At 34.2% G+C, this 72089-nt stretch overlaps 2 protein-coding genes and 1 non-coding gene across 3 annotated transcripts in view; all 3 read left to right on the top strand.

Moving 5' to 3' along the window:
* The first annotated feature begins 27664 nt into the window (after nucleotides 1-27664).
* On the top strand, nucleotides 27665-31385 carry LOC143632549 (uncharacterized). The gene is made up of 2 exons (XM_077101037.1): nucleotides 27665-28478; nucleotides 30991-31385. Exons 1-2 carry the CDS (start codon nucleotides 27893-27895, stop codon nucleotides 31251-31253), a joined length of 849 nt encoding a protein of 282 aa, XP_076957152.1. The 5' UTR covers nucleotides 27665-27892; the 3' UTR covers nucleotides 31254-31385.
* A 5999-nt stretch (nucleotides 31386-37384) lies between these two features.
* On the top strand, nucleotides 37385-37458 carry TRNAV-CAC (transfer RNA valine (anticodon CAC)). The gene has a single exon. It is a non-coding gene; the product is annotated as a tRNA-Val (tRNA).
* Nucleotides 37459-71832: 34374 nt separating this feature from the next.
* The window catches only part of LOC143632529 (cytokinin dehydrogenase 3-like), a 2992-nt gene continuing 2735 nt past the window's right edge, over nucleotides 71833-72089 (top strand). The window contains exon 1 of the mRNA XM_077101026.1: nucleotides 71833-72089. This exon is cut by the window's right edge and continues 374 nt beyond it. Coding sequence (XP_076957141.1) covers nucleotides 71833-72089 — 257 coding nt within the window.

A 72089-nucleotide genomic window follows, 5' to 3' on the forward strand; every position in this document is an offset into this window, starting at 1 on the left:
AAGGTTGCTACCTTTACATTTTTAATGAGTTACTCGGTTGGTTGCAAATCAAGCCCTAGACCTGTGGTTGTGTTTATTTTTATGGTGGTTTGCATTTTTTTGGTTTTATGGTTGTGTTTTTTTGCTGTTTTATGATCGTGTTGTAATAGTTAGGTTATCTTTCAATTTATGATCATTGTAATTATAATCAAACCAAGACAAGTACAAGATTTAAGATGGAAACGCGAAGATCAAGAACCAGGTGGACAAAGAACGAGATGGGCATCTTGAAGCAAATGCGAGCGGATTCAAGAATGTGGTTATTTAAATTTTGTCCCATTCACCTGTTTGATGTTGCTAAATGGCTCTAGCAATATCAAACATTATATTGCTTGATTTGCAACCTTTGGTTGTTTAGACTTAGGGTTTAAAATATACAAGTATAGTAAAACGATCAAAATATTTTAAAATGGTTTAAGAACTAAACGACAAGAGTTTTTGAAAGAAAAATTTAAATGATACTTTAATTTATTTAAAATTCATGAATAAGTAAAAGAGTTTACTTAATAGATAAATTGGTTCCCGATAAATCACACTAGTTAAGTTTAGGGTATTAAAATAAAGCGTCCTAAGATAAATACTATGGCTTTACTTAAACTGGTAAAATACTAAACAAAATGATATGTATATGCCAATATGCCGTCGTAGTTTTAGGACATTTGAATTGATACAAATGTTTCTCAAAACAAAGCGGGACTATGAAACTTGAGAGTCAGAGTGCGCAAGTTAGGCAGTTTGACCAAATCCTGGAATTATATATTTAGTCAACTTTCAATCCACCATTAGAAATATGAGTTGCATAACCCACCGTTGAGCTTTTCCCGGACATCAATTTCCTATCTGACAAAGCTATGCTGAGCTATCTTTGTTGCTATATGTGATCTAAAAGTTATCTCAAAATAAAACTATTTATGCCACCCAGTTTAACCAAAAAGTAAAGTTGACATCTTGAACCTTCAAATTATATAAATTTTATATTTTCCATACCGTACCGTATTCACCAAGTGGCTTTTGCGCCATCCGATTCATTCAAAATCCATGTATCCGTCACATCTAACAACATCATCTCGTCATTAAAACTAAATTCATACAGCCATGCAAGTCTAAACTTTGCTATACCGAACAAGGGACTTTTTTTCCACCTCCAAAGCCATGTCACTTATACTGCATTCTCGGGTTTATAGTATAAAGAAAAGAAATGATAAAAATGGATAGAGGAAGAAAGGAAAAAAAATTATATATTTAAAAAACATTCTTGAGTTAAAATAAAAGAATAGAAAAGAAAGTGTTAATTGCAATATTGAGTTAGATAGGAAGGAAAAAATAGGAAAAAAATTGTATCTTTACAATTATGTTCTTATTATTGAGTTAGATTGGAAGGAAAAGATAGAGTAAATTAGTAATACTATATATGACTATAAACTTTCTTTTCGAACCTGGTCATATTTGGCTAGAACGTTTTAAAGGAAAAAAAAAAACCCTAACTTTTCTTTCCATTATCTTTCTTTTCTTTTAATGAAAATACTCAAGAATGAAAAAAAAAATTCTTATCTTTTCTTTTTCAAATCCTTAAATAAAAAACTCAAAAATACAGTGTTAGTCATTCACTTTCAATAACACTCTTACTGTAACATATTTCTTGCTCCCATGACGAATAGCGGCGGGTTTTGCTTGATTTCAATGGTTGTGAAAAGCCCGTGTACTAGCCAAACCAAGGTTTTGTCTCCTAACCCCATTTGTAACTTTAACATGTCCCATCAACTTAGATCCCGAGCTCGTTTCCACCGTGTTGTTTCCAAATACAACATCGTGATTTCTTAATTGGAATCCTTTCCCACATGTGCGAACCCATGTGAACATTCTTATAACAGGACCACCATTTATTGGGTAGAGATGTTAGTTAGCCGTGAAGTCCCCACATTCTTATAACAGGACCACCATTTATTTTGTCAAGAACTATCTTTCTCGATGTGAGCCACCTAATTTTATCTTTTTCCTTGTTTCCGCCTCTTCAGCACCAAAATCCAACTTTCTTCTTTAAACTCGCTCGTTCGGTTTCATGCTTCTCTTGTTACTAATCTTCATGAACTAATTAAGTAGATTATTTCTTGTACTTCCAACCTTTTTTACTTTACTTGTATCATCATCTAAATCCAATATAAAACACGATAACTCAATCTTACATTAATCAAAATGGGCCAAAACTACTAAACAATCATTATGACTCGTCTAACATTCTGTTTTATTTAATAATAAACATTACAAATGAAACATAATCATTAACAATACTTTCAAATCCTACCATGGTGTCTACAAATCTCTAAAAGAAATAACTCAAATATTGGGCCATCTTAATTTAATCACAACTTCAAGCAACACGTTTTACAATCTATATTTCATCCATTAAATCCCTTTATTATATGGATTATTAAAAAAAATAACCCAAACATGTTAAGCATACAACGATCACAAATAACTAGAGATATGCATAAGGTGTAAGAATCACTTACTAAACTGGAGTACACACACGAGATACTCACGCTTCAACTACAAAGCTATATTGAAAGCTAATACACAACATTAAGCTCAACAAAGTTCATGAGCTTGTTATTTATATTCACCACATAATAAATAGTAAATCATACAAATATCTAACTTTTCTTTTTAAATCTATACCCACAAATCTCAATTCAAGTTAAATGCTAATCTTGATTAAGCATGCTAAGATCATTAATTAGAATCCAATTTTTACTAGCGTTAATCCCTTGAATTTCACCAATTTATTTCATAGAAGCATTTCATCCAACACCTTGCGTGCATGAATTTAAGTTTTTTTATATTTTATTGTTGTGAACACAATTTCATCCTTCAACTCAATTTCTTCAATTCAAGTAAATCAAAATCAAAATTTTACATAAAGGCAGCAACTTTTAATCACATATCATCAATATCATAAGAAGCGCATTTTAGCTCAGAACCTCCTAAAAGTTAAAACCCCATTTTGCTAGATCCCTAAATGATGTTAGATAGATGCTCTTTATCCTAATAAACATGTAGAACATAATACTATTAAAAGATAATCAATTTTGTAGAGTTGAACTATACTTGAATCTATGGTGTAATCCTCTCAATTTTATAGAAATCTTCTCCTTGCTATTGATTTCTCTCTTTCACCAAGAACACAAGCACAAACATACTTAACACATACCAACTTACGTATGTTAAGAATCTTGATCTTTCTATGTAGTATCTAGATTTTCACCTTAGGTCCCTCGAGTCTTACAATGTTACATTATAACCATAAACTTATTGAAATAAACAATTCTCATGTACATTGATTTATTTTATCAAAATAATTGAAATATCAAGTAATAAAATCATAGAGTATAATATATATACAAATCTGGGATGTTACAAATCTACCCTCCTTAAAGAGGGTTACGTCCTCGAAACCAAATCGTGTGTATGCCATAAATAAGAATTCAAGTGTATAACAATATTCTCCCTTCCAGGTAGTAAGTTAAGTAACTTAAAACTTTAAAGACAAATCATTTAATCAAAGCTTTAAAGATAAATCATATTATTAGTAATTCTTTAATTCTCATTGATATCAACATCAATGGTTAAGGTTATAAAACACATATACCTTTTATGGACACGAGGATATCTTCCCTTTCTTTTGAAAACCTTTCTCATGTTAATGTTTGATTCCTCTAATATTAGAAGAATAAATCGTTAACAACAATCTTGATTTAAATCAACAAGCCATTAGAGTTAGCCAAGTACTTTAGTTTTAAGGCCATATCCAACTGTTCAAACTTACAACTTACAATGGCTATTGGCCTCCCAAGCATATATACATCCATTAGAGTTAGCCAAGTACTTTAGTTTTAAAGCACTTGGACGTTAGATTTGCATCTTAATTTACATAAATAGCCTTAAGTACTTACTGACATTACTCTGCCTTCATTCGATCATTGTTCATACAAATCATCCTTGTAATGTGCAACAAACTATATAATCATTATTATATTCAATATTATATAATCTAGTAAAATACATTTATTGCAACTTCACAACTAAATCCACCAAATACGCACATCTATAGTGTAAATAGTATCATTAAGGTCCCAGTATATTAGGGTAAGTTAATCCCATTTACAAGGTAAGTTGATTTTATATTAACATCATAGTTGTGAAACCTCAAATAATCATAACTAAGAAATATTCCATCATGATATCTAGTTGAATCATTATCCATTAATCAACTATGTGTTCACTTTATCCCTAAGAAGTTTACCAGCGTATTCATTTAGAATCTAAATATATAAGAATGCATTAGTATGTATTAAGCCTCATGATGTCAAATCCTACATATAAAAAATAAAAATAGTATCCAAACCAACACAAAACATTCCGAACATAACAAACTTTAAATCATTTACATGATCAACTTAAATTGAGTCATCCAAATCATCTGTGAGTCCCTCAATTCTCTAAAATCTTATTTCTAATATGTTATAGTTAATAGTCATCTCACTTTGGTCATCAATTAACTTCCAAACATTCTATAATCATGACTTTAATCGAAATTGGTCATAAATCAAACTTTTAACACCATTTGGGTTAATTTATTACCATCATGTAATACTAGATTAAATCCCGTGTTATACACGGAGAGAAAATATATAAAACTTCATATATGTGTGTGTGTGTGTGTGAACGTGTGCGCGTGTGTGTTATACACATTTTAATGAATTATAAACGACAGATAATATAGCCTTTTTTATTATTATAAGATGTCACATTGTTACTTTAATTAAAAAACCCAACATACAAAAGAAAAATAAAAAAACAACAATTTAAAACATAATTATAAGTTATGTCACATATTTCTAACTTATACCATGAAACAAAAAGACATATTAATTAAAACTTTATCATCTACTGAAGTCATATATTATAAACTATGAAGCGTAAACATGGAGATGCTATAACATAAGCTGTGTGTTATAAAAGTATTTTTATTGAAATTATAAACATTTAAGTCCACAACATATAAAATGCTAAAAATATGAATGTAACAATGAGATATAATTATAATTTTTATTAAACCGCGCGTTCAATAAAGCAACAATATAATCCAAACCTCGTGACTTAAACCATCATTTCAATCCAAACATTCATACATCCGGTCGAAAAGCTTATAAATAATTTCTCAAAACCCAAAAAAAAATAATAATAATAAAATAGCAAAGTCTCAAAATTTAAAAAAATAACAATAAAAACAATTAATTGTCTTTATCACTTAATAAATGATGATTATAACATTTATTTTGAAACTTTCTTCAACTTATGAGTTGATGTTTAAAATTAATATTCAAATTAAAGTATGAAAATTATTTAGATGGAAAATTGATGAGTTGGAAATCTATGTGAACATGCTATTTGAATACCATGTGGAAATCTTGTTTTGCTTTAATAGTATAGTAAGATTCATTATTCTATTTAGCGCAATCTTATATAATGACTTATTAAAACCAATTAGTTATGAATCATAAGCAATTCTTTGACATCACTCACAAGCAACAAATTTTCGATACTAATCCATATTTAATCAGCAATAAGCGTTTAACATTTTGTTGTTGTAACGAGTAAGTAATAAATCTTTGTCATTGGTTTCTATCCAATCTAGTTAATCGTGTCTGATTTTAATGCTTTTTTACTACAAATATAATTAGAATTCTAGTCATAAAATCCTAATAATATAATCAAGCATTCTAATATAATCTTATCATATATGTAACAAATCTTTATGAGCATTGGACCGACTCAAAACCATTACAATCCCTTGATAATATATATACATATAATCCAGATGGGTCTTGCTTACTTGTGTACTCCTTGTAACTATTATCAAGAATCACATTCAAATCTTTTGATTTTCTTTAATTCATTTTTTGCATAGAAATGCTATGTTTATTATCAAATTCGTCGTTACATCTGATCTTTTAAACAACTCTTAAATAATGTCATTCAGTATTCTTATGAGTTCTATATTCACCTTTGTCACTTACAACCATCTACATTTATTGATGGTTAATATTGTTTTTAAGTCCTCCAATTTAACAAGTGATTTAAACATTTAGAATCCCTAACTTTAACAAATTGTTAACCATTAAGAATCCTCCACCTTGTCAAGCGGTTTAATTGTTTAGATCCCTCCACTTTATAAAGCGGTTTAATCGTTTGGAATCCTCCACTTTATCAAGCGGTTTAATCGTTTGGAATCATCCACTTTAACAAGTGGTTTAATATTTCAATTTGGGTCACCTACAACTTTGTGGCATTTGTAATATTTGGGACACGTCATATAAATCTTCTATTCATTTAACGAGTTCAAACGTATCATAAGTCTATAACACATATTTGCCATAACTATCTTACCAACATATATACTACAACAAATTATGATTCATATTCCACATGGCTTCAACAAAATCATGTCCCCCCCCCCCCCTTATGGTGTGTAAAATCATTATACTACATTTATCTTCATAATAATCTCATAATCACTTTAGCAAACAAGTAAATATGACACATATATTGTCATAGATGAATCTAAAAGCACATACTCGTGATCTCATAAATGTTCAACCTTTGTCTTATTGCCTCGACATAGACTTCACATCAAGTTTAATGCAAATCATGTTCACTAAATCTTATTCATATCAATTAGTATCTTAAAATATTGCCTCATACTTTTGCATATGCCATGTATGTACAAACACATTAAAAATGTTATAAATCAATTTCAAATCTCGTGAATATAACCAAAAATGCGCATTCTTTGCAAATTCATAAGCATTTAGCTTGTAGCATACTATCTTGTATATTGTCATAGATGAATCTAAAAGCACATACTCTGATCTCATAAATGTTCAACCTTTGTCTTATTGCCTCGACATAGACTTCAAATCAAGTTTAATGCAAATCATGTTCACTAAATCTTATTCATATCAATTAGTATCTTAAAATATTGCCTCATACTTTTGCGTATGCCATGTATATACAAACACATTAAAAATGTTATAAATCAATTTCAAATCTCGTGAATATAACCAAAAATGCACATTCTTTGCAAATTCATAAGCATTTAGCTTGTAGCATACTACCTTCTTTAAGACTTCCAATAAAGTTCACTAAAAATCATGCTCGGTAAATCTTAATCGTATCAATAAATACCCAATAATCTTCAATGATATTTCCACATATGCTAATTTTACACACAATCCATCACTTAAAAAATCCAAGTCAAATCCACATACGTGATATGTATATACATATACATGTTATAAGTGATGTGATGGGTTTTAATCACATAGGGGGTCACTCAAGTTCATTAAATCTTTTAAGATCATACAACGTTTTTCTACAATTTGAAAATCACATATCTACAATTTTCAATATGTTTTCAATCTAGACAGTCATTAATACAAATTTCATGACTTGGGATTCACATATTAAAATCCTTGACACCAGTTACACTTGATGGGTCTTTAAAGACGTATGACTCTCATGCAACTAAGTATTCACTAGTAGTTTGAAATCCTTTATTAAAAATCCACAATTAATCCTTATGTTTTTATTAAATCCCTTGTCACAAAACACCTTACAACTTACAATCTCACCAACTAGTCAATATTCAATAATCCACATGATCACTCTTAAATTCTTGTGATTTATGTTTCCAATGCGAGTCACATGCAAGATTGTCATTCATGTTTAAATTCTTGTCACTTACAATTTTGTGACCCTTAGTTTCAAAAGCTGTATAACATTTTGTTGTTGTAACGAGTAAATAATAAATCTTTTTCATTGGTTCGTAACTTAGTTCATAAGATACTTGACATTTCTATCAACACAATCATGAATCTTATTGTAACTTAGGTTTCCTTCCAATCCAGTTAATCGCACGACGTGTGATTTTAATGCTTTTTACTACAAATATAGTTAGAATTCTTGTCATAAAATTCTAATAATATGATCAAGCGTTCTAATATAATCTTATCATATATGTAACAAATCTTTTTGAGCAATGGACCGACTCAAAACCATTACAATCTCGTGATATAATATACATATAATCCAGATGGGTCTTGCTTACTTGTGTACTCCTTGTAACTATTATCAAGAATCACTTTCAAATCTTATGATTTTCTTTACTTCATTTTTCGCATAGACATCCTATGTTTATTATCAAATTCGACGTTACATATGATCTTCCAAACAACTCTTAATAATATGTCATTCAATATTCTGATGAGTTCTATATTCACCTTTGTCACTTAATAAAATTGTATTGCATAAAATCATCAACTTCTGCAAGTGATTTTATCGTTTAGAATCATCTACATTTACCGGTGGTTAAAACCATAAAGGAAACATAGCATAAAGTCATGCATCAAAACAAAATCAAAATACTACAAAACATGCTAAAGAAATATGACTGTCTGTAAGGTATGCCCTGCTGGCCGTAAGGTATGCCCATCAGCATCTTGGCAGAACATTTTGGGCGTAGGCTACACCCCTAGGGGCGTAGGTACGGCCCATGCAGCACCAAAATCCAATTTTCTTCTTTAAACTCGGTCCTTCGATTTTATGCTTTTCTTACTTGTTACTAATCATCATGAACCAATCAAGTAGATTATTTCTCATACTTCCAACCTCTTTCACCTTACTTATATCTTCAAAATTCTGTATAAAACACGATAATTCAATCTTAGATTAATCAAAGCAGGCCAAAACTATTAAACATTTGTTATACTACTAATGGCTCGCCTATTCACATTATTATACCCATTCTTACCCAAGTTTTCTTTTGTAATCTTATTATACCAATTAATCATTAACAAGCTAACATTGTATTTTATTTAATAACAAATATTACAAATAAAACTTAATCACTAACAATACTTTCAAATCCTACCATGGTGTCTACAAATCTATAAAAGAATTAACTCGTATATATGGCCATCTTGATTTAATCACAACTTCAAGCAACATGTTTTACAATCTATTTTTCATCAATTAAATCCCTTTATCATATGGATTGTTAATAAATTGACACCAACATGTTAAGCATACCATGATCACATATAATTAGAGATATGCATAATGTGTAAGAATAACTTACTAAACTGGAGTACACGAGATCCTCACCTTCACTCGTAGGATGAACTAAATCATGAAGTTTCTCTCCGACCGGTTTGCTTCCACGCTTCAACTGCAAAGCTATATTGAAAGCTGATGTGCTAAAAGTAGTCTAATAAAAACACACTAATCTAGACTCTAAGTAATAAATTCTAGACTCTTAACTTAACTAAAACTACTAACCGGTAAGTGAACCGATCGACTCTAGTACAGCTAAGTAAGTCTGGATATTAAACCCACAGGACTCTTTAAATTACGTCAACTAGCTAATTAGACTCAACTAATACTGACACGACTATTTGTTTGTTTAAAGGATGGGCTTTTACTTAAAATACTAATTGAAGACTAATTAAAGAAAACAAGTAAAATAAACGAAAACACAAATTTGAGTAAATAAGATGATGATGATGATGAGATAACTACCTAGGCTAGAATTCCCTAAATTTCAGTTATGAATTATCCAGGAAAATATTAAGCTATGGACTGGGATCGTAAAATAGACACTTAAAAGAAAATCCGAACATGACCCCTGACCCTTCTCAAGCACCTATGAGTTTCTAATAAGTTTTAGTGCACACCAGTATTACAAATCAAGTTTCCTTACGATCACCTAATTATTTATGACTTAGTTTCTTTATATGAAATCCTACCTTACAGCGCGGAAATCAAAGACAGCTTAATATATTTAATTGATTCAATAGACAATAATTAAATAATTAAATCTAGACGGACTCCTTACGAAGAATTAAATCTAGCAGGATCAGATAATAAAGATATATTAATAACCTAGCACCTTACAGATTTAGGTTAGCAGTACACTTAGGTTTAATTAATTAATAATTATCATTCGTATGATCTTAATGCATATCAATCATAGAATAGTCAAAAACACAAAGTAGATAACCTAATAGCAACCTATCATAATGACAAACAATAGTCTAGGCAACTATCTTACCAACATGTATACTCCAACAAATTATTATCCTTATTTCACATGGCTTAATCAAAATCACGTCCCCCACTATGGTGTGTAAAATCCTTATACTGCATTTATCTTCATAATAATCTCATAATCACTTTAGCAAGCAAGTAAATAAGACTTACATATTGTCATAGATGAATCTAAAGCACATACTCGTGATCTCATAAACGTTCAACCTTTGTTTTATCTCCTCGACATAGACTTCAAATCAAGTTTAATGCAAATCATGTTCACTAAATCTTATTCATATCAATTAGTATCTTAAAAATATTGCCGCATACTTTTGTGTATGCCATATATATACAAACACATTAAAAATGTTATAAATCAATTTCAAATCTCATGAATATAACCAAAAATACACATTCTTTGCAAATTCACAAGCATTTAGCTTGTAGCATACTACCTTTTTTATGACTTCCAATAAAATTCATTAAAAATCATGCTCGGTAAATCTTAGTTATATCAATAAATACCCAATAATTTTCAATGATATTTCCAGTTATGCTAATTTTACACACACAATCCATCACTTCAAAAATCCAAGTCAAATCCTCACGCATGATATGTACATACATGTTATACGTGATGTGATGGCTTTTAATCACAGAGGGAGTCATTCAAGTTCAATAAATCTTTTAAGATCACACTACGTTTTTCTACAATTTGAAAACCACATATCTATAATCTTCAATCCGTTTTCAATCTAAACAATCATTAATACAAATTTCATGACTTGGGATTCACATATCAAAATCCTTGACACCAGTCACACTTTATGGGTCTCTAAAGAGGTGTGACGCTCATGCAACTAAGTATTCACTAGGAGTTTGAAATCCCTTATTAAAAATCCACAATCTCACCTTACGACTTACAGTCACAGAACACTTTACAACTTACAATCTCACCATCAAGTCAATATTCAATAATCCACATGATCACTCTTAAACCCTTGTGATTTTTGTTTCCAATGCGAGTTACATGCAACATTGTCATTCATGTTTAAATTCTTGTCAGTTACAATTTTGTGACCCTTAGTCTTCAAAAAAAAAAAAAAAGCTTTTTAATCAAAACCATGTTATGTTTTGTTTTTACATTTAATCACATAAGTATCATAATCAATTCAGAAATTCAAATCACACATATTTAACTTACATTTTCACTTATGTGAATCATAATCAATATCAAATCCATAGTTAAGCTATGCTTATGAATTGAGCTATCGTGCACTTAACCTTTTATGCATATCTTTGATTCATGCACCATTGGTGTAAAAGGCTTCTACATATAATCGTACCATACTCACATATTCTTCGTCACCTTGGACATAGCAATGACAATCCTAGGAATTGACTAGTACTTATGTTTACTACCACACTGGGCTAAGTGCTATAGTTCAAACGCTATACACAATGTATTCCTATGAATACAATATCATATCCTAAGCAAACAAATTTAAGTTCACATATCATGTTATCACACATTAATCACATGCTAAAAAAATCAACATTAGACTACTATGCAATGTATGTGAAACCAAAACCAATATTCAAAACGACTTGATACAACATTTATAAATCAAGCAGAAATTTGTTCCCAAAAGTTTCCTTTGTTTGAAGGACCATAACTTGGTTAAATCCAATAAGTACAATGAAAAATAATATATACAAAACACAATTATTTACTTTTAAAGCAAATTTTAACTTTTGAATCTTTAAATAATCTTCCAGATCATGACTTAATCTTCATGAGGTGTGTTCGCATATCGTCTTGAGCGCTTGATCATTATTCTTGACCATGAACGTTACCTAGGGAAAAACAACCCCCTTAAATTAGCATTATACCATAAAGAAAACATAGCATAAAGTCATGCTCAAAACAAAATCAAAATACTACAAAACATGCTAAAGAAATCTGACTGTCTGTAAGGTATGCCCTGCTGGCCGTAGGGTATGCCCATCAGCATCTTGGCAGAACATTTTGGGCGTAGGCTACACCCCTAGGGGCGTAGGTACGGCCTATGCAGCACCAAAATCCAATTTTCTTCTTTAAACTCGGTCCTTCGATTTTATGCTTCTCTTACTTGTTACTAATCATCATGAACCAATCAAGTAGATTATTTCTCATACTTCCAACCTCTTTCACTTTACTTATATCTTCAAAATTCAGTATAAAACATGATAATTCAATCTTAGATTAATCAAAGCAGGCCAAAACTATTAAACATTTGTTATACTACTAATGGCTCGCCTATTCACATTATTATACCCATTCTTACCCAAGTTTTCTTTTGTAATCTTATTATACCAATTAATCATTAACAAGCTAACATTGTATTTTATTTAATAACAAATATTACAAATAAAACTTAATCACTAACAATACTTTCAAATCCTACCATGGTGTCTACAAATCTATAAAAGAATTAACTCGTATATATGGCCATCTTGATTTAATCACAACTTCAAGCAACATGTTTTACAATCTATTTTTCATCAATTAAATCCCTTTATCATATGGATTGTTAATAAATTGACACCAACATGTTAAGCATACCATGATCACATATTATTAGAGATATGCATAATGTGTAAGAATAACTTACTAAACTGGAGTACACGAGATACTACCTTAGCTCGTAGGATGAACTAAATCATGAAGTTTCTCTCCGACCGGTTAGCTTCCATGCTTCAACTGCAAAGCTATATTGAAAGTTGATGTGCTAAAAGTAGTCTAATAAAAACACACTAATCTAGACACTAAGTAATAAATTCTAGACTCTTAACTTAACTAAAACCACTAACCGGTAAGTGAACCGATCGATTCTAGTACAGCTAGGTAAGTTCGGATATTGAACCCACAGGACTCTTTAAATTACGTCAACTAGCTAATTAGACTCAACTAATACTGACACGACTATTTGTTTGTTTAAAGGATGGGTTTTTATTTAAAATATTAATTTAAGACTATTTAAAGAAAACAAGTAAAATAAACAAAAACACAAATTTGAGTAAATAAGATGATGATGATGAGATAACTACCTAGACTAGTATCCCCTAAATTTCAGTTATGAATTATCCGGGAAAATATTAAGGTATGGACTGGGATCGTAAAATAGACACTTAAGAGAAAACCCGAACATGACCCGTGACCCTTCTCAAGCACCTATGAGTTTCTAATAAGTTTTAGCGCACACCAGTATTACAAATCAAGTTTCTTTAAGATCACCTAATTATTTATGACTTAGTTTCTTTATATGAAATCCTATCTTACAGCGCGGAAATCAAAGGCAGCTTAATATATTTAATTGATTCAATAGACAATAATTAAATAATCAAACCTAGCCAATCAAAGATTTGGTAACTTCGACTACGAAGTCTTTAATAAGAATAATAACTCAGTTGTGTTATTCCTTCTATGCGGCTTACTATATTGGCACCTACTCTAACATGAAAGAGAGGGTACCTGTATTATGCACATGGTGCGATTTGCAATTTTAGAATTGCAGATTGTCCAATAACCTAATGCATACATTCCCTTGAAATGTATTTTTAAAGAATTCAACTCAACACGAACCCTCGTGTCTGTTCTTAAATGCAAACGATTGCTATGGATTCTCTCTTCATAAGCATATCTTTCTCCTAGTTAATGTTAATACCCTTCCCAAGGTCTTCTAATGACTCAAATCAAATCTCGACATCAACTTAATTCGGGACGAAATTCATGTGAAAACCCGCAATATCCATGAAAATCATTAACGATAATTAAACATTATTAATCATAAACACCTCATATGCGTTACACTCACAAATGCCTGACACATGGTAAGTAAACAATCCGATTCTCCTTATTACATACATACTAAGTAAACAATGAAATAACCAACTATATACACCACTAACTTTTTTTTCACTCAATACATAATAATTAGAACATTGAATCTCTAACTTTTTTTTACATTGAAAATAAACATAATACTTAATACTTCCTATTGATTAGTACTAAAACAATTACATGAACAATGCTTAGACACGATTAGACACGATTACATGAACAACTTGCTGTTTCTTACTCATGATTTGCCTCCATGTTTGCTGTTTCTTTAACTAATTTTCTTCGCTACCCGATCCCGAGCTATTTCTTAGGTAATCGTCGTACGCGGCTTCTTCATCGGTCATTGGTTGAGTGTGTCCTTCATTGACCTCGTCTTCATACAAGCCCGCTACATACTCCATTTCCCCCTCGAGTGAGCGTTGATGTTGTGCCCTATCTAAAGAGTCCAAGTAATCCTTGTAGCAAATCGACATCTCTATAGCTGGTGCAGTGAGTCGAGTCCTCCTAATCGATATAACCCTGCCAGAAACAGAAAAAACAGACTCCGAAGCTACCGTGGAAACTTGGACCGTTAGTAAATCTTTGGCCATGGCGGCGAGGATCGGAAACTCATCCTCCTTACCTCTCCACCAAGCCATAAAACTTCAAACAATGTTTGCATCGAGCTTTTTGGCTACCGTTAGACATTTCGCATAGGTCGAAATGTTGCCAAACATCATGGTTTCGTTTCGTGGGGATGACCCGAACGACCGTTTCTCCCGTGTTCGAGGCACCCATGTTGGCGGATGAAGCAGCACTTTGGGAGGCCATGATAATCGACTACGAAATAAGAGTGGTATACTCGAGTATGAAATAAACGACTACGAAATAAGAGCGTATGGAGTGGTAATGTGGTATAATTGAGCGTGAGATAACAAAATAATCGCGTATGAAATAAACGTTTAGAGCGTTTGGAGTTGTATAATCGAGTGTGATCTAACCAATACCCAACCTAAACTATATATAGATGTTTGTGAGGGTAAAATGGTAAAAAAAAAACGGTCCAAAAACAAAAAAAACGGGCATATAGCCGTTATACAACGTTCAAAAACCGGTTTTTAACCGGTTAACCAGTTATGGAGAAACCGGTTAACCGGTTTTTCCACAACGGTCAAAAACCGGTTTTTTTATAAACCGGTTAACCGGTTTTTCCATAACCGGTTAATAAAAAAACCGGTTTTTCCATTAACCGGTTCGTTAACCGGTTTTGGATCTAGAACTTGTAACCGAAAGACGAACCGGCGGTTTGTAAACCGGTCAAACTGGTTTTTAAAAAACCGGTTTTCGTAAAAACCGGTTTCCGGTTTAAACCGGTAAACCGGTTCCCCAACCGGTTTTTTTGGCCATCTCTACACATGGATAATGGTGATACTATGCTTTAAATATGAATAGGATACTTTTATATTTATATTTATTGAAAGAACAATGCACTATATTTTTTCTTTATATATATATATATAAAAAAGTATATAACTCGATACTTTGAACCGTGCCCGAAGCATAATGGTACTTTGTATTTAGTAAACAAGCTAGCATAAATAAACACATATTACGACTAAATAACGAGTAAATCTAAAGTTAAATATAGTAGTCTCTTAATAATTTTATTACACGAATACAAATGTCGTAAACACACCTTTAAGCCTTAACGACACTACATTATAATTAATTAAGATTATGATCTAAACTATTTATGAAACTGATATAAAAAGTCTAAAATTATCCTAACACCACTTTAGCTTCAAAAATGGTCAAAGAAATGGGGTTCACCTATGAGCCCCAATTATCATGCTTTAGTCAACTAACATTTCCATGTTTACATATTTTGGTGAATTAAATAGTAAACTTGTTTCTAGGATGAAAAATACTCACGTAAATAGATTTACCATTAAATAGTGAACTTGTTTCTAAGACGAAACACCTGGTAGAAAGCTCATTCACCCTATACCTAACCTGCTACTTTTCTCCTTCCTTTTCTCTTCAACAATAGCATCACAACGAGTAAGTTCCAAGACAACTCTTATCATCCGAGGGTTTAGAATTGATGTTCGAGCAAAAAATGCTCTATTCAATTTTGGCTCGTTTCGTTTTTCGCTCGGTTCGAATTTAAGCCATTCGGTTCGGTTGTAAACGAGCCAAGTAACGAGCAAACCTTCGCTCAGTTCGGCTCGGCTCGTGAACAGCCCTATTCACATATCATCAATTTCATGAAAAGCCCATTTTAGCTCAAGAACAGCCTAAAAGTTAAAACCCCGTTGTGCTAGATCCCTAAAACATGTAGAACACAATACTAATGAAAGTAAATAATCAATTTCCTTGCTATTTATTTCTCTCTTTTCACCAAGAACACACCCACAAACACACAGCAACATATGTATGTTAAGAATCTCGATCTTTCTATGTAGTATCTAGATTTTCCCTCAAGTCTTACAATGTTACATTATAATCATAAACTTATTGATTAAACAATTCTCATTTACATTGATTTATTTTATCAAAACAATTGAAATATCAAATATCAACTTATAGAGTATGTTTGGTTGGAGGTAATGGAATAAAGGGGGAATGAAATGAGAGAAGGAATGGAATGGACAGGAGAATGAAACGGATCATTACCATTCATATGTCTTGTTTGGTTAACTTGTGGGAATGAAATGAATTATTAATTTATATTATTTGGTATCCAAGATAAAAATTGTAGGAATGAAATAGAAATAATAAAAACACTACTATCTCAAAATAATTTTTGTTTTACCAAAATAAAAAAAAAGTTGCATTGACGACGGTGGTGGTAGCTCCGGTGACGAAAATGGTGGTGGCAGTGGCAACTGTGGTGGTGGTGGTGATGGCGGTAAGGCGGCAGGGGCGATGGTGATGGTGGGGGTGGGGTGGTAGCATTGGTAGTGATAGCGATGGTAGGGTGGCGATCAGGTGGTGGTGGTCAGGCAGCGACAGTGGTGGTGGCGGTAATGGCCAAGCGGAAGCGATGACAATGGTTGTGGTGGTTATTGCAACGATGATGGCGGCGGCGACGGCGGTAACGCTGGTTGTAAGGTGGTGTTGGTGGCAATGGTGGCGTCAACGGTGGTAGCGTTGGTGGTAAGTAGGTGGTGGCGGCGGTGTTGGTGCTGGCAGTCAGGTGGGTGGTGGTGGCGATGATGGTAGTGGTGATGGTTGTTGTTAAGTGGTGGTGTTGTTGAGAAAGTATGGTGAATGAGGAATGGAATGAAAAAAAAAGGAGGTGGGAAGGAATTATTTTGATGATGGAACGGGATTCCATGTATAATGGATGATTTCATTCAATTGAGCAACCAAACATCACTTTTTTCATTCACACGCAATAAATCATTCCATTCCCCCTGTCATTGCTGCATACCAAACGCTACCATAGGCCTTTAACTTAATTGCCAAACAAACATACATCAAGACAACCCATGAAATAACCCCTTTCCAAAGCCAATTTATATACTCTTTCAAGGTCTTTACTTCTTGATCATGAGTTAAGGAATCTAAATGGGCAAGGACTGTGTTTTAGATCAACACAACTAAGAAGCAAAGGACGATGATCCGAGTGCATTTTAAGAAGATACATGAGGGTCGCTGTAGTTAAAGATTGGTGAAGTCTTAAGTAACCAACAACCGGTCTATTTTACTAATATTGTCACCGATATCTGAAGCATATGTAAACTTGTTGTCACTCGTATTATACTCAACAAACCCGCATTGACAATAAACTAATTCAAATCCCTGGCACTAGAAATGCAAATCTCTAGGTTTCTCCTTTTATTCTGGTTCCGGGTACACAGTTAAAATCACCTAAGAGTATCCAAATACCTTCGTTTTCACGTTTCCATTCTGCTAGTTCTTCCCATTTTCTAATTTGTATCTTGTGGGGCGCAAACATTAATCATAAATAAATATCTTACCCTCTACCCCTTTTGATTTCCCTTTTTATCAAAATATAGTGTCTATTACAATAAGCATGTCTCATATATATTAATCACAAATATCTTACCTCTACCCCATTGATCCCCCTAATCATCCCATGGAACCTTCGTTAAGAAAATCAAAGTCTGAATAATCCCACAAGTTATTCACTTGGATTTTATTTTGGATTAGGGTTGTCCAAACCGCTCGTTGCTTGCTTGGAATTTGCTCGGAAAACGATCACTCGTTTTTTCACTCGATTGTAAGCGAGCCGCTCTGCTCGGTTCGGTTTGTAAACGAGCCAAGCAGCGAGCAAAGGTCTGCTCGGTTTGGTCCGGCTCGAATGTTTTTAATTTATTTTTTATACATATATGTGTGTGTGTATTATATATTAATTTATATGAACAAATATATAAATAAATAGACACCAAACATAATATATAAGCATACAATTTTTAAACCCTTTTAATTTTGCCTATACCGTCAATTTTACAGTTTCGTTAGTTCAATTCAAGTTTTCGGAATACTAGGAGTTTATTTTATGTTTGTTATATCTCACTTCAAACTTCTTTCTCCTAAAAATGTACAACTTATTGCACGTTTGTTTAAAAACCACTAATTTGTTTACAAAATATATTATTTACAGCATTCAAACTTGTTTCTTATTGAAAATTTTTGAGTGAAAAAGAAATAAAAAAATGCTCGAAAATCGCTCAATTTTCTATTTGAATTTGGCTCATTTCGATTTTCGCTCAGTTCGAATTTTAGTCATTCGTTTTCTTTGTAAACGAGCCAAACAACGAGAAATCCTTCGCTTGGTTCGGCTTGACTCGTGAACTAATTTGGGTCCTCCATTTTAGTTTCTTGAATGGTGGCTAAAATGGATGCTATTACAAAAGGAATGAAAAAGTTAATGTTTGGTAGGCTATGGGAATGGAATCATTTAGTACCTTGTCCATTCCACTTCCTCTAAACACTCTAAATTCCTTTCATTCACTCCCTTTGATTTTTTTTCATTCCAATTCATATTTCACCCTACATCGTCTCCATCCTCCCACCACTAGCACCGACCATCATCATCACCATCGTTACCCACAACCGCTAAAACCTACCATCGCCACAACCCCTGCCCTTTTAATTATCGCCCACCACCATCTGTCATCGACATCCTCGTCATCAACCGCCTTCAACCCCCGCCAACCACCATCATCGACCGTCTCCCACATCCTGCCACCACCAGCACTCATCACGGCTTGTCACCCACCACCATCACTACTACAGTCAATCACCATCACCGACCGTCACTGCCACCATCACCCACCATTACCCTACCCACTACCACCATCACCGCTCACCTCTAATTTTTTTTTAATTCTTTCGTCTTTCCTGCTTACCTAACAACATAAAGTAATAATCTATTCTATTCATAGTTACTACATGGCAATCAAACAACACAATAGAATAGTAATGATACATTCATTCCCTCATCCATTCTATTTTCTTGTCCGTTCTATTACCACATGCCAAATTGACCCTAAAGGTTGTATATGGCATCTCCACAACGTTGGACATCTCAACACCCCCCCCCCCCCCCATCTCATCAAATATATTCTCCTTTTCCTAGGAAGCATCCATGATATTTTTTTTAAATTGCCAAATCCTTCATACATTGTATTTTTATTCATTCCATATTGTCATTACTAATCCCTCAATCTTTCTCACCTGGTTCGTTAATAAGAAAACACGATCTCTAGGAAAAATAGTATCCCTCCGAGAAGCTTCTGATCTATCCACCACCTTCCCTAACCCGATGCCATTCTGGCTTATAAACAAAGCATTCCATAGGCATATAGGTATACCTTGAAATCGTAGCCAGATAGTCTTTATTGTTTTCGTATCCGACCCTCCCTAACATGTTTTTGGCTTGTTGTCTTTACCGTGCACCAACATATACTATCAGATTTTCCACGCCATAAGTTTGTCAAACTTTTTACCGTTCATTTAGTATGTTATGTGACTTACGGTATATGAGACTTTTGATTAGCAATTCAACAAATAATACCCTAGGTCTTTATATATTTCTTGTAATTTGATATTAACGAACAAAACGAGCTAGAATTCTTCTTAAATCTTGGATCCGAAAATATGAAGATATCAAATAGAGTATGCGTATTTTTAGGTGTGTAATTGGAGGTGATAGAAATAAGGGTTAAAGGAATATCTTATGGGTTTTATACCTTCCTTTACGAGCCTCAAGCCCATCTTATTTACTAACTCCCCATCGTAAGTCCAAAAGCCAAACACTATAATTAACTAATTAAATAATTAATATCAACAAAATTATAATAAATCTTTTATTTTTATTCAAAATTTTAGGATATTACATGTCTACCTTCATTAAAAGAGGTATCGCCCCTAAAACCTAACTAGAATTAAACGTCGGATAAAACTTTCTCATCTTGTCTTTGGTTTTCCAAGCAGCGTACAATTCTTTGCGGTGTTTCCATTTTACCTTAACCGAAGGATTGGTCTTGTGTTGAGGTTGGTTCAATTGTTCGTCCGATTCAATGTCTTCTAATGACACAAGAGACGTGTCATCAGCAAGACATTTTCTTGAATGAGAAACGTGAAAAGTGGAGTTGACTCCATCCAACTCAGCAGGCAACCCAAGCTTATAAGCTACCTCGCCTATGAGCTCTATAATCTTAAACGGTCCATTGTATCTTTGGACTTAACTTTCCTCTCTTTCTAAAACGAATAATTCATTTCGAAAGCGAGACCTTAAGCATCACGTTGTCACCAACGTCAAACTCGATCGGTCGTCGCTGCTTATCAGCATAAGACTTATGACAGTCTTGCACAACTTTCATTCTCGCTTTGATTAAATAAAAATTTGAAGAGGTTTCTTGGACAACTTCCAAGCTTCCAAGTTCTTTCTGACTGATTTCTCCCTAACAAACGTGAAATCTACAACACCTATCGTATAGCATCTCGAACAGCGGCATAATGATACTTGAATAATAACTATTATTGTATGAAAACTCTGCTAAGGGCAAGTGATCTTCCCAATTACCTCCAAAGTCTAACACACAAGTACGTATCATATCCTCAAGGGTTTGGATAATGATTTTAGACTGTCCGTCTATTTTAGGATGATACAAAGTAATGATGTTTAGTCTCATCCAATAGCATCATGGAACTTCTTCCAGAACCTTGAAGTAAAATGAGTCTCTCTGTCTTACACGATTGACAACGGCACTCCATACTTTGCCACAATCTCATTGGTGAACACCTTAGTGCATTTATGACGAGATAGCTTCACGTATCGGCAGAAAGTGAGCACCTTTTGTTAAACGGTCCATAATTACCCAAATGGTATCATGATTCTTAGCTGTATGCGGTAGCTTAGTTATGAAATCCATAGTGATGTGTTTCCACTTCCATTCTGGTTTCTCTATATGACTGAATTTTCCTGTATGGTTTTTGATATCCCGTCTTAACTTGCCTTAACTTACAAGCAAATTAAGACATCTTCCAACATACAAAATCACCTCGTGCTTCATAGTAGGCCCCCAATAGTCTTTCTTCAAGTTTTGATACATCTTGGTGGAGCTTGGATGAATCATGTAACATGATTTGTGTGTTTTGTCCATAATTCTACCTCGAATATCCCCATGACTAGGAATCCACACACGACCAAAACCTAGTCTTTACGCCATGAGTGTTATCCACCATCTCATTTTGCTGCCCAAACACACTTTATTCCTTCATTAAATACTCATTTTTAAGGATTTCTAATTGAGCTTTGTTGATCTCTCCAAAGAAGTCGGAGTTGACAACTAACTTATAAGACTTTATTGTCGCAGTAACTCCTTCACCCTTACAGCTTAGTGCGCCAGTGATCACATTCGCCTTACGAGGAGAGTATTTAATCTTACAATCATAATCGTTGATCAGCTCTAACCATCTTCTTTGTCTCATATTTAGTTCTTTCTGGTCGAAGAAATACTTCCAACTTTTATGATCTGTATAGTGGTACACGTAGTACCATATAGATACTGTCTCCAAATCTTAAGAGCATGAATTACTGCTGCTAGCTCCAAGCCATGAGTTAGGTGCGTGCTTTCATGAATTTTAAACTATCTGGATGCATAAGTAATACTTTACCATGCTACATTAACACACAACATATACCTCGATGCGAAGCATCATTTTAAACTACCAAATCTTCATTATCATCAGGTAAAGCAAGAGTCGGAGCTTGCGTGAGTTTCTTCTTTAATTGTTTGAAGGCCTCCTCCTGATACTTACCACAATTGAATAATATAGTCTTTGGAGTCATACCAGTCAATGGTGTGGCTATTTTGGAGAAATTCTGTATGAATCTTCGGTAGTAGTCGGCCAACCCTAAGAAGTTGCATATCTTAGTTGGGTTTTGAGTAGTCTTCCAATTTCTTATTTAAATGAAAATATGTTTACCATAACCTAGTTTATAGTTAAAGAAATTAGTGGCCATGATGCACTTAGGGCTGTAAATGAACCGGACGTCTGTTCGGCAAGAAGTTCGTTTATGTTCGTCTGTTTTAATAAACGAACCCGCGTGAACAAAAAACTTTCGTGCTAAGCCTAACGAACGAACATGGATCAAGACCGCTCTCATTCAATAGTGTTTGTGAACGTCCGGTAACGTCCGTTCGGAATGATTATAGTTTTTGAAATTAATATGTAATCGTTTATGTTCGTGTGTTCATTAGGCTTGTTTATTTATGTTTGTCCATTAATGTTCATTAGTGTTTGTTAGCGTTCATTTGTCCATCACCCGAGTGAATATTCAAAATTTGTCCTACATTCATTCGCGAAGGTAATCCCAATGGATTGAAGACCATATCAACATGTCTTCCATCTTGCAAATAAGGCGTTAGACCGTCTGTAGCACTCATAGCTACGACTCCAACTCGATTGTTTCCTAATAATTGTTGTACCTCACAAGTCACATTAATTGGTTGACCAACAGTATCTCGACCCTAACTACCAGAGCATTTAGGTTTATTCTGTAAAATGAAATTTCATCAATAAGAACTAATAATTAAATAGTTTTATCTTTTCTACCGCCTTCAGAAGAATAAAACATAGACATTTCGCCTATCATTAGAATTTTCTGAAAGGTAACTATCTCAGTTAATTCCATATGAATTTTCCTACGAAAAGTAATGAGGAAAGGTTGGTTTGTTTATCCACAACTAGAAAAAGATCAATCGGGCCCATTGAAATGAAATGTGTCTTTGCTTTCCCAATGAATGGGCTTATAGGAATGATTGTCTCTTGATGTAGCAATCAGTCAGTTAAAACAATAACGAGGAAAATCAAATAAAAAAAGATACAATTTTTTGTATTCGAATATTTATTCGTTTTTTTTAATTGTTTGAATTTCCATTAATGTTTGTGTGTTCATTTATCCATTAGGGTTCGTTAGTGTTCGTTTGTCCGTTTACAATATTAGCGGACGGACACGAACAAACCCAATTCCTTAATCGACGGACACGAATACGAATTTCCATTCAGAAAAATGTTCGTGAACCGTCCGTTTGAGAAAAGGTTAACGGACAAACACGGACAAGGTCTTGTCCGGTTCAATCCGGTCCATTTACAGCCTTAGATACACTAAGATAATAAACGGATAATACAAAGGACCGAAAGGTATTTTAGTAAGATAGAAAAATGTATATACACACGTCACATGATAACCTCATGGCACATCGTCAAAATCGTACATATGATTTTCTTAGTGACATACAAAAGATACAGTCAACTAATACTTAGAAATTTTCAAATCCATTCATTTCCTTTTTGGCCACCAATTTAGATTTTTATAGCATAAAAATCAATAAAAGTAAAAAAAAATAAATAAATAAGGTATAATTTTCATATTTAATTAAAAATTAAAAAATATTTTCAAATAAATAGGTTGTGGCTCGAATTTCGCATCAAACTCATTCGAAGGGCTTGTTTGTTCTCGGCTCGTGCTTCAGTTTTTGTTAATGGCAACTATATAGCAGAATTTAAGTTGGAACGAGGTCTAAGGTATAGTGATCCTATGGCTTTATGCTTTCGTTTGGGATATGGAGTGTCCTCTAGTTACCATAGAAAACATTAGAGATGTGGGGTCAATTCAAAGTGCGCTGTGGGGGATTTATCTATCTCTCGTATTTTCAATGTAGATGATGTCTTTTTTACTTTATGAATGGTCGAATTTCAAACTTAAGAAAACAGTTAGCATTCTCGATTGCTTCTACTAGACTTTAGGTTTGATGATCAATCTTCGTAAGTTTAGCCTTTTGGAGTTGGGGTCGGTTTTTCTCAGGTGGAGACTCTTGCTCTATATTATGGTTGTAAGCCGGAAAGGAATCCTTACGTTTAATTTATTCAGTATCTCGGTGGATTTTAATATGGCCCAAGACGATTAATTGGAATCAGGTGATTACTAGTTTCCAAAAATGATTTTCTTTTCATCGGAAGGTTAAAAAGGCTTTCAATTGGGGGTTAGGTCTAGTCTTATATTTTTAGTTCTAGAGTCTATTGGTATCTATTATATTTCTCTTCTTCTTATGCCAGTTAAATAACCCTAGCTAAGCTTGGGTTTCGTTCAACTCATTTGCACCCGCAATACTTTATTATTTAAACTAGACAGGTGCCCGCGCGATGCAACGGTGTACGCGCAAACGTAACCGGTGTTAGTACGTTTGTAACCTTGCAACTGTGCGTACGTAGCCCGACGATTGTATGAATTTAACATGGCATCGGGCGTGTAGCCAGTGCAGTAAGCGCACCACATAACGCTTATACGCGAGCAATCTGGTATGTATGAACAACATCATCCACGTAAATGTTGCTTGAACGCGCGCAACCGGTGGCGAAAATCAAGAAGCAAAGATGAAATGTAAAGTAATTTCAAATAAACTACTTTTTAACCTAATCCGTTTTGACGGACGCGTTCCGACCCGAAAACGTTTCAACCCGAAGCCCATTTTGACATGACTCGTTTTGATCTAAACACATCCCGACATGAACTAAATTAACCCTTTTTTTGTATTAACTTGTTTCAAACCTAACTCGTTTCGACACCATTAGCCAAACATGCCCGACCTGTTGCCGGTAATAACTATAATCACGTAGCATGCTAGTTTTTTTAAAAATTAATAAACTACAGCAATACCATACTTAAATTAAAGAGAATAAAGTTTTCGTTTTTATGGTGTAATTTTTTAGAAAAAATATTAACGTGTGAAAAAATTATGACCGTTAAAAAGTCATAGGGATGGTTTATAACGAGAGGAAAATGTGTAACTATTTAATAAATTAACAAAACTTGATTGAAGTTAAAGGACTATTATTGTAAATTATTTTTTAGTGTGCAAAGACTATATTATCTTCACGTTCTTAAAATTTTATGCATTGTTACTTGTATAATATGCAACAAGAGTGGTACCTATTAAAATTTAAGAGGCCCCTCACTTCTATACTAGTTTGAGACCCATGTATTACAAGAGGAATTAATGAAAATTACAATATTTAAATGTTAAACAAAATACGATCAATAACACAATTATCATATATTGTTAATACAATGACAACTTTCATTAAAATTACAGGAATTACAAAACAAACATTACACAAGTCGTCTACAAATAAGAAAAAATTTCCTTGTACACTACATTTGTGGTTGTATTTGTCAGATTACCTTGTTTTTATTACTACCGCGATAAATATGGCGAAATGTCCATGCATTGTCATGTAAATCTCGGGCCACAAGCTCTTGTGCGGGCGGTTGTATGGAAAAATCCTATTAAAAAATGTTTGTTATCACATAAAACACAAATTTTTCAACTTTACGATGGGTTGATTCAGGTTAAGGTTTTTCTCTAACAGGTCAAACCGGTAGAATTAACAAAATTAGAAGGAAATGGGCCAAATGAGTTGACCGAGTCAAAAGTCAACAAACGTCTACTGAAAAGAAGTTGAACTCACAAGAGGCGGAAAGATTTTTTCGGCTGCTCGACGAGGAACAGAAAAGCCTCCATGAGTGCTAGTATCACTTGTTGTCAAAGTTTTGCAAAAAAAACTCAATGTGTGGCTTATGTGCTTTCATTGAAAAATCTAACCTCAATAGTGCTTCTCTATCAAACTGCTAATGATAAACAATTATGAATTATAGTCAATAACCTAAATCTAGTCTTATTTATTTAGTTCTCAAGTCTATTGGTATCTACTATATTTCTCTTTTTCTTATGCCAGGTAAATAACCCTAGCTAAGCTTGGGTTTGGCTCGGCTCATTTGCACCCGTAATACTTTATTATTTAAATATTCATATAATAAGACAATTGATTTTATAAGTGTCAAACTATCAACTCTTATCTTGTCGTTTAAAACTAAGAAGGGGACGCACGTCTCTACAATAATCATTTTTATTTAAGAAAGTTTTACATTCATTTCAATATCATATATATATTTATTGGTCAAATACAAAACCCGTGTAAATTTGTTATGATGTGAGGTTGGGAAATAATAAGTGGCATATTATAACTGTGTTTAAAACGTTAGAATTACCAATTAATATATAGTACTAGTCATGTTTTAGTACACAATAAACTTGACATGACTAGTACAGTCACACTTGTAAAATAGTGTTTTATATTTGACCCAATTATGTCAAGTAATCGTTAAATATTTGGTATATTCTTAGTTTGTTATTAATTAAGCACTCGCTTTTGATTTCCAAATACATTTTTCCGTTACCTATTTTTATATATTTAAATGTTTTCAACACTACTAACAAAATAAAATACGATAACTTACAAGCATACATCCTCATAATAGAATGTTTGAAATATTTAAATATGTAACTTTCATGATGATTTAAATCGTAAAAAATAAGTACATACTATATAACATAAAAATTTTAAACTAATTATCTAATATATATCACAAAAGAAAAGTTTATTCTTAGCATAATAAACATTAGGCAACGACAAGATAAAATAAAAAGGGAAAATTACTGTTTGCGTCCCTGTGGTTTTAGGACGGAGGCACAATGAGTCCTGTAAATTTTTTTTGAACTAGATGAGGACGGTTTCAGAAACGAACAATTTGAGTCCACATGGTTTCAGAAACGAACAATTTGAGTCCCTGTGGTTTCAGTAAGATGAAAGTTTACCCTGAAAGTTAAGTAAAGGCAGAGACTCAAATGGTTCATTTTTGAAACCACAAAAACTCAATCAGTTCAAAAAAATTTTCAGAGACTCATTGTGTCTCCGCCTTAAAACCACATGAACGCAAACAGTGATTTTCACCTATACGATTTGGGTGGATAATCACGTTGGACATCACCTAAATCATATACCTACCAGTATTCAAACCCAAGAAGAGGGTTATTTTTTTGTTTTTTGTTTTTTTTATTAATCTCATACTGACCGAAATAACCGTCCTTGATATTTTTAACCAGTATTCTCGTTGATGCACGTTTATTTTCTAATCCCTATTTATTTTCCCATGTTTGTCTTTAGGAGTTTAGGTCGGTATAACCTTGTGAATTAAGAAATCAAACTTATGTAAACCACATGAATTATAAAGTAATTAAAATACAAGACAAGCCACTAATTTCTATAAGTTGATGATCACAATTTGGAATCATACAAAATAGTGAAAATGACATAACTTGTCTTTATTAATGTTACACACTTTTTTGTTACCAACCAATGACTTTTAGATTTTATATATGACCCGTTTCTTTACGTGTGTATATATATATATATGATCTATAAACACACAAAGTTTCATAATCTTCATCTTCATTTTCATCAATGGCCATTGTTTCCATATTAGCTTTCATCGCGGATTGGTCCACACCCACGGTTTTGTTTTGTGTTCTTAACCTCATGATCGCCACCATCTTCATTGCTTCAAACTACAAGGCTCCTAATCATCATCATGATACACCGAGTCAACTCGCTCGATCTCCGTCTTTGTTGGAACGAGTCAAGTCAGTGAATTTATCATCCTTTAGCTTCTACACAACCCCAGATCAATCTAAAACAACCGAGTCAAACTCAACCGAGTCACACTCAGTGAGTCAACTCGGTCGTCGCCCGTCTCTTTTGCAACGAGTTAAGTCAATTGATTTCTCTTTCTCTTCTTTCCACAACTCGGTGCCCAACGAGTCAGAGCAACTCGGTAACTCACCGACTGAAAGAACTCGAACTTTTTCGTTGATTGACCGAGTCAAGTCGTTCAAACTCACCACCCCTTTCAACTCGGATCAACACTCGGACAACACAGAATCTAGCAAAGACGAACATTTGGACATCGAACCACATCAGGATTCAGTTGAAGATAATAATAGTAATAATGTCACAAGTGTCAAGTCTCCCCACAACGAATCACTAAATTGTAAGTGTTTTCTTTTTATATAGCATTCTATATAGGATTCTGTTAAACAAATGAGTATCACCATCAGAATATTATTTGACAAATATTTATCATTACTGACGAATACCACAGAATTTCCTAACAAATTTTTTTTATAAAATACGCCGTTAAGTTACAGTCAAATTACAGATGAAATAAAAAACATTAATGTCACAAGCAGCAAGTTACCCCACAACAAATAAGCTAATTGTAAGTATTATCTTTATATATTTACCCTATTAAACAAATTAGTATACGAACAAAAACATTATTTAAAATTCATCGGATAAATTACATAAATTTAGAAAGATAATAATTAAGAAAAACCTTTTCTTGGATAACCGTATGTAATAGTGCGTTGGTAATGAAAGATTTGAACTAGACCTCCAAGATTGTCAATTCAAACCTTTAGCCCACTCGGGTTTTTCATTCCATCGTGTGTTACGCTAGAGAGTTCTGCTCTTGTGGTAGCACAACTACCGTCAACTGTCAAGTGGCAGCCGGCAGTATGGTTTCCTGGGGAACGCCCTCTGAAGCCAGCGTGGGCCCGATTAAAACAACATAGTCTGGTTTGAGTGAGGCAGCAGAGTCATCCGTCACTTATAAGTTATATTTATTTGTTTTGGATAAATTACAGTCAGATTACCGACAGAATCCATAAATTTAAAAAAGTTAATAATTAGGCAAAACTTTTTCGAGGATAATTGTGTGTCATAGCATGTTGGTAATTTGTCGAAAATAGATTACGAACGACCATATGTCACGTAACTAAGTTCAACGACGAATTTCCCATGGAGTCATCCTCAGGATAGGACCTAGGGGGTGTCCCACAACTTTCACAGCGAAGTGCAAAATTAGTTCAAACTTTTTTTGCTTCTCCGTTTATGTAACTGGATGCCTTGAACAAATGTTGTGATATCCGTAGGTCCAAAATAATTTTTAGGATACCCCTAAATTCTCCTTCTAAATCTGCCATTGGTCTACTTAATGTTTATGAGCCACGTCTACTTGATTATTAAAGCTATATTTATTTTTATGAGCCACGTCTACTTAATTATTGCTTGTAGCATTTGTATAGCATGTTCACATGGGTGGCTCGTGGGACAGCAAAAACAAGCTAGGGCTTTAGGCCCACGCTTAATTAAGGCAATCAAGTCCAAAAAAACATTATCTACCTATATCATTAAAGCAACGCATTCTTTCCACATGTCATTCAACTAGCCAACTAGTGCAAAAAAAATTTTGATCGTACATTACCGGAAATCTTTTTACCCGTTTCGCGCGTATTGGTAGTCGGTTTCGCATTTTGCGCGTATGGGGGGCCGGCAACGCATTTCACACTTCCCCAGCATGGTTATCCGCTGCATGTACAGGTGTTAAATTACCTGTTTCGTGTCTACTGGCACCCAACTACCAGTCTCGGGGGTTTGGTAATGCATTTCGAGTGTACCGGTGCCTGGTAACGCATTTCGCTCATACAACCACCTTGTTATGCGTTTCACGCATCTCGGGACTAGTTTAGCAGTACGCGCGTCTCCACGCCCGGTCACCTGTTTAGCGCATGCGGACGCCTGGTTGCGTGTTTCGTACCGGCGCACGGTAACCCGTTTCATGCCTACCTTCACCCGATTATTTAAGTTAGGCTTTTCAGTTTTAATTAAATGGTAGGCTTTTAATCATCTTGCGCTTTTAAAACTTTAAAAGGTAAAGTTTTGGGTTTTCAAAATTTTTGAGGGGTAGCTTAATATAATTTTTAGGGGTAACGTAGTGTATAGAACGTAAAAGTTTTCACCTCACCGGAAAAGTTAAGGGGTAGCGGGTACTACCCCTCCTTATAAGCTAGGTCCGCCTCTGGTGCCAAGTGTATAACTTTCCGTTTTTATAATTTTCATTTAATGAATGATAAAATGAAAAATATAATGTTGATTGGAATTGAACTCACTACCTTAGTTTTAAAATATTTGTGACTTACCACCTCAACTAGGATGAATTAATGTTAACCTTCTTTTTTTCTTAATTTTTATAGATTCACAACCTTATATTTGGATTTCTTTAAAAATATAAATTCAAAATATTCTTACTAATATATATTCTATGTATTTTAGAAAAAAAATTATTTATATCTTATAAATCCATAAGGTATGTTATTATGTATATTACTAACTTTAACTTTTTTGTTTATTTTTTAATCACCCGTGTATCACACGGGCTATATCCTAGTATATAAATATATTATAATGGGTAAAGTATACTTAAGGTAATGTATTGGTATTGTGGTAGACTTGGTTGCTACTAAAATATAGGTTATGAGTCCAAAACTTTTAATAAACAATTTTTTTTTTAACAATTGTCATAAAAAGGCCCCAAAATCTTGTTTCGATTTAGGCCTCCATATTCGTTGAGCCGGCCCTGCATGTTCGTATAACATATTTACTGTCTGCTTAATTATTGATTATTAAAGCTTGTAGCATTTGTATAACATGATTTACTATAGTGTCGGAAAAGTCTACCGTGACTCCCGTGAAGAGGTTACCTAGCCGGCTATCGAAATCAAGTAGCGAGGTGGCGTCATCAGAGGACGATGAAGTAGATGACGAACGAAAGCCGCAAGCAACAAGGAAAGCCGCAGTTCGGGTGCATGATGAAAGTGTAGATGCAAAAGCTGATGACTTTATTAAAAGGTTTAAACAACAATTGAAGTTACAAAGGCTTGATTCTCTTCAAAGGTTAAGAGAAATGCTTAATAGAGGAACATGAATATGTATGTTTGAAATTATAGAATTTGTTGACGTAAATGCCCTTGATTATTGAGTTATTTGCATCTTGTTTACTAATTAAATATATGGGTAATTTGGTCATTTCATTGTTTTGTTCTAGTAACATGGCCGGCTCATGAAGTGATTAGGCCCACACCTAATTAAGGTCTCAAAATAAATAAAAACATTATATATAGATATATATTATAATGGGTAAAATAAACTCAAAATTATTTATTGATATGGTGGTAAACTTAGTTGTTGCTAAACTCCAGGTCACAAGCTTGAGGCCTCTAATAAGCTGTTTTACTTATCTATTTTTTTCTTCACAATTGTTATGAAATGGTCACAGAATTGCATTTCAATTTAGGTCTCTAAAATCATCGTTAAGCCGGCTCTGCCTACTACCTAGGTAATGTTGCCGGCCGGAGTGAAGTAATGATAGAAATTAAACGTTGGATTAGATTGTTTCATATGATGTTCTATTCGGTGGTCGTTTCCTTTGAGTCTTACACTAGCCGTCTTTCTATATTTTATAGGATTTGTTTTAAATTATTGTTGTATATTTATTATATATCTTTTATTGGACTTGGTTTATATACTGTTGGCATGAAAAAAAAAATAGGTTTTGTGTAGACTAACAAGATTACACTAGCCGTTTAAAAAAATAGGTTGGGTTCGGGTTGATCCGTTTAAAAAACAAGTCAAGTTTGGGTTGGTACATAATTAGTTTAAAGTGATGGGTAAAGTGCTACAAAAATGAGTTTAAAGAAGTTGACATGTTCCAAAAATTTACAAATCGAGTTTATTATTCCTGAAATGAAAAAGAGGTACTCGTGTGAAAAAAATTCGAAGTTACATTGTAGTAAGCCAAGTTACATCAAATGTTCCAAACGTTGGTTGATGTACATGTTGATGTACATATTCAATACAATCAAAAGTTTTCAAGATAATCTCAATGCATCAAATTATATGGCCTCTTTCACTACTCTTGTGTTCGTAGGCAGCATCAGCACCAACTAAGTACCTAATTCGCCATGAATAGCACTGAAGTGTTACTATTTCCTAAAAGGAAGAAAGTGATATTTGTATATAACAAGTCACATGGCTCACATGTTTGACATAAAGTCTTAAAAGGTATTAGGCATACCCTTCTAGATATACTAATCACAAGAATGGACTAAGGTTTGAATTAAACAAAATGACACGTTATTATGACACACTTGTGCCTTTCAAACACGACCCATTTAACATAACACAAAATGTTTTGTTAGCTTTATCAGTTGCTTGCATATACCATGGAAGCTAAATTTCATGATGAAAGTTTACAAGGTACAACCCATGCTCACATGGGTAAAACCAATGGTAGTGAGTGTTTATCTTGTTTGATTTTTACCTTTGAATTACAAGTTATAACAATCCTAAAATCATACCATACTTTATAATATTAAAACTTGAAGCCAATTTACGATTATTAAAGATATTGATGCGACCAAATCACTTGCCGCTCTTACTGTTGCTTTGATGAGATCATGTGAGGAGCCGGTGATGCAAAGACAAACATTGCAGTGGACTGGGGCTAGATCCCAGATCATGACATCCAACAATTAAGATGGGATGAATCGCTCACAACAAAGGTTTTGTTGAGTTAAAACATATGTTAATTAAACATAGATCAATAAGATAGCATAAAAAGTGGATAATGACCTATGACCAATATAGTAACCTTCATGGTAGAGGTTACCATTGACAGGAAGATGATAAAAAAAAAAATAAAAACTATTGGCACATGATAAATAAGTGAGATTTCTTTTTGTGCAAGTGAGAGGACAATACTATATAAGAACTCACTCGTGACTCAACAACATATTATTTTTATCATAAAGGGAGGAGTTTGTTTTAACTTTTTTCAAACTTTATACTTTTAGGTAGTCTTTATATATGCCTTCAAGCAAAGTAAGGTGGTGTTTGTTTTTGCTTAAAACATCTGCAGGAGCCTTATGTCTGCGGGCGCGCAGACATAAACTTCTGAAGACTGTTTGTTTTTTTTTAAATAAGATCTGCAAACTGTTTTTATGGTCTTAAAAAAGAAGCTATTGTTTAACTTCTTCACACATCTTCACATTTCTTAACATCCTACCAACACTTAATGTCCAACGCCACCACCACCCATCGTGTGCCGCCACCACCACCACCACCCACCGTCTGCCACCACCACCACCCACCACCACCATCTATCACCGCCACCACCCACCGTCCGCCACCACCCACCGTCCATTACCACCACAACCCACCACCACCACCACCATCCACCACCCACCACCACCGTCCACCACCACCACCACCCACCCGTCGGCCACAACCATCGTGTCCACTACCACCACCCACCATCCGCCACCACCACCACCGTCCATCACCACCACCACCATCCATCACCACCACCACCCACCCGTCGGCCATAACCATCGTCCACTACCACCACCCACCGTTCGCCACCACCCACCACCAACACCGTCCACCACCCACCACCATCACCGTCCATCACCACCACTACCCACCGTTCGCCACCACCGTCCATCGCCCACCACCAACTATTTTACTAGTCTACAGACGTTGAATGACTTCTATCTACTGTGATATGTATGATAGGTAACTAATTTTCAGCTTATGCAGACGATACCCAGTTTATAAAACAAACAGTATTATATTTTCAGATTACAAACCTTCAGACCACATCTTCAGTTGCAAACATGAAATCAGATTGCAGACAGTTTTTGTCTTCAAAAACAAACAACACCTAAGTCTGCCTTGAAATGATATTATAAGTATATGATCATTATAATATAGATAAAATGAAGTAATGCTTGATATAAATTTTATATATATATAGGGGTGGGTTAAAATAAAAAGAGGTAGTTTTCTAGAAAGACTAAGAATAAATCATAGCCATTGGATCATGTTAATCAATGGTTGAGATTTAAAATTACCAAAAACCGACATAGTTTCCTAGAATTACTCTTTCACCGTTATAACCGATACAGTTTTCTAAAAATATTCTTTTACCATTGGTTTTAATGCAAAATGTCAAAAATCTACTGGTTCCTACTATTCCTAGGAAACTTTTTATTCTTATTTGAATACTTTTCTATATATATATAGGATGGTTTCTTTAAGAACTCAATTTTTTCTAAAAAATTTAAGAACTAATCACAACCAATCATATAATTTATTTTGAATTTTCTTTTATTTTTAATACAAAGGGTAGTTTTGTAAAATGGATAGTCAACAAAATCTTACTAATTATCATAATTTCCTTGATTATCTCCTGATGTCGTTAATTTTATTTGACCACGATGATTTTATATTAATAGTTCCAGTTACTTAATTCGAATGAATGTTGAGTTGTTATAGAATATGGAACATGTGTATATGTCATTTAAAAGAATCTATAATGGGTACTCGTGCATATACTCTCATATTAAATTATACTGTTTTTAACCTCAAGTAAATACATATATGTAATATATATGTAAATACATATATGTAATTTATCAACTGTATATGTTTTTTCTGAATGTATATATATGTAATTGGTCGAAAGGTTGTATACACATATGAAGGTAACTTGTTTTATGTATATGTAACTTAACTAATTACATATATACAAAATCTCTAAATTTTCCGTTTAAAAAACATATACGTAAATTCTAACACGTGTATTATACATGTAATTATATCCTCATATACAATTACCATTGTATATATTTTTTCTAATTTTTTTTAATTCAAAATAAATAGATATTAAAACTAATTATTTAAGTTTTTTATTACATCGAAACAGAAGGCATGCGGGCAACAATCTGCGCTGCTACCTCTTTTTGAATTGCAAACCAATCTTTTAAAAACTACATTTTTCTAAATGTACATATATGTAATTGGTCGTATACACATATGAAGGTAACTTGTTTTACGTATATGTAACTTAACTAATTACTTATATGCAAAATCTCTAAATTTCCTGTTTAAAAAAAACATATATGTAAATTCTAACACGTGTAACAAACCAATCATATATGTAATTATATCCTCATATACAATGACCAATAAAACAAAATATTAATATCATTAACCAAGGAATCGAATGAAATTAATTACCATGAACCGCCAACAATAGTTTCAAATATTAGGGGTAGGAGGTTTGTAAATCATATGTAAATGTTTAACTGTATTGGTTTTGTTTGATCTATGTTGACTACTTAGTCTCATGTGGTTTGTGGTAACAAAAAATGAGTGTTCAAAAAATAGTACAAAACAACGGAATTAAATATCCAAATTAATCACATGAAATATGCCAACTAATGAAATAATAGAATTAGTTCTCCATGTACATTCTTCTATTATTTCCCATCTGGTGTTAAAATATATGCACAGAACATAAATAAAATAATATTCACAAAATCTTCGTTTGAATTTTTGTCATTAAAGAGAGAGACTAATTCAATTAATTTTTAAATGACTTATTTATTTTTAATAATATTTAAGAGAGAGAGAGAGAAAAAGAGAGTTTTTATAGGAAATATTTAAGAAATAGAATAAATTTAATACCTATAATACCCTTTTGTTGTTTAATTATTGTCCATAGTCTTTTATCTAATTACTCAAATGTCACTACTCTTTTGAACCACTGACCTGATGAGTTCTCAAAGTTTTTAACATATGTAGAGGTTCTTAAATAAACCCTCCCATATATATATATATATATAATATATATAAAACATTACTTGTCATGTGCATTTGTTTGATATAAATTAACTGTTTGTATTAAATAATTATTTATAGTAAGAAATGATATTAAAAATCTTAAAACGAATATGCATAGCGTTCTTAATTTATTCACTATCATTTGTAAATATTATATAAAGTTGAATGTGCATTTCATTTGAAACATTATTTTAAGACTAGTTAATTAAAACTATTATACTTGCTTTACTACTTTAAAAGATACCGAAACTAAACAAAACCAAAGCCTAAAAAATAAAAAGAAACTTAATGATCATATGCATTTGTTTGATATAAATTAATAAGCTTTTATCATGTTAAGTGATTCATATTATTTTATTTATAGATTTAGTACAAAATACGGTTAGAATAAAAACTTGATGGTATTTAATTAATTACAATATTTTGTTCGTACGTGTATCTAAACCTTTTTATGCCTGAATTAAAATGTTATTGATGTATAAATGCATAGCTAGTCACATTTGTAGGTATAAGTTACGTAACTAAATAATATTAAATCATATTAAGTGTATCAACAAAGTGCGACCTCACATCTTAAATTTTCGGTATAATATAGCGAGAGTATTTTATTTTATAAAGTATTAATAAATCATGACTAACATGGCAAATTTTTTTTTATAAAATATTGATAAATCATGGCATACAATGTCATACATCATGGCAATTAGCTCTTATCTTCTTTTTATTTTTATTTTTTAGGCTTTGTATTTGGTTAGTTTCGGTATCTTTTAAACTTATAAAGCAAATATAATAGTTTTAATTAACTAGTCTTAAAATAATGCTTAAAATGAAATGCGCATTCAACTATATAATAATCACAATAACGATAATGCATTAAATAAGAACGCTATACATATCCGTTTTAAGATTTTTATATCATTTCTTACTATAAATAATTATTTAACACAAACAGTTAAATTTACATACACAAAACGATTAAATTCAAACATCTACACCGAGGCTAAAAACAGAATCACAAGAGCGAGAGACAACAAATGGAGTAACAGTAACAAACATTGTATTGTTCAAGTTCATCTATGACATGCTTTTGATCAACATGTTGTTCGTAGTGTGTCTGTTCGTCCATATACTTTCATGAGTGTTTTGTTCGTATCACGTGGGTTCGTCTGGGACACGTTCATGGGTTGTTCGTGTGGCAGTATGGATGAACTGTGTTGGTTCATTTCAAATCAGTGCATATGTATTTGATCAGAAAATTAACAAACCCAAAAGAAGCTAATGCAAGTTAATAGTAAGAAAAACCATAAAATCATGATAATAGAAGCATAAAGCAGGGAATTTAGAATATATGTATTGTAATATGAACAACTTGTCTGGGTGGTGTAGTTGGTTATCACGCTAGTCTCACACACTAGAGGTCCCCGGTTCGAACCCGGGCTCAGACATAAAACTTTTGCAATTATGGTATCAATAAATTAAAGTTCAGTACTTTTTTTATTCTATAAAAAAGAATTAAGAAAAAATTGTTTGGTTGATTTATTGATTTTATGGGTGCGCGTGTGTGGTTCAAACCAAAATTACGATTTCTGAATTTTTGAAAGCGTTCGGTTTCAGTTTTTTTTTGTTTTCGCTTTAGTTTCTGTCCGTTTTGGTTTTTCCTGTTTTTTTTTCATTTAAGCTTGAAAATTTTAGGCCGAAAAAATGTTGGGGAAAATAATGAATATAAGTATAAATTGTTTTGTTAATTGTTAGCTAGTTGATCATTATATACTTGGTCAAAAATATTTGAGTTACATATTTATTAAATTCTTTAATTATTTAAAACAAAAAATATAAATATAAATACTTAGAAATTCGGTTCGGTTTTTTCGGCTTTTATTTCATGCAAAACCAAAATCGAACCGTAAGTTCGATTTTTACAAAGACATAAAACCAAACCGACGGTTTTTGTTTCAGTTCAGTTTTTTTGGTTTGGATTCTTCAAAATTTCGGTTTTGAATCGGTTTTTTCGGTTTCTTGCACACCCTAATTGATTGTGTTGTGTTTATCTTAACTGTTTGTCCCTAATCATTTATGTTTCCTAAGTACATTAGAATAAAGTTTAGTAAGGTTTCTTTTTAATAAACAAATTAAGGATAAATTTTTTGGTTGATTGATTTAACTGTGGTGTGCTATAGCTCATTTGTATATAGTTTTGTGCTTGTGTTTGTATATAGTTTGTCTCTCATTTGTATAAAGTTTAGTACGGGTTGTTTCTACAAAATTATTGGCGTCGTTGGCCTCGTTACAAAAAGGTTTGAGGTTTTCTATAACCACTCTCCGTTGTAAGAATCAGTATGGTAAGTTATGTGTTTATGTGAGTAATGAGGAGTATGAATGAGAGTTGAGAGATCAGAGTCCTTTACCTGTTGGAGGTGTTTCTCTATTTATAGCCAAAGAGATGGAATGTTATTGAGTCAGATGTCGTTGTCAGGATATTCTTTTGGTCCCCTTTTCGACCAGTGTAATGGAGGTCGTGGAGGCCGATTTGGCGGACCAACTATGCAGTTGGGTTGTCCCCCCTGCACAGTTGCTTGGGTCTGCCGCAATGGTCCCCGTGTGGGCTATTGCGAGTGTGTGCTTGTGGGCTTGTCCTTTTGTGTTTTCCGTCTAATGGTGTAGGTATTTCTTGCCCCAAATGATGTCTTCGACCTCGATGCACGTCCATCTCTCTTCAATTTCAAAAGTAAAATCCTTATTCATGTATTGACAAACTAGGGATCATATGTTAAACTTGCTTACTATTAAACTTGCTTACTATTGATACATCTTTTAAGCGGGCTAAACTTTAACAAAATGATAACTTAAAGAAAAGGTAAAGAAGAGATTATAGAGCGTATTAATTAACTTCCAGTTAAATCCTTAGTGGTGTAGAGTGGCAAAGCATGTAAGGGGTGAGCAATAACCGAATTAAAAAATCGATTAAACAAAATCAAAATTAATCAAAAACCGAAATCTGTATATCGTTTATTTAGTACCCTTGGTTAACCGAAATTAACCGAGCAAACCAGATCATTCATATTCTCGTATATTTCTAGCTTTTGTACATCTATTTAATTTCTTTTTCATATTTATATGTTTATACCTTCATTTTATGTATATATAAGGAAAAAAATTTAGCCAAAGTTTGGTTATTAACCAAACTGAAACCGACATACTAACTGAATTAACCGAACTGATTTCTGTGGATGGCTTTGTAAACACTGAATTTCGGTTTCGGTGGAGCGGAATAACGGAACTGAACGGAGCCAAATAGTGACTTGCCGAGCTGGGCTGATGAACTGATGGGCCACCTGCTGGGCTAAGTTTAATTTAGTTGTATCACTAGTTGATGTATCTAAATTGATTATTATAATTTATATTGCATTCCTTTTAAGCTCATTCCTATTGAAAGAACAAGTAAAATAGTCTTAATAGACTACGGGTTGAAAGAGATTCAGATTCACCACTCAAAGTTTTTAAAAGCTCGGTTTTCAGGTGATGCCAATAGGTGCGCTTCTGGTTCATAGACCGTCGCTTTTGAAGTTGACACCTCTGTTGTTACTGATGACCATTGAACATTTACTAGTTATTACTTTTTGAACTTTTGATTTTCATTTTGAACATTTTGGTAGTTTACCTTAAACGTTATCCAAGTTATGGAATTACTTTTAAATCCTGACTCTTTTAGAACTTTTGGTACTAACTAGATGATATTAAATGTTATATAATAGCTTTTGTTTATTTTATAGTAGTATTTTTCTAGTAATATATTCTAACTTCTTTTTTATTTAGGCCTTCACTTTTTGTTTGCGACTTGCGGCTAGGCCCAAGGCCTTGAGTGTGTGTAGCGACTTTGATAACTATGTTACCAGTTGATCAAATTGTAGGGTTGTACTAACTCAACCCTATTTTAACTAAATGAACTGACACGGTTTGTTAAACACACCGACTTTGAATGCGTCTAGTGACTTTGATAACACACCGATTCGTTTCCACACCATTAAACAAAGTGTTAAACATATAGACACAAGTTAATAGGCTCCGGCCCATAATGAAACATAACATACCCAATAGTAATTATTTTGGACTTGACCCAACATAAGCATTAAGCATAATAACATAAAACTAAACCGGCCCAAATTCGTTTACCGACCCTAATATATATATATATATATATATATATATTCAGTAAGTTTGTTTAGTTATTTATAAAACTAAAAGAAGGGACATAAAAATGTTACTAGGGCTGCAAACGAACCAAACGAACACAAATAAAGCTTTGTTCATGTTTGTTCGTTAAGAAAATAATGTGTTCACGAACGGTTCACGAACACTTACCGAACGAGATTTTCTGTTCGTGTTCGTTCATTAAAGAAAATAATGTGTTCACGAACACAAATAAAATCAGCAAAGCTTAGAGATTGAGACCGATGTATTCATCAGCGTGAATAATGAAAGCCTGTAAAGAATAGAGTGAACACGAACAAGGGCGTGTTCGTGTTCGTTCATTTAATTTAAAAGAACACGGACACTTAATCGAGCAAATATTTATGTTCATGTTCGTTTATTTAAAAATGGATATTTGTGTTTGTTTGTTTGTTTGTTTATAATCTAAACGAACATAACTGAACAAAGATAAACGAACATGTATGAACAAATGCAAATGAACATAAATGAAAACACTTAAATAAACACAAATTAACAAATATAAAACCTTTAAGCAGATGACCTATCTGTATAATATTTTATTATTTTCTATTAATACATAAATGAACGAACGGAACATGTGTTCATGTTCGCTCATTTAATTAAACGAACACAAATTTTTTGTTCATATTCGTTCGTTTATTAAATAAACGAACATAAACGAACTTGCCGCCGAACGGTTCACGAATAGTTCACAGAACGTTCGGTTCGTTTACAGGCCTAAATGTTACATAAAAGTACACTGATTAAACATTTAATATTATTTATGACATTATAGTAATTAATATGTATATGAGTCAAAGTGTAGTATTGTAATTATGCAAGGATCATGGTATCTTGATTTCTCAATTTTCTTGAATTATACAAATTAATTCCAGATAAAGATTCATGGTATTTAGTGGCTTGCATATACTTTTTTATAAATAAATTTATGTATTTTAATAATTGTAATTTCTTATATGTATATGTGTATATGTGTATCTTCTTAAGGTTCAACTGAGAAAGATCAAATTGTACAAGGAGATATAGCAAAGGGATTATGACAAGTTTACCCTTGTGACGATATAAGTTGTTTTCAATAAGCTAATTATTGTCTTTTGTTTTATAAGCGTAAAAGATAAGTTGTTTAAATAAGCAATCCCAAACATAGTTTTAACCCATTTGGCTTGTTTTCTTAACCGACTATTTTAACCATGCTCGTTTAACCCGTGGGTGATTATAGAAAAAATGACATGCTTTAATTAAACGGGTAAATAATGTCACCAGTGTAAATAACAAAAACCTTTCGAAGAGTTAAATTTTAGTACAAAACATGTATTTCAGGTTTCAGAAAACGCGATATATTTCACTAAAGATGGAAAAAAATGTGACTTCTAGAAAACGAATCAAAATTAATATTTGTGACATCATTTGGTCTACGAATCAAGTTTTTGATTTGAGAGTTGAAATTATTAAGATTTTAAAGTGTTGAGATCTTCTGAGAATCATATCCATTGGTCCTGCTTTTTAAGGTGAGACATCCATAGTTGACATGAGTTTTTGGTCTTTCTCCCTTCGCTATATTTGTGGCCCATGGCCCATAAAATATTTGAAAGATCTTATAGATTGTTAATAACTATGATTAGTTTGGTTCGGTACAGTTAACTATGACCGATTGGTTTCAGTAGCCAGATGCTTTAGTTTTCCTCGCCAGTTCGGTTTAATTTCGGTTGATAAGTCGTTTTAGTTAATTAACCTAGTTATGTTTTGTTTTGGACATAATAGTAAAAAAAAAAAAACTACAAAGCTTGATAGTTTATAAGAAAGACTGACAGAGTTAAGCTCATGAGGGAGTGGTATGTTATTTCTTTTTACGTGCCGTACAAAGTTTCTAGCATAATATGTTTTACTTATCTATACCTTCTAATACAAAGTAGGGCCATCGGTCCATCACCATTTTAGGCTGGTGGTTATGGAGAACAAGGTTCTAGACAGGATTAAAAGTGTTGGTTATTTGAAAGATAAAAAAAGGTACATGGGTCTCACCCTAGTAATATAACAAGGTAATATAGGTTGGGTTTAACCGAGATTCGGTTCAATTATTTCAACTTCCTACACGATTGTTAGTGAACCATAAAACTCGTTTATAGAAAAACATAACTTAGATTGAATTTAAGTTAGTTAGGTTATCTTGGCCTAGTCTTTTCTGTTCACCTATTATATCACCAACCTTACATTTTGACAATGATTTGATGGCATCAACACAAGAACATGTAATCCTATCTTAAACTTTTGAAATCCATATAATCTTTAAGAATCTTGTTATAATCACTATCTATCTTTATCATCTTGATTGTATAAATATAATTGCATGGAATAAACGGAAAATGCATGCCAAAATTAAAAAAGATAAATTTTCCAAATATGCAAAGACTTAAATCTCTAGTCACATGTTCATGTATCTTCCATAGATTCTCATATAATGAAAGCTAAGAAAAAATTAGACTTTTGACTTTTAACCCATGTGTAATTATAGTCCATTGGTCTTTAAATTTTGCTTTAGAATTAGCTAATTGACAAATTACACAAGATTTATGATGTTTTCATTATAAAACAAATTAAAAATGGTAACATTATAGCTTCTAGGTTTGATAATTCAATTAGGGTCTATTGAACATTTAGTAAAAGGTTATGAATTGTTCCAGGCAAATGTATTATTTTCAAAGGGTTTATCTAGCATTTAGTATAAAGTTATGTTATTGTAGTACAACTTTGTAGGATACAATTTTTTTATATGAATGTTGATTTTGCCTATCATAAGATATATAAGATATATAAGATATATAAAGTCATGCATTCTATTTTTCGCAATTATTAGTACTATGTGCGTGATCGACAATTTTTATAATATTCATCTTTCTGATAAATCATGAAAGATACCCATCACAGAAAAGCCATCAAGATTTTCCTTCGATCTCGTTGTCGTTTCTTTTTTACTCCCACGATTAACAAGCCTTGATTACGTGCGAGTCGGGTGAGAATATCAAGTTAACTGATTTTGTTTTCTCAAGAATAGAAAATCTCATCTATACAAGAGCAAACTATTAACCTATACGTAACAATGTATTAAACTTGTGTTGTTTAGGTAGAGATAAGAATGTGTGAATGCCCTAAAAAGTCCCCACTTGTAAACTATAGAGCATGCAAAACATTGTTTATTGAAGGGCAATGCGGGGAAAGAGTGAAAGATATGTTTCTTCTTAAACCATACAAAGGGGCCCCTATTTTTCTCCCAAAGTTTTTGCCTATTTTTGCAGAAATCATTCAAAGAGAAACTCTTAAAAGTTTTAAAAACTACAGTGAATCTTGTTTGCTTTTTTTGTACTTTTGTCCCCAACTTATGATCTATCATGGTCATGCATAAAAGTAATATGATATAAACATACATACATATGTAAGAGCATTCCCAACAGGTATCTATATTTTTGTGAGTTCTCTATGTTATATAGAGTAGTCGTAAGTGGATGTGAGTGGATGAGGTATAAAAGCTTTTGTTCATGAGTAAATTCAGAAACACACTTTTCATTATCTATAATTTTTTAATGTTTTTTTGAAAGTGGTTATGAGTGGAGGAGAGAGAAAAAGTAATGATAAAAGTATAAAAAATATTATTTAATCAAAAAAAAGAAAGAAAATATAATATTTTTTAATGTAATTATAGAAATGAAGATATTAATGTTGCTGGGAATGCTCTAAGACCCAAATGCTGGCCCCAACCCAAGAATCACATAGCAGATGAAAAGAATTTATAACAGAACAAGCAATCAACACAACAAAAAAAAAAAGTTTATTAATCAGAAATTGCATACATATGGCATTATGACCACACCATACCCTATCTATAACCTAACAAAATTAATTATATCGGGACTCAAATAACTTAACTTGAAAACTAGATAAATATACCGAATAATTCTTAATATTTAAACTAATCCATGCCTTACTAAATAAATCAATAAATTTGTTAAAGTTTAAACCCGCATCTTTAGTTCTCTAGCTTTCTTTCAAACTTGTTTCAGAATTAACTTCCAATAGCAAACACATGTATATATAAATCGATTTATGATGCATGCACAATGAAACACTTGTCTAACATGTTCATTCTACTATTTCATGATCAAATGCATTATCTAATCTAACTAATATATTAAAGTAACACAATTTTGTCCACATGTCCTTCACCTAAATTATCCACATAGGCTTCTATGTCATCAACCTTCCATAAATCTATTTTCCACATAATCATAATAAAATTTTAATCAATGATATTGACTTTTATATTTTTGTAACTTATTAATGTAATTATGATATTAATTATCTAATCTAACTAATATATTAAAACAACACAATTTTGTCCACATGTCCTTCACCTAGGTTGTCTACATAGGCTTCTATGTCATCAACCTTCTATAAATCTATTTTTCACATATTCACAATAAAATTTTAATCAACGATATTGACTTTTATTTTTTTGTAATTTATTAATGTAATTATAATATTAATTATTCTAATTATTGTTAGAATTATATTTACTGAATTATTTATTTATAAAGTATTTTCTTTTTATGTTATAGACATAGTTTAACATCTTTTGTAATATTTGCTGGTAAAAAACTTATGTCAAATATTTGTGTTGATTGAATATGTTTTTTACATTTTATATTGTTTCTTGATATGTTTTCCACCCGTGTGTAACACGGGTAATTACACACGGGTAATTATCCTAGTTGTGAATAAATCAAGAGCCTTTAGTTATGGGTTAGACTAAACATACCCCCTCTTTTACTTGTCATACCCTCTCTCTTATACCTTCACTTCCTAATTTAAGTTGACATATTATCCCTTCTAACATTTTTTTAATACAAAATAAAAAATATAAAATATTCATTTTTATTTAAAAAAATAAAAAAAATTTTACAGCTAAATAAAAAAATTAATTATAAGAAAACTTAAAAATACTTTTTTTAATTTAAAATTCATTTTAATTATATTTTTCTAGCTAGTTTCTTTATTTTTTTTTATAAATTATATTTAAAGAATAATGGTATAATGTCTTTGACAAAATGATACAAAATGTATTGTATATTTTGTCTTATCATATGTATTTTCCCACATAAAAAAAATAAAAACAAGTTGTATTTTTTAAACTAAAGATAGTAAAAGATAATAAAATGGCAAAAAGTAGAAAAAAAGTTTAAATTGTATTAATGTGAAAGTTAAAGAAGAAGTGAAGAGGTAGGTCCCAGCAGAGGTGGTTAGGACCCGCAAGACTCCCTTAAAAGGAGACGTCTGCGCAGTTGAACACGCAAGACTCCTTAAACGGACGTCTGCGCAGTTGAACACGCAGACTTCACAATAGGGACGTCTGCGCCGCGACCTACCAAACCCGCAGGACCCACCACGCTCAGAGTTGTGACGACCTCACATGCGGTACGCAAGCTGGTCCCGCAGGAAATGCCTCCCTATGGTTTCCAAGTAACCCGCCTGTTCCCGCAGGCGTGGGTACCCGCCATTAGGGACTGGCCACCCGCGCAGCATGGCTACACGCATAAGGCTCAAACTCGTAATAATTCAGTAGTCACCTGACGAAGGAATGAGCAAAGCCGGGAACATTCCCGCATAAAGGCGGGAGGGGGAAAACTCCCGCCTAAATGAGCCAGTCCGTATAATAATGGAGGATCTTTTGTGTGATACCTGACGAGGTATGGACAAAAGATCTGACCAACGATACGACAGCTCACTGACAGCAGCATGGCAGACAACACGCCACAGCACTGTGACCAATAGCCGCCGCCTGCTCACCAACTCCTGCCATACCACGTGCCTAGCCTGTAGTTGGTGGAAAAGGAAAAGTGAACAGCACGCCTGGTCACTGTCAGCCGCTGCCTATCCACCAATTACCAGCAGAGCACGTGTGTAGGCCACAGTTGGCAGAGTAGTAGGCCGGCTAAACCTCCTTGGAAACCCACCTTCGGCTATAAAAGACATCAAATGGTATTATCATTTCATCATCTAATATCTTGTATAATTTACCTGATAACTGCTCTAGTATTCTTAATATACTTATATATTCAAAGAGTAATATAGACTGATTCTCACGCCGGAGGGTGGTCATAAGGAGGAACTCCCCCCCCCCCCTTTCTTAGTGACGAGCTCACGGTGTCTGTTTTGCAGGTTATCGGAAGAACCATCTTGCCGGAATTAACCCCTCGTGGGAAACGTCTATCTAACCCTCAGGTTACTCGTAATCTGTCGGGGTTCGACTGGTGTTTCTTCATTGGCGCCATCCGTGCATAAAGCTAGAACTTTATTTTTCTCCAGTTTTTTCAAAACTTCTGGAAAGATGGTTAAGGATACTCCGGTCCCGAAACCGAGTAACCAAGAGACTCCGGTTATCACAACCCCAGCTACTGGGGGAGATACCGAGTACACAAACTTTACGAACACTACCCCAGCTACCCAAGCCGGGACAAGTGGAGTAAATAATCGTTCACTGGGATTCACTGATACCCAGATAGAGAAACAACGAACGAGGCTCCCCTACCAAACTCTTGATGAAGTTAAGGCGTGGGCGGAGGCACGTCAGAAAAAATTCCAAGCCGAGCTGCACGAACACCCCCCTGGGTATCTTATCTTTCCCCGTCACTCTTACGAATGGGAACCGCTCACGCACAGAAGATGTGGATTTCGTTGTCATGAGAAAGCCACATCACACATATGACATCCTCTTCGGAAGAGATGGGATGGCAAGGTTCAATGCCGTTGTATCTTCGGTCCATGGCATGATGGGATGGCCAACAGCGGCAGGTGTAGCAATGATCACCGGCGTTCCCCAGGTATGTATCGCATCTGTTTCTTCCAACCCAAAACCAAAAATGGCCAAACGCACATTCACCGAACCAGAAGAATGGGCTTTCAATGGCAAATACCCCGATCAGGCGGTCACCATTGGCCCAACAATCACTGACCCCGCACGCACCTTACTCAAGCGCTTACTACAGAAGAACGCTGATATCTTCGCATGGAAACCAGCAGATATGACTGGTGTACCTCGAGATAAAGCGGAGCATAAGCTCAAATGTGACCCGGCTTTTACGCCGGTCATACAAAAGCGTAGAGTAATGGGGGCAGAGCAAGCTAACGCGTGTAGAACCCAAGTCAAGGAACTCCTTGACGCAGGCATCGTGCGCGTTAGCAGATATCAAACTTGGGTTGCAAATCCCGTTATGGTACCGAAGGCTAACAAACAATGGCGCATGTGTATAGATTTCAAAGATCTGAACAAAGCATGCCCCAAAGATTGTTACCCGTTACCCGAAATTGATCTCAAGGTAGATTCGTTAGCACCGTTTCGCCTTAAATGCTTCCTTGATGCGTATAAAGGATACCATCAAATCCACATGGCCGTTGACGATCAAGATAAGACCGCATTTCGGACGCCCGATGGCACATTCTGTTATCAAATGATGCCATTCGGACTTAAGAATGCCGGGTCCACATATCAACGCTTAATGGACAAAGAGTTTCACGCCCAAATCGGAAGGAACCTGGAAGTATACATGGATGATCTGGTCATCAAAAGTCTTGACCCGGAAGCGATGTTGAAAGACATCGAAGAAACATTCAACACTCTTAGGGGGATAAACATGAAGCTTAACCCGAGCAAATGTTCTTTCGGGATGGAAGAAGGGAAGTTCTTAGGAGTCATCGTTACAAAAGATGGCTTCAGAGCGAACCCTGAAAAGGTCGAGGCCATTGTCAAAATGGAATCACCTACTACCATCAAGCAAGCTCAGACACTGAACGGACGCCTAGTTGCGCTTAACCGCTTCTTGGCAAATCATGCGGAAAGGGCGTTCCCGTTCATGTCGACCCTGAGAAACTGTTTAAAGAAAACGCACTTCCGCTGGACACCAGAAGCGGAAGCAGCTTTTCAGGAAATTCGGTCACGCTTGATCGAACTTCCAACGCTCACAGCACCGGAAGCGGGAGAGGAGTTAATCCTATACCTCTCCGCAACAGACAGAGCGACCGGGGCCGTCCTGTTAGTCGAGCGAAAAGGCATCCAGATGCCAATCTACTATGTTAGCTGCCTCCTAACGGACGCTGAAACTCGGTATTCTACCCTGGAGAAATTAGTCTTAGCGCTGGTGCAGGCTTCACGCAGGCTAAGACAATATTTCCAAGGTCACCCAATTACTATTCTCACAAACTATAAACTTGCAAACGTTTTGGGCAAACCCGAACTGTCGGGACGCCTAGCCAAGTGGGCAATAGAATTGGGGGAATATGCAATAAAATACAAGCCACGACCAGCCATAAAAGGCCAGGTCTTGGCAGACTTTATTGCCGAGGTCCCCGCATCGCGAGAGAATGAGTGCCAGGACGAGGCTCAGCCCTCTCCAGCACAAGACATTGACGAGGTCTGGCGACTTTACACTGATGGAGCGTCCAGCAGCGAGGGCTCAGGCGCAGGGTTAAAGCTGACCAACTCAACAGGCCAAGAGTACACTTATGCTATTCGGCTAGACTTCCCAAGCACGAATAACGAAGCTGAATATGAAGCATTTTTGGCCGGGTTAAGGATTGCGCGTAAGATGGGAGTGAAAAACTTGGAAGCCCATGTAGATTCCATGCTAGTCGCCAATCAGATTAACGGGACGTACACGGCAGTGAACGACACAATGGCCCTGTACCTCGCTCAAGCAAAAACCCTCATGCGCGATTTTAACAGTTGTAAAGTCATACACGTCAAGCGTAGCGAAAACAAGTCTGCGGACGCGTTAAGTAAGCTCGCGTCACTGGCTTTCACCCATCTGGGAAAAGATATCCGCATCGAACTCCTTGGCGCACCATCAGTCCCGCACAAAGAGGTATGTGTCATCCAAACCGGCACAGAAACATGGATGACACCAATAATAAATTACCTTGCGGCGGGTATACTGCCAGAGTCAAAAGCACAGGCGAGAAAACTACGCTGTAAAGCACTGAATTATCAACTCATCGATGACATACTTTACAGACGTAACTTTCTTGGCCCCCTCCTAAGATGCGTTGACGATCAAGATGCTAACTACCTCCTAAGGGAGGTACACGAAGGCATCTGCGGGATACATGCAGGTCCACGCGCAGTTGTAGCCAAACTGAACAACGCGGGATACTTTTGGCCGGGGATGCATACGGATGCGCTGGCATACATCAGAAGGTGCAGATCTTGTCAGCTCTACGCACCTAACACGCATCGCCCGAAGAATGATCTTGTTCCAGTCACCTCTTCATGGCCATTTCAGAAGTGGGCCATCGATGTGACAGGCCCATTCCCTACAGCAGCAGGAAACGTTCAATTCCTAGTGGTGGCCATCGATTACTTCACCAAGTGGATAGAGGCAAAACCCTTAGCCCAAACGACGGCGAAACATATCAAAAAATTTATTTGGGAGTTTATCATCTGTCGTTTCGGGCTTCCACAAAACTTGGTGAGCGATAACGGCACCAACTTTGCTGACAAGAACCTACAACGGTGGCTTAAAGAACTTCAAATCACCCATACCTTTACCTCAGTGGCACACCCGCAGGGTAATGGTGAGGTGGAAAGAGCAAATAGGAGCATCGTTGATGGCATAAAGAGAAGGTTGCTGGAACACAGATCTGGCTGGGTGGACGAAGTTCCACATGTACTGTGGGCTCATAGAACAATGAAAAAGACAAGTACAGGAGAAACACCGTTCAGCCTCACTTATGGCACCGAAGCCATGGTCCCGGTCGAAATTGGTCTACCTTCACCAAGGGTCATGATGAAACCAGAGGACAACGACGCGGAGAGACGGTTAGACCTTATGCTGACCGAGGAGCGCAGAGACTTAGCTGCAGCGCGTGAAGAGAACTACAAACGACAAATGCAAAAGTACTACAACACGCGGGTGAAGCTATGCAACTTCAATGTAGGAGACTACATATTGCGTAACAACGAGGCTTCAAACCAAGAACGCCCAGGAAAACTGGCACCTGTCTGGGAAGGGCCGTACATTATCAAAGAAGTTCTGGGAAAGGGCGCATACCGGCTTGAAAGGCTCGATGGCACTCCCGTCCCACGAACATGGAACGGAGCTCAATTACGCAAATGTTACATGTAGATCAATTCCAAGTTTGTACCGGCCAAGAGCCGCTTTTAATGGAAATGATTCTCCTTAAAACATCGACGTTAATGGTTTTGCATTCATATATAAACTGTTCACACGGATATGTTGGTCTTCACCGCGTACATAAGTGCAAAAGTCGTTGAATGGGGAAAGCGGTAAAACCCGCATAAACCCAACAATTGGTAAACCTTCACGCAGACTCGCTGCATGGGGAAAGCGGCAAAACCCGCATTAACCCAAAGAATAGAAAACCTTCACGCAGGTCAGTCATAGTTATATGTCGGTCACCCTACTGAATGAAAATGCAGGTCTTAACCGTATAAATCATGAAAGGTACCTAGATCTATTGACAACCACGCGATGAACGGTTGACCTATCTAGAATATGAGGAAAAGCGCTAGAATAAATTTAAATATGCATGCGCAAATCCCAAAGATTCGAAAAGTAAGCGGGAAAAACCCCTTACCCCGGCTATCCAGTTCACCGTAAGACGGCTGCGGGTACAGTGTTAAGGCAAAACCCTTCACATACCTAGCACCCGCAGGGAACAGAAGCCAAGAATACCCAACTATGAAATCGGGTGCGGGTACAGTGTTAAGGCAAAACCCTTCACATACCTAGCACCCGCAGGGCACGGAAACCGGAAAAACCCAATTATGAAGCCGGGTGCGGGTACAGTGTAAAGGCAAAACCCTTCACATACCTAGCACCCGCAGGGAACGAAAACCGGAAAAACCCAATTATGAAGCCGGGTGCGGGTACAGTGTAAAGGCAAAACCCTTCACATACCTAGCACCCGCAGGGAACGAAAACCGGAAAAACCCAACTATGAAGTCGGGTGCGGGTACAGTGTTAAGGCAAAACCCTTCACATACCTAGCACCTGCAGGGAACGGAAACCGGAAAAAACCCGACTATAAAGCCGGGTGCGGGTACAGTGTTAAGGCAAAACCCTTCACATACCTAGCACCCACAGGGAAGTGAAGCCGAGAATATCTTGGCATTCCACCCAACTACAAAACGGGCACAGGTACAGTGTTAAGACAAAACCCTTAACGTACCTAACACCCGTAAAAAGTCATACCTCGGCACCCAATTGTAAGTCGGGCGCGGGTACAGTGTTAAGGCAAAACCCTTCACATACCTAGCGCCCGCAGGGGATTAAACGCCAGGAACACCTCGACAACCATAAGTCAGGCGCGGGTACAGTGTCAATGCAAAACCCTTCACGCACCTAGCCCTGCAGGGATTTAACGCCAGGGATACCTTGGGAGTAAAGTAACTAATAAGACGAAGTGCGGGTACAGCGTCAAGGCAAAACCCTTCGCATACCGAGCACTCCATGGGAATTGAAACCAAGAAGGATCTTCTGGGCCATGCTTGCAGAAACGGGAATAACATCCCCGCATAGCGGGAACGTCAAGAACCAGATTGTTTGAAACTTCAGGATGGAATTGGTGGTTATAACATGATTGATCACTATGTTCAAAACCACCAAGACCTCATGGAGAATCTACACAAAAGGTTCTAAACGCTCCTGACTTGCGGAGAGGTTACAGACCTATCCGCATCATCCCAGAGATCAAGCAGAACATTGGGAAATTCTGCGTGACATTGGGAAACCCGTGGGTAAGACTTCCCGCGGAAAACCCATAAAACTAAACCCTTTTCAAAAACCCCTTGCTTAAGTCCAAAAGTTCACCTCACTTTATTAAACATTCATGAGAAGAACATTGGACTGGGGGGACTTGAAGAGGTAGGTCCCAGCAGAGGTGGTTAGGACCCGCAAGACTCCCTTAAAAGGAGACGTCTGCGCAGTTGAACAAGCAAGACTCCTTAAACGGACGTCTGCGCAGTTGAACACGCAGACTTCACCATAGGGACGTCTGCGCCGCGACCTACCAAACCCGCAGGACCCACCACGCTCAGAGTTGTGACGACCTCACATGCGGTACGCAAGCTGGTCCCGCAGGAAATGCCTCCCTATGGTTTCCAAGTAACCCGCCTGTTCCCGCAGGCGTGGGTACCCGCCATTAGGGACTGGCCACCCGCGCAGCATGGCTACACGCATAAGGCTCAAACTCGTAATAATTCAGTAGTCACCTGACGAAGGAATGAGCAAAGCCGGGAACATTCCCGCATAAAGGCGGGAGGGGGAAAACTCCCGCCTAAATGAGCCAGTCCGTATAATAATGGAGGATCTTTTGTGTGATACCTGACGAGGTATGGACAAAAGATCTGACCAACGATACGACAGCTCACTGACAGCAGCATGGCAGACAACACGCCACAGCACTGTGACCAATAGCCGCCGCCTGCTCACCAACTCCTGCCATACCACGTGCCTAGCCTGTAGTTGGTGGAAAAGGAAAAGTGAACAGCACGCCTGGTCACTGTCAGCCGCTGCCTATCCACCAATTACTAGCAGAGCACGTGTGTAGGCCACAGTTGGCAGAGTAGTAGGCCGGCTAAACCTCCTTGGAAACCCACCTTCGGCTATAAAAGACATCAAATGGTATTATCATTTCATCATCTAATATCTTGTATAATTTACCTGATAACTGCTCTAGTATTCTTAATATACTTATATATTCAAAGAGTAATATAGACTGATTCTCACGCCGGAGGGTGGTCATAAGGAGGAACCCCCCCCCCCTTTCTTAGTGACGAGCTCACGGTGTCTGTTTTGCAGGTTATCGGAAGAACCATATTGCCGGAATTAACCCCTCGTGGGAAACGTCTATCTAACCCTCAGGTTACTCGTAATCTGTCGGGGTTCGACTGGTGTTTCTTCAAGAAGGTATGTTTAGTAAAAGTAGAGGGAGGGGGTATGCTTAGCAACACCCGTTATGAGCAGTAATTATGAGTAGTAAAAATAAATATTTTATGTTTTTTATATTTTTTTATTTTATATTCCTTAGTTATTCGGTTTGTTATACTATGAGTAGTAATTATTATTAGAGTTAAAATACACATCTAAAGTACACATAGGTAGTAAACTAAGGTGGTTTTCAAGAGTCACTTCCAACAATATTACACGTATAATTTTTTATTTTAGAAGCTACAATGGTTACTTCGCAATATATATTAATGTTGGAAATGTGTTACAATCTAATGATGAAATAGTGTAATTTAATTAGATTAACATAAACTGTTTGGTTTCATATATGATCGAATATATATTAAAGGTGTTGTGTGTCGTGCAAAGGGAAACACATGTAATGATGAAATCTAGGCATTACACGTGTGTTCATACTAGGTGCTTAAAGAATTGTTGCCTAGTTGTGAAGATAAATTGCCTTTCTTTTTACTATTATTTTCTTTTTTTTTTATACACGTAAATTAAAATAAATTTCAAAATAGTAAATGCAGTTTAAAAATCTAGAAAAATAAAAAATTTCCTTTTGTTCGTTAGATTTTGTATAGATGTCACGTGTTGCCCGAAAACAGTGGGACTCCCTTTTATTAAAAAAAAACAACATTTTTTTAATGACTAACGATATTATTTATTAAACACAAACAAAACGCTAGAAATACCAACTATACAAACACCAAACACAAACAAATATGACCAAAACAAAAGGCAATAAAAACAAGCCTAACAAAAGACAATAAAAACAAGCCACAAACTATAACCCCACCCAAAGCCCTTTTACAATATAAACGAACATCAATTCTTTTAAGAGAGGTTTCGTATTCTTCCTTTATTTTTATTTAAAGGAAGCCTAGCACCTTTATATCCTTCATTAAACTCGTAATATATATCAAGGACCTGGAGTTAATTAGATCATTCCTTTCTTTCAACAAACACCACCTCGCAATTAAACAAATTGCTTAGAACATTTTGCATTTTTCCTCGGTAATGTAGACAACTTATGAAGTTCAAACACGCCTAGGAGGCTAAACATACACACGACCGGTAACTTACACCGTTGAGCGATCGCACTCCACATGGTTTGGGCAAGGTCACACACAGCAAAAATGTGTTCAATCGACTCCTCAACCTCCCCAGAAATCGGGCGGAAGGTCGGGTTGACCGAAACCATACTTCAAATCAAGGCATCAAAGGTTGGATGGTGACCTAGGAAGGCCAGCCACGCTACAAACCCGGCCTTCTTGAGAACCAATCTATTTGTCTAAGAAATAATGCAAGGCCAGTGTTAAAATTAACCAAGAATCGGTCGTTCACATTCCATACCATGAAATCACCCGACCCACCAAAATCACTTGAAACCACGTCATTTCCCGGCTATAAACGGGCCCCTTCACAGATCGACACTAGTTGACTCTTTACCACGCTTCAATGTCCATAAATCCAACCATGATCGGTTACCAACCAAACACCCCTTATCCTTCTCAAGACCAATAAGTTTAAGGAACTATACACTGGAGAAACTGGTCTAACCCAACCATCTAACTAGAACTAAGTCTTTTTCGTACCTTTAACCTCATGCCGGAAACATCTTTCTAAATCAGCCCTAACCTCATTAGTTGGTCCATGTTTTGTAAATACATCATAGTTACGTTATTTTAGCGGAAGTCTTTGAATTACATATTATTATATTTAAACTTGGGAATAAATACCATAATTCAACTACATGTCTTTTTAAAATATGATTCTTTATGACATTCTGAAAGAAAATATCTGAGCCACCAGATAACATCTAATGACTATATATCCAATCTTCAAGTCTGTTTTAACATCTAATGACTATATATTCTGAAAGAAAATTTCAGAGGCGTATAGATGATTTGCATGGCCACCATGTATGAATGAATCCAAACACATGTATACTTTTAATCAAAATGACTGTTTCTTATTATTACAACAACAAGGTTTTAAGGGGTCATAGATCCTATGCAAACATTTTGATTCTTAAAGAGCTTATAAAAGTTTAGGTCATATTCACCTTTTTGTTTATGATCAGTTTCTATTACTAATTTCTGCATTGTTACCATTCGGACCTATGGTATGGGAATAACCTTTGTATAAATATCTATATCAACGATCTAGCTTCAGACTTTTAATCTATTTTGTATAGCTTTAACCCTTGATAATAATTTGTTTGTATAAAACATTTAGGCCTTTAGTCCTTTTGTTTATTTACCAATTATATAACGTCTATACAGAGTTTCTTCTTCAAGAAGAAACATTAATTCAACTATACACTTTGTATATAAAATTCTAGATTTCTTAATCATAAAGAAACATTATTTTTACTTTAACCTTTGTATATGAAAAGTTATATTATACTTAAATGTGATCAAGGTTCGGGTTATACCCTCGACTATGGTCGAAGCCATTATAATATAATAATACTCAAGCGGAACCCCTACTTTACACGAGTATTTTGGAGTTGCACGCCTAAGATTGATCAAGTAGCACTTTTACTCTATATCGCGTACTGGGCTTAAACCGTCGGAATTTCGGAGCTTGGCACGTACTTCGAGACTCAGCATGAAAAGTGACACAAGTAGAATTGAAAGCCTTCATACCACTAGGCCACAAGTGAACTGCCTCTTAAGGTTGTATGATAAGTTTGTTGTTTTTTATATTTCGCTTAATTATTAAATATTGTTTTTTCTATCAATTACCCGTGTAGTATACGGGTCTCAAACTAGTATAATATAATATGTGGGTGTATATTGGGTTCTTGATTATACAGACTATACCCCTCACCTGAACTACACGTGTCACATTCAATGACTTTGTACACTTCGCATAAAAAATCAATTTCTTACTAAAATACCTATATTTTAGTAAGAAATTGATTTGGTTCGAAAGAAAACTGCTTATATTCGTGAACGACAAAGAATTAATTAATTCACTAATTACTAAGCGCGGTAAGAGATGAAAAGTGTATTCAAAGGTACTAGACAAACTTCAGTATTTAGAATGTTTGTTGTGGTATAACATCACAGGCACCCCTTCCACTTCGAAAGTCAATGCCATGTCTGCATTCCACCCCTTACTTCATTAACACGTTACTGCCCAAACTAATGTTGGCCAATAACGCCAGCACAACACGGCGCTTAACGTCGGCCAACCTGTAAAATTGTTGACGCGTTGGATGTTAACACCAGTGAGGTTAAAATCACAACGAACAACCTTAGTATTACTAGCATTATTATTATTTGATTCAACAAATAATTTATTCCAAGTAAATAAAATGTTCATTTCAATCAATATATCTCTCTCTCTCCGTATATGCGTACTCCTTTATTCGTACTAGGATTGATTGATTGGATTGATTGTTTCTTTTTATTAACAATCTTCACGCACAATTGAGCATTTGTTACACACTTTTGATCCATCAAAATAACATGCTATTTCAATTTCTAAATGTGCAAATCTATCCTCATCTAAGAATGGGAAAATTAATCAACCCAAAGATTTTATTTTTTATCGACTATATGTAGTGGAGGGCTATACAATAGAAGCGATTTTTGATACGTGGTGCCACCTCAACAGAGAGATGATTTTCATTTTAGGGGTACGGTGGTGTTGTAGCGTCATCACATCATATACATATATGATGTGGCACCAAGTGTCGAAAATCGCCCCCATTTTGTAGCCCTCTGTTACACATAGCCTTAGAATAGCTTGTGTTTATTTTTTCCAGCCTTCGTAATAATATTTCTATGTATTTGCTTATTTTTCAATTTTATATACCCTTTTTATTCTTAACACATAGTTATAAATTTTTATTTTAAAAAAATAAGCATCTAAAAATTATTATTATTTATTATGTATTTGTATGCTATGGGGATTTTACGTATTTGTTTTAACGGTGATAAAGAAAGATGTTACAAAACCAAGAATAATAGAAAATTGCATTGCCATTAGTTAGATACTATAACACTCTGACTTTAAGTGGAATACATCCGGGTGTAACGTACAGATCACTCATAAACTCGTAACATTATTAATAGTGACAGTAAAATTATTTTATTTTATAATTTCGCAAGTACACAAATAGTTTGATAAAAAGACAACTACCATTACATCGTAATAAAAACAAATATTATTCTTTATTTAAATATCCTAAGGTCGACTAATGATCTTCGTCCTTAGCACATCATTAAATTCAACCTGCAACACATTTAAAATAATATGTTTTTGTCAACAACAGATGTTGGTGAGCTTTCATAAGTTTTGTGTGTGCATATATATATATGTGTGTGTGTGTGTAAAACATTTGTCGATTTATCTGCCATGAATGTAATATATTCAAGCATAAAGTAAATGGGGAAAGCAACCACAAATAGCGCCCCAACCTAGGAAAATGGTAATGATACCACCGTTCTCGACAACCGAAGTTGAAGGATAGGTAGCGCATGTATGTCTTGTCAGACCCTCCCACTTTGATGTACCAACCATAAAGCAATTAACAAATTGCACATTATACGCGTATAGTCATCATAAACAATATGAAAGAATGTTATTAACATGTATGACATAATTGCGAATCGGTTTGTAAACGATGATCTTAAAATAACGAGAAGCATGGTAACGTGTTACACCCCAAAAATGTTAAAAGTGAAAAAGGGGTTATAAAAAAAAACTCCCCCTGAAAATGAGGACGATAGTATGAACGAGCCGAACAAAAGAGACGAAGAATCACGGTAGATTATCTTAAACAAGTAAATGCGTATGCTAGATTTTAACGAGTCTAAATGGAAAGGAAACTATGACAAACTAGAACTTAGGGATTTTTGATTTAAAATGAGTTTAACTAAAATGAATTAAACTTTATATAAATCATTTCATATTTATTAGTTGAAGAATGATTTATAAATGAATAACTATAACTTATAAATATAAGCTTAAGTAAGATTAAAATCAATTTATGATTAAACATTTCTTTTTTTGAGTAACATAATAAATTAATTTACTAATTAATTATTTTGAAGGTTTTTACATGAATCATTTTAAAGAAATTATACATATTAGTTTATGTTGAACAAAAATAAACAATAAATAATTTACTCAATTAATTATTTAGAGATATCATGAAATATTTAAATAAAACAATTTTTTTTATAAATCATCTTATTTAAAAGAAAGTTCATAAGTTTATGATGATTAATGGATCATAAGAATTAGCTAAATATTTATGCGTGTTCTTGCAAAATAACTAGGTTTGATCTAGAAAATCAAAGTGTTTATCTTAAATATTCATGATCATGAAGAACAACTTATGAACAAGCATGGACATTCAAGGTAAAATCAAAACAAGCTATAAAATGCATGAAATCGTAAAACTTACTTGTTATTGTTGAGTTGTTATATTTATAAAATTTATGGAATTTAATCATGTTTAATATAATTAAAAACAAAAATTAAAATGATTTAAGAGGTTTTCAAAGTGTTTAACCCTTTCAATAAATTTTATTTAATTAATATATTCATTGGTTTTTTTATTAGTTAAATACAACATATGCAAAGATGATGATGATAATAATAATAATAATAATAATAATAATAATAATAATAATAATAATAAATATCCAAGAATATTTCTAGTGATTTACATAAGAAAAATTCCTGAATAAATAATCATGATTATGAATTTTTAAATGTAATTGTATAAAAATGATCACGGGATTACAAAGGCAACATACAATAAATAAAAGACAAATTTCATTAAACCTCAAAACGGATCGGGTTTCAAAAACGGATTTTGAAAATTAACGAATGTTAAAGATACTACTGAGTATGATTAACTGCATCTGTTTAGTGGTACGGTTGAATTACATCTCATCTTCTCCAGACCCTACTAATGCCTTTGCTATTCATGGATACTACCAGGTATGATTGTTGGTTGGAAGAGGATGCATCCGACATCGTCAGTTAGAGTATAGCGCAAAACCCTTACTGTAGAGGGGAGGAGGAGTGGAGACAGAGTACAGACCCAAACTAAGTTTTTGGATACACTTCTTTGAGAACATGATCTAAGATAGAAGTTTTTGGATACGTATAATTAAAGTGAAAGATTATTAGAGGAAGCGCATAGTTATATTTTTAGTTTTGTTTAGGGGTTTAGATTTTTGTACAGTTTAGGTTATCATGCGTGTTACTACTTACCTATTTTTATGTGTATGTATGTTATATATGTTTTTTTACCCCTTTACATTTGCTTCAAATAATGATAGCTTTACATTTTCTATATATTTAGTTTTGTTTGTTTGTCTTGGTGTGGAGTCCAGGGTCTCTCTAAAACAATCTCTTTATTATTAGAGATAGATGTAAGGTTTATTTGAGTTCCACTATCCCCACACTTTATCAATAAATTTCTTATAAATGAAATTCATCGAGTATGATTGTTGTATTTTTTTATAAGATGTGGTATATCAACTAATAAAAACACCTAAGACAGAAATTTACTTGTCTAATTTTATAATATTTCCTTTTAATTTATGTCTTCCCTTTATAGTGCCTTTGTATAACGTCTAACTTCATCCAAAAGATTGATATATTTTTTTTGTTTCAACATGCCCACGTGTTTGATATGTGGTGGCGGTCTTGAGGAAGGTGATTTATGTGAGGACTAACAATGGTTTAATTCACTAATTTGTGATGGCATCGACATATCATCTAATGATATGTGGTTAAGGCTTAACTTAGCATGGCGATTTATCAACCTGTTTAGTAATTAATTAAACAAATGTTTGTTCAACACTTCAACCTGTTTAAACTTTACACTTTACAATTAGATCACAACCTATTTATAATTTGTCAACCCGTTTGAACTAATCCTTTTAATGAGTTGTGGTCATGTTACACGAGTTATGGTTGATTTTTTTGTCACTAATAAATAATGAAGTAGTGTTTGCGGTTTCGTATTTAATAATAAAAACTATAATGCCGTCAAGAGTGGTGAATCTATAAGTAATTTTTTTTCTTTTCCTTTTTACTAATGTCAGAATATATGTTCCGATATCTGTGTTTCCAAGAAATATATATATATATATATATATGGGGTTATGTTAGAATAAAAATCCACTTGAGTTGCTTTAGAAACTCATTCTCAATTACATGTTTTTAATTAAAGATTAAATCTTGTGGTTCACAATTAAAGTTAATAAAAAAATGTTAAAGTTTTCTTACATTTTCTCTCTCCTGAAAATATATATATAAATTACTAAAAAAATATAAAAAAAATAACAAAACATTTTTTTTATGTTTTCGATGTTTTGTATTAAATGTAACAACATATATTACATGTTACAAAAAAAAAAACAATGTTACATAGTGTTTTCACGGGTTTTCTCAACTCAAGAGGGTTTTCAAAATATACTTCTATATATATATGACATTATATATATATATATATATATATATATATATATATATATATATGTCATATCGACCACCAAAATTTTAATAATGTTATTTATGTTAAAAGTATGATACAACTTCAAATTCCTACAAATCATCTATAAATAAGTCGGATTACGTCATCAGTTATATCAATAGCAATTATGTGCTACGTTAGTTTTTAATTTCTAGTCACAAAGACTTAATTCTTAATTTTGGATATTCATTATTGTACATTTGACTTAATAAATATCTAAACATTTTAAATTCTCAATAGTTAAGAGTTTTCTTATTTATAATCGCTACTTTAATTAATATAAAAAGTTATTAATTTATACTTCAGTCACTATTAATCCGGCATGGGCTACAATAATAAAACTACAATATAATATCTATAAAATTGTGTGTACTTAAAGCATATTTATTAAACCTATTTATAAAAGTTATATATCTAATGGTCTGATTAGACCCAGTAGAAAAAAAGATACTATGAAACATGATATAAACAAATATGAAAAAGAGCTCATTTTTTATTCGATAATCAATTTTTTATTTTTATGAATTATTACTAGAAACAAAAATGTTAGAATTTTTAAACCGGGTGGTTTCTAAACCCTCTTCTTTTCATATAATTTTGATTTTGTGATGTTTGATTAGCTTTTTTCTAACAATAATTTTTTAATATTATATTAGCCATTCAAAAAAATAATAATAAATAAATTAAAAAAACAAATAACTAAGGGCAATCTTTGTGTAAATTGTGCTAGCAGCCAATTTTCTTATAAATACAACTGTCGAAAATATACGAAGACACATGAGTTTTAATCATAAAAAAATCATGAATCATTCAGCAAATTAAAATCTTTTACCAGTATCACATGACACCAACGCTAACAAGCTAGGTCCGCCCATAAGTCATGAACCATTCAGCAAATAACACGTGAATTTGATTGCACAGTATCCATCTAGTCAGTAGAATACTACATATGCAACTTACTAACAATTTGTATTTATTTTAGTTTTGTAAACATCATCGATCCTACATAAATTATATGGGTATATAATAGAAAATAAAGTCGGTGCTACTCACAAAAAAATATTTTTTGTTCGATTTATAAACAAGTTCTGAAGCATGTTGTACACTTCTCTGTATACAAAATGATTGCATACAAAAGAATTATCACTACAAGGTACCAAAAATGAGCTAAATATGAACTTTTCCACTTAACACGTTAAGAGAGAGAGAGAGAGAGGGGGGGGGGGGGGGACACGACATATTTAGTGGATGGAGAGGTTTTGCAATATTTGTTTTAGTTTGATTAATTATGATAGTTGAATATGAAATCACCAAACAAAGCTGTGCTTGGACTTTCTTACTATCCATGAAGTTTAATTTATATAGTAAGAAACTTGGTAATTACTAAGAAATAAAAGTGTTTATGGTGTATGATATCTTGATGTTATTATTAATGGAAAGCTAACCTCCACAATTACAAAGTAAATACAATAACATTACCAACAACTATGTGAAAACCAATTCCACTATTAACAACTAGACTATCAACACTAACCTAGGGATCAACATTTTTTATTTAAATGTTTGAAAAAGAAAAGATAGAAAAATTTTTCTTGTTTCATTCTTGAGTTTTTTTGTTAAAAGAAAAGAAAGAGAATGGAAAGAAAAATTAGGCATTTTTTCCTTCAAAACTTTCCTGCCAAATATGGCCGGATTGTGAAGGAAAGTTTATATATTACTAATTTACCCATATTTTCCTTCCTATCAAACTCAAGAATGAGGGCATAATTGTAAAGTTACAATTTTTTTTCCCATCTTATCCTTCCTATCTAACTCAAGAATGTAATTAACACTTTTTTTTCTTTTCTTTTATTTTAACTCGAGAATGTCTTTTAAGCAATGTTGTAAAACTCCCGAGTAGGCGGCCGAGTACTCCCCGATTACTCCCCGCCTCGGCCGAGTACCCCGTAGGTATTTTCCGAGTAATCCCCGACTACACCCGAGTACTCGCGACTCCCTAGTCGACCGCCTAAGACCGCCTAACGACTTTTACAACCATGCTTTTAAGTATATAATTTCTTTTCCTTTCTTCCCTTATCCAATCTTATCATTTCTTTTCCTTGTATTTTAAACTCGAGAATGCAGTATAAGTGTTGCAATTACTAAAAACAATTGCGCTACCGCTGACAGAGTTTCTGTTAACTGAATTAATATGATGATGATTAAATGCGATGCAGAAAGACAAATCAGGCAATCGCAAACTACGAAACCTTCATCACTTATTAGACATATTTTATATTTTAGAAAGTTGTCTTTGAGATGCAAACTAAAAAAAAGTTCATGTGATTCTTAGTACTTGGTCTGTGTTTTATCGTCTTCATGAGTTCACAGGTTGACGATGAACCAAAACACTAGACGAAGCCATAAATTGTGACACAAGCACGACTCTCTTAAAATGAAATATTTTATGTTATTTTATTTTTGCATATTGGCACTACTAAACAGCATACATACCACGAAAATACGTATAAAATAATAAGGCAAATTGGATTTAATAATCTCAACTTAATACAGTTGGCCGATAATAATCCTAAATTAAAAAGTAGCCGTCACCGGTCCCAACTTTCACACCTATTTGTTTTCATTGGACCTCCGTTAAAAAAAAAGTTAACGGCGCTAAGTTTTTTTCAAATTTCAAATTGATATTTTAGGGCTTTTGATTGGAATGAGGATACGAATACGAATACGAATCGATTAATGTAAAACTTAACTCGAAACGATGCTCCAAACAGCTTGATTTTTGTTAATTAAAAGTGTAAACATCGGAATTGAAGCATCATTTAGTCGTTTATACCACTGTTTTGAGCTAAGTTTTACATCAATCAACCCGTATCCTTATTCCGATTAAAAGCCCTAAAATATCAGTTTGAAATTTGAAAAAAAAAATTTAAGGTAGTTAAATTTTTTTTAACGGACGTCCAATGAAAACTAATAGTCATGTGAAATTTGGGGTCGGTGACAGCCTGACAGCGACTTTTTAAGTTGTGATTATTATCGGTCAACTGTATTAAGTTGAGATTATTAAAATCCAATTTGACTAATAATAATGTTTATGCAATAGAGCTAATGCTCATTTTTTTTTCTCTTTTAAATTGATATAAAACACATATTGCTATGATATAAAACACATATTTTTTATAGATAAAAGATAAAATGGTTATATGGGTTAACATGCGAGCTTGTTAAGTTGATCCGAGCATGATCTATTTAGCAAAACATGTTTGCATGTTAGACCTCGAATTATTTAGTCAAAACCCACATACATGAATATCATTTTTGGTTCATATCGTGTCAGAAATATACACTATAACTTTATTAAACCTGTTACAATAAGTTAGTCATTGTGAAAATAAAAAAGGTGACACAAAACCTTTTGAAGACAATATTTAGGGATATCTAAGCAAGTGAAACACATGGGTCCCAAGTAATGGGATCAAATTATCAAACCGTGGGGGTGATCATCATCATCACTCATCAATGGTGTGCTTTTGTGTCATCTAAAGTGTGGACGCCCATTAAACCGACCTATATATGAACGCATCAATTAACTAGCTCATCATGGTGTTCTTATAATAGCTCATCACACGAGTGTATATAGACTACAATCTTCGATCAAGTTAATTGATGCATGTATCATGATGTGGTTTGCTTATTAAGATGATCATACGAAGTTTCCGACTTAATTATAAAGAAACTTTACTTTTTTTTAACGACTAATATATATTCTAGAGGGACTGAACCATTCACCTCATGTTTTAAACCTTAACCACCTTATCATCCAATTAAAGTGGGGATGACTAAAAAGAAACTTTACTTATGTTGTTAAAAAATTAGAATGTGATGAATGGAAATTAATTTATTGAAATTATTTATGTTAAAATATCCTTATGATTAGGCTCTTAAAGTTTTTTTTTTAAAATGACGACTTTCTTGTATTTAGGCTACCGCATCCTCCAAATTTGGAGAGTCCCGATATCCCACTCTAGCCAGACTATGTTGTCTTAATCGGGCCCACGCTGGCTTCAGAGTTTGGCTTGGGCATTCCCTCGGGAAACCATACCGCCGATTGCCACTTGACAGCCATTGTGCCACCACAAGAGCAGAACTCTCTGGCGTAACACACGGTGAGATGAAAAGACAGTACTTGATTGGTTTTTATCAGATTATTAAGTCTTTAATTAAGCAAGACATTTTATTTACCCGTAACCCTTGAATGTTTAGTAGGCTATATGCCTAATTTGAAAGAGACTATAAAAGATTGGATTTTGTAGGGGATATCAACGTAGCTTGTCACTCGCTTGTCTTCTGTTTCGATTTAATCACTACCTTGCTTATTTATTTATTTTATATTAAATATTTTAATCACACTGTTCTGTAACCTGTATATATAATATAGCACTAGAAAAACATGAGTAGAAAATACATGAAAAGTTTTTGGAGAAGTAAGAACACCGAAAGACCTTTATATTGAGAAATTATATGGAGTACTCTCTACTCGATTTCTCCTCCTTTGGCTCCGCCTCATTTTCAAGAACATCGATATACCTAGTGGCTAGTGCAATCTAGGGTGAGAAAGTTATCTTCGGCAGTACACATATTGTTCTAGTTGTTGTATCCTAGGAGATAGACCCGTTCGTCTAAGAAGAAACACCAAATCTGTTTTAAGGAAAGCATATTAAACGCGTACTTCAACCAATGCTTAAGTTGTAGTTCATCCATTGTTCTAGTTAACAAAGTTGTGTTCAAATAACAAAATACATTAAAATGAAAAAAAAAAGCTACACTTAATTTAAAAAAAAAATACATTAAGTTAGAAAAAAAAACACTAAGTAAAAAACTACATTAAAACAAAAAAATTACTAAGAAAAAAACATAAAACTATTTAAAAAAAATAAAAAATTACTAATGTTCTATTTTAAAACTTTCATTTCTTATGAACTCGGCTAGACGCTGGATTTTCGAGCCTGTTTCGTGGAGCTATCTCCTTAAAATTTTGAGATATGAGTCAATTTGCCTTGCTTTAAGGCCACCGGCGACTTCCTTATGGACTTGAAGACGTTCATACCTAATGTCTACCTTAGAGTCGACGGTCCATTTCCTCAAATTAATTTGTCATGTCAATGCCCCTACCCACCAACGCCGACGACCCCGCCCCTTTCCCCTTTCCCTTTTTTCTTCTACCTCCCGGTTGAGGCATCTCCAAAACGTCCTCATCGGCATGCTCTAATTCATAATCATTTAAGTTGATGTTTCGAGCATCAAATGTTAGCGTTTTTGGATCAACTGAAGACGAGTTTTTGCACTTTTTGATAGCCTATAACTTCTGGGTTGAACGTTGGTTACGAGGCCCCACTTAGGGTGATCCTTCATACGATTCCAATAGTTCATGTAAAGGAAGTTCCCCTTGATGGTTTGAAACTCTAGCATCTTTTCAATGACCTCAGCATCAGTAATGCCGCTAATCCACGTCTTTTTATTTCGAGAGTAATTCGTTTGAAAAAGTTGGCATTTGGTGCTTATGTCGGTCCATTTATGTTGTCATTTTCCACTACATATATACTATTTAATAGGCAAAGACAATCGAATTTCACTGCATTCTTTCATCGGTTTGATTGACTTGAAGTGGAAGCAAAAAACGGATTTGTAGTCGAGTTGCCTCAAATAATAAGCTGAATTATGATAAAGGTTAAAATAAATAAATTCAAAGCAAAGCTAACTTCGCAAAAATCCTAGTTAGACCATGTGTAGTAATTGGAAAAAACATAGACAGTATTGAATCATTTTCCCGGTACTCCCCTTGACCACAAAGTTATGAAAGACTTTCACAATGTTGGTCCAAAATATGTCGCCATTTGATAGTTTGCTAAAAAAAAATTTCAATTACTAAGAATTTAATATTATTATTAAAACTTGAAAAAAAAAAGAATAAGAATAATATTAAACACTTACAACATTTGGGATTTTCCAATATCGAGAGCCACGCCCAAGCAGTAACTCATACTCGTCTGGTGTCCACGATAAAGTGGTCTTTTTAGTCCTCAGTTCGTCGGGGATTTCTTTGTGTGTTTTCTCCCGTGTCCGCCTCTTCCACATTGGCTCGGCCCGGCTGATCGGCTTGTGTCTCTGACACCATCTCATCTTCCTTGAGTTGAGAACTGGTTTGAAAGACCGACCATCATGCTTGGGTTATGAACACCGGCACCTAAAATGTGCATGTATGCCATCATAGTTGTGTCAAAATTTATACCAAGCGAGTATAGGTATTGGGGGTCGGTTGCATCGGTTGGATGGTGTTCGGCTCTGGATTATTTGAGTCGGTTTGTCGGGATGAGAATTGGCCAAAACCGAAGCTTGAAGGGTTGAATGGGTGCATATTGGTTGGGTATTTTGATAAATTTTTGTAGAGAATGGAAAAAGATTTGTTGTGTTGTGAAGAGGATGGATTTAGTTTATATATAATAATATGATTTTAAGTTTAAAAAAAACTTAGCCGCTCAAAGACTCTTTCTTGAACCTCGAGCTGGAAACAAACGTTGTTTATGAAACATGGGCCGCCAAAACGCAGTCCAAAATGCCTGTGGTCTTTGTACCCAGCCAAAACGCTTGGCCACAACGTTGCACTATGCATTGTCTCACGACAGATCCTCTATATTTATGTGTGTGGGTCTTTATATTATATGGAGTAATGTAAGTGGTTATGAGATGATGAGAGAGAAAATGTTACGTTTTTTATGAGTAAAATTTATCAACCAAACATTTAATAAATGAAACTCAGATGGAGAAACGTTGCTCATTTTTTTTTATAAAGTTTTAATGTTTTTTGAAAGCGATTTTGAGTATATGTGAGAGAAAATATAATAATAAAAACATAAAAATATATTATTCAATTAAAAATAAAAGAGAAAAAGTAGTAATTTTAGTGTAATTATATAAAAGAATATAGAGAAGCGACCAGGAATGCTCTAAACAATTTACTATAAACTCTTACTAGCTCGCTTGTATAGGTACATGTCACTTGTATGAGAAGTTCCAATTTAACTTAGGTAAATGGGTATTTTAGATTTATTGGTAGAAAATCGAGAATGAGTTATATTTGCCGTTAAAATAAACTAAAAAAATGTAATTTTTTAAACCATAGTTTTGTATTTTTTTAATTTAAAAATGCTATTAACTATTTTTTTTATTTTAGATTTTGGTGTGTTGCTGATTAAAATGATACGTATTAAACTATTATAGTTGTGCGTTTAAGACAATGTTTAATTTAACAGACCTACTCTCCTCTAAAATGTACTTGGTTTCATGCGGAAAAAATAATTTATACATGTAACCGAGTCGAACCAGTGTGGATTCGAGCTCGTGCTCGAAATTAAATGAGACATCTCGGCTCAGCTGAGCTCGAGGTCAAAGTTAAACAAGCCTATGAGCGAGCCAACGAGCCGTGCCAAGCTTAGTTCGTTTTAAAAAATGAATCGGCTCGGCTTAGATTGTTTTAAATCAAAGTTTTTAGCTAGCTTTATTCGAGCTAGCTACGAGCCGCGAGCCATTTAATCGCCTATTGCTTATACCAAATCAGAGTTCATATTTATATATAAGAAAATCCAGAATATAACTTTTAGGATCTAATGTATTCACATATACCAACAAAGAAGATCTTACAACACAAAGACCAAAATCTGGTTGATGTTTCTATCAAATTTACCTTTTGTTTTTTACATTTGAAATTTCTAATCAAATCTCCGTACTATATTTTTCAAAGATCCTTGTGCATACCAACTAATATTCATTCCCAATATGGAAAACAACAAAACTTCACTGTATTTTTTTAATTTTACATTTTCTAAACAAATCCAAATTCATTATTCGCAAATTGGAAATGAATATAATCCAATTTTTGTGTATTGGCCAATTATAATTTCAATTTTAAAAAGTATTATCAGCGGCTCTAACTTTCAACTATTTTTGTCTCAATAGACCTCTGTTAAAATACATTTAACGTCGTTATGTTTTCTTCGGAGTTTCAAACCAATGTTTTGGGCTTTTGATCTAAAGAACGATACGAGTCGACCGATGTAAAACTTATCTTGAAACGGTGATCCAATTGACGAAATAATGTTTCAATTCGGGTGTTTGAATTTTCAATTAACAAAAATTAAGTAATTTGAATCACTGTTTCAAGATAAGTTTTACATCAATTGAATCGTATCGTTCTGATCAAAGAGTCCTAAAATATCGGTTTGAAACTCGGAAAAAAACTTAACGGCGTTAAGTGTTTTTTAATGAAGGTCCATTGAGACAAAACTAGGTGAAAGTTGGGACCGCTGATAGTAATTTTTAAAATTAAAATTATTATCGATCAATACACAAAATTTAAGATTATTAATTTTCAATTTTCCTTCATTATTCTATTCTGTAAAAGTTTATTGATTTTAGTTTTCTTTACCTTTTATTCTTTCCCAATAACACACTGAGTCTACCTTTTGTAAGAGGTATGGCCCCCATACTATATTCCCACTTTGTGAAAAGTAAGAATCTAGGTACGGTGGCTTCTTGTTGTATAGATAACGAAATTTTTGTGGTCGATATTGTGAAGTAGTTTCTTAAACATGTGGCTCGTTTAGTTTTTAGTAAATTCAATCTTATCCACGGTAGACTCTAGATCATAGACAGGGATCACTCGAGATCGATGGCTATGCACTCGCCCGAATGCTAACATTGGCTTTATTTTTTTTTGAAAGAGCCGTTGACTAAATAGAAACTAAGAAAAGAAGCATTGAGAGGGGTAGTTTGGCCAACGATCTGGTTTTTTGCTATTGGCACAAGCAGGTCCCTACCATCTAAGAACACTAGCAATGAGATCTCATCTCTCTGACTTAGGTTTTGAAGCTTGTCGCAATAAAGAGAGGGAAAGAGTGGAAATGTGGGTTCCTTATTGTTCTCTTATAAGCAAGTAGCTTTGATTTGGGAATAAGCTGAAAATCAAGTAGTATGAGTTGTAGTGAAGGGCGCTAGTAAGTAACAACTAGTAAGTAATAACAAGTAGAGTGGAACACTGTTGGATGAACAAAAGACGTATGACTTGAGAAAGTAAGATCTTCGATCTGTTGTCAGGAAAAGGGACCTAGCTAGACTCTCAAGCCACCCGCAACGGCCTTAGTCCTCCCAGCTTCTCAATTCCCTTTGGGACGATTTCTATGATTTACAACATAATGCGCGCGTATGCGAAAACAAAAAGGTTTTGTATCGCTTAAGAACACTTCACAAAACTATAATGTAAATTTTAAGGATTCTATGTGAACTTCTATACCATTCTTTAGAGTGTTACAAATAAGAGTGTTCTTTGATATTTTAAAGATAGAAAGGGCGAGTTAGAAGAGAGAGAGAAGTGATGTGAAGAAGATGGGAGATAGATGGTTTGTAATGATTGGATAAAATAGGGTTGTGAGGGTGTGCCCGTGTGATGGAAGTGACATGGTTTATGTGACGCCATGGTACCGGTGGAAACACTGCCCACCCACCCACCCACCCACATGGTTTTGCCTAATGACAAGCTTATTTGGTTGTGCACACCGAATTTCATACTAAATGTCATGACCAACCCACCCACGTGATTCGTACGACTCTATGCATAAGAAAAAAACAAAACGTTTCTTATGAGACGACATAAGCAATAGTTAATAAAATCACTTGAAATGGATTATCTTACATACTATGGACGTCATCCAATTACAAAAATAATGTAGGACACCCTAAATGGAGTCAAACAATTACAAGAGTTTATTTGATACACAATTTCGTGCCCAAGTTAATAAAGAAGATGAAGGTGTAGTATTGAAAAGCTGGAAAAAAACCGTGATGGACACCTAAGACACCGGCATCATCATCAACATGATAGGGAATGAAGTTGTAGGCGCAAAAAATGGTCAAGCAAAGCTAGAGTAGATCAAGTTGGTGAAGTTACACATCATGGAGAAGCACTTGGAAAGAAAACGATAAAACTCTATATTATGCCTCACGAACATTTGACAGAACGCAACTTAATCGATACTACAATGCAAAATAGAAATAGCACGACTTTGAGGTTGGGAGTGACGTGTAATGCTTCAGTGTTGTAATTTTTTTGTTAATAGAAAATTAAGATGTTGAAAGATTATTTGGAGATAAAAAGAAGAAAAAAAGGAAAAGATAATGTAACACTCATGTGAAAAAAACGATATTAAAAGATGGGAGGAAGTTGAAAGATAACACCTCTGTTCCAAGAAAGACAATTGAGACACATTACATAAGGGTGCCATGTCACACCCATTTTTTGGGGTATCATGTTAGGCATGCTTTAAGAGCATATACATGGGTCCATGACCCATGTCATGTTCGTCGCCCAAGAAGATGACTCGTAAACTCCTAGGGATCATGAACCAAAAACTTTTTTTCGTATGTACAACTTTTTAATCCACAACTTTCAACAATGACATAGTTGGTCTATGTGGTTCGATATAGTTCACTCAGATGCTTTATATATTCAACGCTAAAGATGGAGTACCCGGCTGCTAATTTATATCAAACTATCTGGATCGCCTATGTCATTTTTAAAAGATGGCTAATAAACCATAAATATAGGTAAACCACATGAAACACTCAACCAATTAACTTGTCATTATATAAAACTGTGTGCAGATAGATGTAAATTAGAGTTTAGAACATTGAGATTAGACAAGAAAAAAAGGTTACAAAAGTCGGTATTTCTATTTCTTATTATTTAATACTACAACATACTCATATTTATTTGAACATGACTTAACAAAATATGACTTCCGGGTCCCCCTGTAAGAAAACAAATGTTTTGAATAAATAAATATTATTTCAAGTTTTTATTCTTGTTTGGATGTGACTAGCTCACTAGCATATGCATGGAGACCCCCCACTTAAATGAGATGTTTTCACATTATACAACTTGATAGTGTTGTCTATATATAGACTCAAAATCTTGCCAATCTTTACAATCAACACAACCTCTCTCTCTCATGGCTAAGGCTCAAAACATTCTTCTTCGTGCATACATCATCATACTACACATAATAAATAACTTGGTTTCTATAATAAGAACCAAAATATTAACACCATGGAACAACAATAACACTTCACTTTTATATCAAACCCTACCTCTTGAAATATCAACTAAACTTTCAATTGATACCACTTCCATCAAAACAGCCTCTTCTGATTTCGGTAAACTTGTTCACGACCCCCCCGCCTTTGTTTTCCATCCCACCACGGTTTC

This window comes from Bidens hawaiensis, unplaced genomic scaffold, assembly GCF_021521415.1.
Source record: "Bidens hawaiensis isolate Kalapana, Puna unplaced genomic scaffold, B.hawaiensis_p1.1 tig00006397_1, whole genome shotgun sequence".
Lineage (NCBI taxonomy): Eukaryota > Viridiplantae > Streptophyta > Magnoliopsida > Asterales > Asteraceae > Bidens > Bidens hawaiensis.

Excerpts from the sequence above, each read along its gene's own strand:
- LOC143632549 (XM_077101037.1), top strand. The coding sequence starts at position 27,893 with ATGGCCATTGTTTCCATATTAGCTTTCATCGCGGATTGGTCCACACCC. Across the intron at positions 28,479-30,990 it reads CCACAACGAATCACTAAATT|TGTCGGAAAAGTCTACCGTG; the intron begins GTAAGTGTTTTC and ends GATTTACTATAG.